Here is a 72,089-nt window from a genome sequence, read left to right as displayed (position 1 = left end):
AGCTCTGTGACTTTGACCCTCTCTGTACCTTCTCTTCTCTTTGGTGAAGTTTATTATTTGTAAAAACAGGCCTTTCCTCATTGTGATTTCAGATGCATCCAGCAGTAAGCAGCTACTTGCAACAAGCAGTGGCTGGAAGCAAGATCTTACTTTTCTGGACTGGGAGTCCTAACCACTGGGCTACAGCAGTTAGAGCCAGAGTCCCTAGTCCTTGCCTGACTAGTCAAGAATGAATTCAGGCAAGAAGGCAGAACTTAAATCACAAAGTAGAAAGTTTACTAAAAGAAAAATACATGTGGAAAGGTACACGGGTGAGCTCAGAGAGAGAATCTTGAATTTGGGAAGTTTAAATCCCTCATAAGGGGGCACTTTTCCCGGTTTTTGTCTTCCTTCAGGCCAGTCATCTTGCTTTGTCCCCCCCTCGCTCCAGTTAATTTGTCTCAGGACCCTCCCCTCAGGTGCACACACACCTGTCAGCCAAGATGGATCTCGAAGTGAAATTTTCTGGGAGGAGCAAGACTCATTATGGCCTGGAATTGGATCCCCTGACTTTTGACTCCAAGGAGCTTTTCTGCCTCTGTGTAGTGTCTCCATTGTCCAAAAAAAGAGTTGGGCAGGGGGGGAGGCGGGGGGCAGTGCAGAGTCCTTAATCCTTTACTCAAAACAGGGTTTTGCACCTCTTTGTCCTTGCCGTGGTTATTACCTTGACTGTTGCCATGACTATTACCTTAAGGTGTTTACAAGAGACAAAGACTGGCTATTTACCCTGTTTCTCTTGTTACTTCCATTTTGGAGGGCAAGCAGGAGGCTGATTGTAAATTCAACTGGAGCCCACCCATCTCTTGTCTCAGAAAATGCTAACAGTTATAAGTATCCAACCCGAAGCCCACTTCTTCCTGCCCCATGACAGGCAAACAGGAGGCCAGTTGTAAATGTCTAACCTGGAGCCCATCTATCTCCTACCTCAACTGGACTGAGATCATTAAATGAATCAATAACTCTTCATGTGCTATCTTCTTTTTCATCATTTTGTTTCTTACCTACATTCTTCATTTTTAACACATTCAAAATTTGGTACGGTAACTTCTCCTTTATGACTTCTGTACAGAAATTTTCTGGCCATTAATGTACTTTCCCCCATAATGATTACCTGAACACATTTAAAAAAATCCGTGATCCACAAAAGACCTTAAGCTCATCTGGATAGGGCCTCTTAAGCACCCCCTTTTCACCCTAAACCCCTCTCTTCCATCCAGGGAATTACCTTCATCCCCAGGGTCTCCCTGAGGGAGTTCCTGCCCCACCCTCACTGCCCCAGGATGCCTTCTTGAAGACCCCAGGGTAAGTACCTCTGGGGGGTGGGGTGGAGGTATCAGATTTGTTGAATGTCTGTCTGCATATTGGGTGCTTGTAGCTGTTGGAGACCAGTTCTTTGGCCCTTCCTTGGGTTCACAGAATTCCAGGGAGCAGGCCGTCTGGGGAACACCTTGGGAAAGCAATGCTGGACAGAAAAAGAGGGGATACTTTACATCCCGGGTAGAATGCTGTGAAGGACAGAGGAAGTGTAAGCAAGAGCTTCAAAGAGTGACTCAGCTGCCCTTCCTTTCTTGGAAGAAGGCAGGTGGTAGATGGGGGCAGGGAACAGAAGACCCTCCCCACACACTGACCCAGAGGCAGTTGAGGCTGCCAGACCTGCTAGAGGATTAGACCCTGTTCTCCTTCAAGCTCAGATGAGTTGCATTCCAGTTACAGGTCTTTCAAGGGAACAAAGCTGTGCAGCTCCCTCCTCTGGGTCCTGTGCAGGTCCTCTGTAGCACATCTCCTTCATCACTCTGGGTGCCAGCATCACCACTCAGGGCCATGACCAGCATGTGGGTGCCTGACACTCCCTGGAGTCTGGATCAGTAAGGCCCAGGCTGGAGAACTTTACTGTTAAAATAAGGCCTGCACCAGGGGGAGGCGAGTGAGGAACCAAACAACTCAGTCATCAAGATAAATAGTATTTTAACACAGTATTTTTATTTTTAAAAAATATAAATTTATTTATTTTAATTAGAGGCTAATTACTTTACAATATTGTATTGGTTTTGCCATACATCAACATGAATCCACCATGGGTGTACACGTGTTTCCCATTCTGAACCTCCCTCCCACCTCCCTCCCCATACCATCCCTTTGGGTCATCCTAGTGCACCAGCCCTGAGCATCCTGTATCCTGCATTGAACCTGGTCTGGTGATTCATTTCACATATGATATTATACATGTTTCAATGCCATTCTCCCAAATCATCCCACCCTCGCCCTCTCCCACAGAGTCCAAAAGTCTGTTCTATACAACTGTGTCTCTTTTGCTGTCTTGCATACAAGATTATCATTACCAGCTTTCTAAATTCCATATATATGCGTTAGTATACTGTATTGGTGTTTTTCTTTCTGGCTTACTTCACTCTGTATAATAGGCTCCAGTTTCATCCACCTCATTAGAAGTGATTCAAATGTATTCTTTTTAATAGCTGAGTAATACTCCATTGTGTATATGTACCACAGCTTTCTTATCCATTCGTCTGCTGATGGACATCTAGGTTGCTTCCATGTCCTGGCTATTATAAACAGTGCTGCGATGAACATTGGGGTACACGTGTTTCTTTCTATTCTAGTTTCCTCGGTGTGTATGCCCAGCAGTGGGATTGCTGGGTCATATGGCAGTTCTATTTCCATTTTTTTAAGGAATCTCCACACTGTTCTCCATAGTGGCTATACTAGTTTGCATTCCCACCAACTTTTCTCCACACCCTCTCCAGCGTTTATTGCTTGTAGACTTTTGGATAGCAGCCATTCTGACTGGTGTGAAATGGTACCTCACTGTGGTTTTGATTTGCATTTAAAAAACACTTTTTTTTTTTTTTGGCCAGAGAATTCACAATAAAAACACAAAAAATTTAAAGATGAGATGAGTACTATTGATTTTTGCTTTTGATTCATGCTCAGAGGTGGCTGGGCAGTGGTGCTGTGCCCAAATAAGACCCACTTCACCTACTGCAACCCTTCTCTCCTGCTGGTGTTCGGTCAGGGATGAGGTGGGGACAGGGTCTTGGAGCCCAGGGACTGTTTACTGAGCATATGTGACTCTGTGAGGTGGGTATTTTGCCATCATTTCCAAATGACAAGATACCCATCAGAAGGTTGTCACTGGTCTACAGTCACAGAACTGGCAGAGGGTGGGTTTGAGGTGTGTGGATGTCCTGTCACCTGGAAGCACCCTGAACTGGAGGGTGGGAGAGGAGGGGAGTCCTGGTGTAACCTGCATCCTCATCACTCAGCCCACTTTCCTGATGCTGGTCATGCTCCAGGTCTACTCTGGACACTGACATCACAGATGAATGAGTGTCCCTGCATTTGAGGAACCCATCTTCTCAGGAGTTGCTGATTCCCTACTCTGTGCAGAGCACAAAAAAATCTGTTTATCTGTTTTTGTTGTTTAAAAAAAGCCTAGATATTTAACCAAAAGCATTTTAGATTAGCATAATATTACATGCAAAAAGTTGAACAGACATACAAGTCCAAGAAAATGAAAGCACATTGTGAATGTTCTTGATGTTTTGATTCTCTATCTTTACAATTTATATAAAGTGCACGAATCTTTAGGGCTTACCTCTGATTTCTTCATGTGCAGGTACTGTGTCCTCAACACTTACAGCATGCTTGAAGGCTCTCTCATGCCCATGTCCAGTCACTATCCCTCCACCCTTAAGTCACCAAACATTAGCTTTTCCTGTTTTTGCACTTGACCTGCCTTTTCAAAAGCTACAAGTTTTCCCTGCCGTAAGCTTCTAGAAGGTCTAAATTTCCCCTTCACATTTAGGTGTACAATTCACCTAGAAATAATTTTAACTTATGGTGTGAGGTATGGGGGGGTGGGCGGTGTCAGTTCCCTCCAGAGGATATCCAATTGGCCTACATGATTTATTGCATGGTGTTTCCACCACTACACTGCAGTGTCACTTTTTGTTTGAAATCAGATGATGGCACATGTAGGGGTCTGCTAATGGGTTCTCTGGTCTGTTGTTCAATTGCTCTGTTTGTCTAGCTTTACACAAAACTATACTATTATAATAATCACTAAGTCAATGTTCAGTGTGTATCCTTCAATTTTCCTCCTCTTTGTCTTTGCTATGCTTCACCCTTTGCATTTTCGCATGGATTTCAGAATCAGCTTGTTAATTGTGACAAAAATGCATCTACTAGGACTGTGAGATAGCACTGAATTTATAAATTTGGGCAATGCTTGAAAGCAACTTGAGTCTTCCAATCCACAAATACAAAATAGATCTTACTTGTTTAATTTCAAACCTTTCTTTAGATTCATTTCTAATCATTTAATATTTTTGATGCTGTTGTCCATTATACTTTTAGTCCCATTATCTACTTGTTTTGTAATATATAGAAATACAGTTGACTTTTGTGTATTGACATTCTACCTAGCAACTCTGCTAAATTCACTTAAATCTGTAAGTTTTATTTGCAGACATTTTTGGATTTTCTAAGTACATAAACATATTGTGTAGGAATGACTTATTTTTCTTTCTTTCCAACCTTCTTTTTAAAAAACTTATTGTATGGGTTAGGACAAAAATATTCACAATGTTAAAGAGGTAATAATGTATGCAGGGAGAGAGCATTAAATATTTCACTTGAAATCATGATGTGTGTGCAACATGATGTGTCTATGATAGATTTCTTTTGTAGATATATATGCTTTGTCAGATTAAGGAAGTACCTCTGTATTACTAGTTTTAAGAGCTTTTTCTCTAAATGCCTGTTTAATATTGGCAGCTGTCTTCTGCACCTCTTGAGTTGTTTTTTCTCTTATTCTGTAACTGTTGGATCACAGTGGGTTTTGTTTTTTAACCATACTTGATCATGATGTAGGTTTTACATATCATTAGATTCCATCTAATTCACTTTTTAGGATTTTTGCATCTCTGTTCATGAGAAATAAATGTGTACATTTTCATTTTTTTCCTAATGTGTCTGTTGGATTTTGGCACCAAAGTTATGCAGGTCCTGTAAAAAGTATCAGGAAGCATTCTCTCACTTTCTCTATTATCTGGAAATTTTTATATAACTGGAATTATTTCTTCTTTAAATCAGAAGAATTCACTAGTGAAGTCAGCTAGGCTTCAATCTCTTTGTGGAAAGGTTTTAGATTTTGGATTCAATTTCTTCAATAGATTTAGTACTAATTTTTTATTTTTTTTGCTCATTTTATTAATAAGTTGGGATTTCTAAGGAATTTGTCCTTATCATCTAAACTGTCAAATATGTTTGCCTATCACATAACCTTCTTATACATTTATTTTATTTCATGTAAAATCTTGTTGTGATATCCCTTTTCATACTGGTTACTGGCAAGGTATTTCTTTTCCTTTTTCTTGGTCAGAAGTGAATTAATCAAAGAATCAACTTTCTGTAGTACTTTCTCTCTTGTACGTATGGTTCCTGTTTAATCAATTTCTGATCTTCCTTATTGCCTTCCTGCTACGTTCTCTGAGTTTGCTTTTCTTTTGTGGCTTCCTAAAATAGAAGGCTAGATAATTAGTTTTCAACCTTTTTCTTAATAAAGTTATGCATTTTCCTTCAAACACATTTTAGCATTGTATTTAACCATCATCTACCTAAAAATATTTCCTAATTTCTGAAATTTCTCAATCTAAAAATACTACTTTTGTAATTAAGAAATACCTGAGAGGAAAATACTTTGAGACAAGTATTTGTTCCTCGTAACATTTTTGTTTACAAGTTTTAGCATTCATTAATTTCTGCCTGAAACAATCCTTACTATAGTTGCTGCCTAAAGACAATCTTCCAACTTCATCATTTCTTCATGGGAATTCTACCATCATAAATGGTTTCTCTCCTGCTCTTCCCTGTTATTTCAGTGCAACCTATTTATCTTTACTATTTTTTTTCCTGTGTTGCATTATTTTCTTTCAAGTAATTTCTTTTGTAATTTAGGCTTCATATTTTTGTTCCAGTTGTTACTTTTATATCATCTTCTAGTGCTCTGAATCTCATGTTTCTCCACCTTTTATTATCAGCAGCCTAAGAATTAAAGTGGTATCCTTTGATTTCCTATTAATGGAAGTATCTTATTTTCCCCAACCCTCTCTTTCCTCTTTCTATGCTTACTCATGTTCTTACTTTACCAGAAAATATTTCTGTATAGTATTCTTCCATCTGCTCAACCCTCATTTTAGTCTTAGATGTGAAATTAAATATATTAAATGCTCACTATCAATCCTTTAGCTGGATGAAGCTCAACCTCTAGTATACTCCTCAGAAAATTGGTTTTTGTATATGGTATAAGTATAGACCAAGATACATATACATTTTTCTCAAATAGATGTGCAAGTGATTCAGCACCATTTTTTTTTTTTTTAAGACTATCCTTTTTCCAATGAATTGTTTTTGTAATTTTGACAAAAATCAGTTCACTATGTAGTGGGTAGTTTTATTCAGGACTCTCTTGTTTTACTAATCGATATGTCTGTCCTTTCAGAAGTCCATACTGTTATAGCTACTGTAACTTTATGATAGGCCTGGAAATAAAATAGTGTATGTTTTGAACTGTTTTTCCTGTTCAAAACTGTGAGTATGCTAGTTCCTTTGCTATTTCATATATGTTTCAGGATGTTTGTCAGTTTTCACAGATCTTTCTGGGAATTTGATAGGAAAGGGATTGAAACTAAAAATCTGTGTGGAGAACACTGACACTTTAACAACATTGAATCTTCCAATCCATTAACAGGGAACATCCTTTCAGTATCTAGGTCATTGTTACTCCCCTCTTCATTGCTGTTCTCAGCATTTCACTTGACTTACATTTAATTATTCCATGTTTTCTGGTCCTGTCATAAATAGTGGTGCATTTAACTCAAACTTCCCATTGTATATTCCAAGTATGTAAAAACAGAACTGAGTTTTGAATGTTGATTTTATTATTTTAATTTCTATTTTTAATATAATTTATTTATTTTAATCAGGGGCTAATTACTTTACAATATTGTATTGGTTTTGCCATACATCAACTGAACGTTGATTTTATATTTTGCTATCTTGCTAAATTGACTTGTTATGGTGGATTTTTTTTTTGGGGGGTAAAGTTTTAGAAGGAGTTTCAGTGATGACAGTCATGCTGTCTTTCAGTATGGTTGTTGTTCTTTCTTTCTAATCTCTATCCTTTTCTGTTTCTTGCCTAATGCAGTCAGCTAAGTCTTCTAGTACAGTGTTGAAACAGAGTTGTGAGAGAGGATACAGTTGACTTGCTCTCAATTTTAGGGGAAGCTATTAATTTTCACCCTTACATTAACTATACACATTTTCCAGATGTGCTTCATTAGTTTGAGGAAGTGACTTTTTATTCCTGATTTGCTGTTTTTTGTTTTGTTTTTTAACACTACACATGAGGTTTCTGTTTTGGGTGCATTGAGTCTTTGTTGCTTTGTGCAGCCTCTCTAGTTGCAGTGAGTGAGGGTACTCTTCATTGTGGTGTGAGGGCTTCTCATTGCAGTGATTTCTCTTGTTGTGGAGTACAAGCTCTAGGCACATGGGCTTCAGTAGTTGCAGCATGGGGGCTCAGTAGTTGCAGCTCACAGGCTCTAGAGCACAGGCTCATTTGCTCTGCAGCATGTGGAACCTTCCTGGATCAAGGATCAAACCCGTGTCTCCTGCACTAACAGGCAGATTCTCATCCATTGCACCACCAGGGAAGTCCTGCTGAGGTGTTTTTTTTGTTTTTCTAATGGGTGCTGTGGAACTTGAACAGATGCTTTTACTACACCTATTGATGTGATCATGTGATTTTTTAAAAATTATTCAAGTATGAATTAGTGATTGAATTCTGAAATTGAATCAGTTTCCTATTCCCAAGATAAGCTCTCGTTTATCTTCTTGTATTACTTATTTCAGGAGTAAATTAACTAATATTGAAGATTTTATATCTGTGTTCATAAAGAACATTTGTAGTATCTTTTATTAAAAAATCAGAGTAATACTAACTTCATAAAATGAGTTAAGATTTGTCATCTATTTTCTGAAAGAGTTTGTATAGAATTGGTATTACTTCTATCAAATGTTTGATAGCAATGACCAGTGAAATGATCTGAGCTTGGATTTTTCTTTGTTCAGTTCAGTTCAGTCGCTCAGTTGTGTCCAACTCTTTGTGACCCCATGAAGCACGCCAGACCTCCCTGTCCATCACCAACTCCTGGAGTCTACTCAAACTCATGTCCATCCAGTTGGTGATGCCATCCATCCATCTCATCTTCTGTCGTCCCCTTTTCCTCCTGCCCCTAATCCCTCCCATCATCAGGGTCTTTTCCAATGAGTCAACTTTTCGCATGAGGTGGCCAAAGTACTGGAGTTTCACCTTTAGCATCAGTCCTTCCAAAGAAATCCCAGGGTTGATCTCCTTCAGAATGTACTGGGTGGATCTCCTTGCAGTCCAAGGGACTCTCAAGAGTCTTCTCCAATACCACAGTTCAAAAGCTTAAATTCTTTGGCGCTCAGCCTTCTTCACAGTCCAACTCTCACATCCATACATGACCACTGGAAAAACCATAGCCTTGCCTGGATGGACCTTTGTTGGCACAGTAATGTCTCTGCTTTTGAATATGCTATCTAGGTTGGTCATAACGTTCCTTCCAAGGAGTGTCTTTTAATTTCATGGCTGCAGTCACCATCTGCAGTGGTTTTGGAGCCCCCCAAAATAAAGTCTGATGCTGTTTCCACTGTTTCCCCATCTATTTCCCATGAAGTGATGGGACCGGATGCCATGATCTTCGTTTTCTGAATGTTGAGCTTTAAGCCAACTTTTTCACTCTCTTCTTTCACTTTCATCAAGAGGCTTTTTAGTTCCTCTTCACTTTCTGCCATAAGGGTGGTGTCATTTGCATATCTGAAGTTATTGATATTTCTTCCAGCAATCTTGATTCCAGCTTGTGCTCCTTCCAGCCCAGCGTTTCTCATGATGTACTCTACATGTAAGTTAAATAAGCAGGGTGAGAATATACTCCTTTTCCTATTTGGAACCAGTCTGTTGTTGCCTGTCCAGTTTGAACTGTTGCTTCCTGACTGCATATAAGTTTCTCAAGAGGCAGGTCAGGTGGTCTGGTATTCCCATCTCTTTCAGAATTTTCCACAGTTTATTGTGATCCACACAGTCAAAGGCTTTGGCCTAGTCCATAAAGCAGAAATAGATGTTTTTCTGGAAATCTTTTGCTTTTTCGATGATCCAGCGGATGTTGGAAATTTGATCTCTGGTTCCTCTGCCTTTTCTAAAACCAGCTTGAACATCTGGAAGTTCATGGTTCACATACTGCCGAAGCCTGGCGTGGAGAATTTGAGCATTACTTTACTAGCATGTGAGATGAGTGCAGTTGTGCAGTCATGTGAGCATTCCTGATGAAAGTGAAAGTGGAGAGTGAAAAAGTTGGCTTAAAGCTCAACATTCAGAAAACGAAGATCATGGCATCCGGTCCCATCACTTCATCGGAAATAGATGGGGAAACAGTGGAAACAGTGTCAGACTTTATTTTGGGGGGGGGGCTCCAAAATCACTGCAGATGGTGACTGCAGCCATGAAATTAAAAGACGCTTACTCCTTGGAAGAAAAGTTATGACCAACCTAGAAAGCAAATTCACAAGCAGAGACATTACTTTGCCGACTAAGGTCCATCTAGTCAAGGGTATGGTTTTTCCTGTGGTCATGTATGGATGTGAGAGTTGGACTGTGAAGAAGGCTGAGTGCCGAAGAATTGATGCTTTTGAACTGTGGTGTTGGAGAAGACTCCTGAGAGTCCCTTGGACTGCAAGGAGATCCACCCAGTACATTCTGAAGGAGATCAACCCTGGGATTTCTTTGGAAGGAATGATGCTAAAGCTGAAGCTCCAGTACTTTGGCCACCTCATGCGAAGAGTTGACTCATTGGAAAAGACTCTGATGCTGGGAGGGATTGTGGGCAGGAGGAGAAGGGGACTAAAGAGGATGAGATGGCTGGATGGCATCACTGACTGGAGGGACGTGAGTCTCAGTGAACTCCAGGAGTTGTTGATGGACAGGGAGGCCTGGCATGCTGCGATTCATGGGGTCGCAGAGTCCGACACGACTGAGTGACTGAACTGAAATGAACTGAACTGAACTTGAGCATTCTTTGGCATTGCCTTTGTTTGAGATTGGACTGAAAACTGACCTTTTCCAGTCCTGTGGCCACTGCTGAGTTTTCCAAATTTGCTGGCATATTGAGTGCAACATGTTCACAGCATCATCTTTCAAGATTTGAAATAGTTCAACTGGAATTCCATCACCTCCACTAGCTTTGTTTCTAGTGATGCTTTCTAAGGCCCACTTGACTTCACATTCCAGGATGTCTGGCTCTAGATTAGTGATCACATCATGATTATCTGGGTCGTGAAGATCTTTTTTGTACAGTTCTTCCGTGTTCTTGCCACCTCTTCTTAATATCTTCTGCTTCTGTTAGGTCTAGACCATTTCTGTCCTTTATGAAGCCCATCTTTGCATGAAATGTTAGGTCTATGCCTTACCAGTAATGCTGAAGAAGCTGAAGTTGAACGGTTCCATGAAGACCTACAGAACCTTTTAGAACTAACACTCCCAAAAGATGTCCTTTTCATTATAGGGGACTGAAATGCAAAAGCAAGAAGTCAAGAAACACCTGGAGTAACAGGCAAATTTGGCCTTGGAATACGGAATGAAGCAGGGCAAAGACTAATAGTTTTGCCAAGAAAATGCACTGGTCATAGCAAACACCCTCTTCCAACAACACATGGACATCATCAGATGGTCAACACTGAAATCAGACTGATTATATACTTTGCAGCCAAATATGCAGAAGCTCTATAACAAAAACAAGACCAGGAGCTGACTGTGGCTCATATCATGAACTCCTTATTGCAAAATTCAGACTTAAATAGAAGAAAGTAGGGAAAACCAGTAGACCATTCAGGTATGACCTAAATCAAATCCCTTATGATTATACACTGCAAGTGAGAAATAGATTAAAGGGACTAAATCTGAGAGATAGAGTGCCTGATGAAGTATGGACTGAGGTTCATGACACTGTACAGGAGACAAGGATCAAGACCATCCCCATGGAAAAGAAATTCAGAAAAGCAAAACAGCTTTCTGGGGAGGCCTTACAAATAGCTGTGAAAAGAAGAGAGGTGAAAAGCAAAGGAGAAAAGGAAATATATAAGCACCTGAATGCAGAGTTCCAAAGAATAGCAAGAAGAGATAAAAAAGCCTTCCTCAGTGATCAATGGAAAGAAAGAGAGGAAAACAGCAGAATGTGAATATATATTTACTCTGCTCTGAATATGTATTTACTTCCAGAAAAGGATGTCCACTTTTAGACTGGGAAATAGGGTAAGGATGACTAAATCTGATCTGTATTTCAACTAAGGTTTGTTGAAGCTTTTGGTTGGTTTGCAAACCGCCTTCAGATATTTTAAGGGCAGATTAATCTCAGCACAGAGATGCAGAGGTCTGCTTGTGCTCACATCAAGCTGCCAGCTTTCAGAGCTGTACAAAACATTTTGCCTTAAAGTCTGTAGTATTTACCCATAGTTCATTTTGGTTTTTCTAAATAGACAATGACAACTCCACACAATTGGATTTTTGTTTCTACCCGAAACCCCAATTCCTTACAACTTTTTGTTCTCACATATTGACTAGAACTGCCAGTAGACTGATCAATAAAATTGATAAGCATGCTTTAAATGTTCTTAATTTAAAGGTATACTGTTCAAATTACTGTTTTATCATAAAGTATGACATTTCTGTTTTTGGAACATACTACTACTTACAAAGGATTTAACTTCTATCTCTAATTTAATAGTAATTTAAAATCATCTATGGGAATTATAGCCCATCAACTGATTTATCTATGCACACTGAGATAATACTCATGGCTCCCCCTCTCCCCCCACAGTAGTGATTAATTTTACAAAAACATTTTTTAATATTAAATCTTCCAAGCATCCTAATATGTTTTAATTAGGATCAGATTCAGGTGCATATATTCAGGTGCAGAACAAAGGCTCCTCCCAACAACAAAAAAGACTTGGACAAGAGAGTTCACCTCTCTTTGGTGTAAAAAGATGCCCAGACTTGGTAGTCTAGGGTTGGTATAGCAGCTCCATCATTACCAGAGAGCCACATCACTGTTCTCTCTCTACTACACTCAAGCAGATGGCTTCCATCCTCAAGAGGAATTCAGTTTCTAGGATGGCTGCTGAGTCTCCCAACATCTGGCATACTGCATATTAAAAAGAAAAGATTAAAGGACACTAGGGGGCTTCCCTCACATGTTTTTCTTCAGAAAAACCTTCACATTATTCCTCAGTAACTCCTATTTCCATTTCATTATAAAGCATTAGCAGCACGATTGTACTTAACTACAAAGAGGATGTAAAAATGTAGCTGGGCACATTAACATTATGAAAAATACAGTGATCCTGTTGGTAATAAAATATTGGGTTCACTACTAACATTCTGCTACAAATGTCATGACTTAATGAAATAAAAACTATCCATTATTGGATCCATTTTTTGCTATAATTCCATTTACGATTTTAAAATCTGTTACATGTTCACAAATGACTCTGTCGTTTTCCCCTCAAGTGTCTAATTCCCGTGAAACACTGTAAAACATCAGAATTATCGTTTCCTTAATGTTCTTGAAAAATATTAACTATTACTGAAAGTCTCAGGAACATGTTTCTTTTCTGGGGCTAAGGCAGAGTTAGAGGAACTAGGTAGATTTTCAAGCCAGAGATTCAATTTTTAACTCTTTTTTTGCTCACAAAAATCTATTCATTTTTGCTCAGTTTCATTCACCTGGAAAACTTTCCATTTAAGATCAAACCCAATCCAGCAATATCCTTTCACACAGTACTTGATTTACAGCTCCAACATTACACTGACATCTCTGGCTTCTACTGGAGGAGGTTGCATGTGAATGTGCATCACACAACACAGCACCTTTAAAATCTAATAAACCTTGGAGAGTGGGACACAGAGTATGTTTATTTTTTATTATGTGTATGTATCTTCCTTGGAACATCAATGACAAAATACATATTCATGACATTTTCCAAGTTTAGGGGGTAGACTATAGCAAATATCTGAAATTCTTTCCTTATGCAAGCTTTCTCTGCCCTTCTGCAAGTCATCATTCTTCACTCCAAGTTTCTTGACTTTGGACCCTGCATAAGGATTAGGGATTCAGAAATCAGTAACTATATCCTTCATGGAAGAAACAGTTTCTTTGGGTAAGCAATGGGATTCCCCACTGAAGGGCACAAAGTAGCGGATGCTTCAGAAGTATCTGCAGTTTTAAATCCTCATATTCCTCTAAGATAGCCCTAAACTTATTTTCAGGATTCTAGCTCTTTCCAGATTAATGCTAATACATAAAACGTAATTGGTGAGGTTATGAAAAAAACTGATTTTGTAAGTAAGCCACTGGTAGAATGACTTTTCACTGCCCTGAATCTACAGCTATACTTGCAGGCTCCAGCAGCATCACTTAAAGGTATCATTTAAATGTACTGAGAGGATACCAGATAGCTCAAATTAAGAGAGAAGTGAACTAGAATTAAGAAGTGACAACTAAAGCTATTCTGGGTAAGCTATATAGGAGGAACTAATTAATATTTGCAGCAAGATGTTACCTGAGAACAAAAGCTAAGTTTGATTTTCTGTACTAAGGAGTCCATTAAAAATTTAAATTTTGGACTATCTCAGCCAACTCCTGGCAGGGTACCCTGAATGATGATGTGATCATGCATGCATTGCATACACTGTCAATTCTCTTAAAGAAAATCAAGTATTCTAATCAAAGAGGGAAGGACAGATTCCAGATATGCAAACACATGAAACGTGGGCTATACTGATTATATAACTAAAGAGAGAGCTTTCAGGTCCATTTACAGAGGGTACAAAACAATAGTAAAGGTTTTAAGGTACTGAAATGCATTTATATGCCATATTATTCTAGTAACAAGTTGTATTTTAAAGATGTTGCCATGCAGAGTATAAATCCCTGGGAAACAGTATTGTTATCTAGTTAATTTATCAAATGTGGCATCCATAAGAATATGCCAAAGTCCATAAAACATATTTTATAGTACAGAAAAGAAGAAAACACCTAAACATTGCTGCAGGGCTTCTGATGTGATCCTTGTTATTATCATGATTATTACATTTACTCAGGTAAGAAAATCTTTATATTCTATAAAATGTTTATCATTGATAGATGGATAGTTTTTTACAAGCTTTTGTAAGAGTTTAGAAGCATAATTTCCCCTAAATTTATAAAGGAAAAATTTTTTCCAGATGAATCAAAATAGTAAATCTTCCTTTAGAGGGCTTAAAAAATATTCATAGATCTTCACTCATTCAAATTTTTTACTTATTAGAAGCCTGTCATTTCTAGATGAAGAATTTTCCTAACTTTATACCATGGTTTCTCCAACATATTAGCTTCTGATGCCTGCAATACATTCAATTAACATTTTTTCTCATTAAAATCCTAATTCCAATAAATTATGAATTTCAAAGGACTGTATTCTATATTTATTTGCATTATGGAATTGACTCTTTGCAGATGTTAGCATGTTAAGAAATGAGTTTCTGATATTCACTTCATTCATATTGTTCCTCAACTGCACAAACTTAAAGACATGGTGCGACTTCCTGCTAAGAACTTTCAGAGGGTTCACTGAATTCATACAGTTCTTGTGTACATTTACTGATTTGTGTGTGTGTGTATAAAAAACAGCTTTCTGTGGATTCCTTTCCACATGCCATACATACATGGTGTACAATGAGATGATTCCGTTTATAAAGTTTCTTTCCTGTATTAATTTTCTAGGAATTCCTGTGAATTCACTTTTGAGAGAAAGTTTCTTATATTTAACTCACCAATATGTTTCTCATCTGCATGAGTTCTCTGATGCATAATGAGTTGTGACTTCCAACAAAAAGCTTTCCCACATTCAGTGCATTTACAGGGTTTCTCTCCAGTATGAGTCCTCTGATGTGCACTGAGAATTGATTTCTGAGAGAAAGCTTTTCCGCACTCACTGCATTCATAGGGTTTCTCCCCTGAATGAGTCCTCTGATGTACAATGAGCTGAGACTTCCTAATGAAGGCTTTTTCACACTCATTGCATTCATAGGGCTTCTCTCTCGTGTGCATTCTCTGATGTACAAGGAGCCGTAATTTCCCACTGAAGGATTTCTCACACTGACTGCATTTATAAGGGCTTTCCCCTGCATGAGTTCGCTCATGTACAATGAGTAGCGACTTCCAAATGAAGGCTTTCCTGCATTTGTGACATTCATATGGTTTCTCTCCTGAATGAGTTCTCATATGTATAATGAGATATGACTTGCTACTAAAGGCTTTCCCACACTCACTACACCCATAAGGTTTTTCCCCTGCATGAGTTCGCTGATGTGAGATGAGCTGGTCTTTCCTATTAAAGGCTTTCCCACAATCACTGCATTCATAGGGACTCTCTCCTGTATGAATTCTCTGATGTACAATAAGTTGTGAGTTAAAACTGAAGGATTTCCCGCATTCACTGCATTCATGTGGTTTCTCCCCTGTGTGAGTCCTTGTATGTATGATGAGGTAGGACTTACTCCTAAAAGCTTTCCCACATTCAATGCACCCATAAGGTTTCAATCCTGTGTGACTTCTCTGATGTACAATGAGCTGTGACTTCAAACTGAAGGCTTTCCCACACTGATTACAACCATAGGGTTTTACCCCAGTGTGTGCTCCCTGATGTACAATGAGCTGTGATTTAAAAGTAAAGGATTTCCCACATTCACTACAACCATATGGTTTTTCTCCTGTGTGGGTTCTCTGATGTACAATAAGGTTTGACTTTGTATTAAAGGCTTTCTGACATTCACTGCATTCATAGGGCTTCTCTCCTGTATGAGTTCGCTGATGTATCATGAGCTGTGATTTCAAACCAAAAGTTTTCCCACAATCACTGCATTCATAGGGCTTCTCCCCTGCATGAGTTCTCTGGTGTGAAATGAGCTGGTATTTCCGACTGAAGGCTTTCCCACACTCACTGCATTCATAGGGATTCTCCCCTGTGTGAATTCTCTGATGTATAACAAGTTGTGAATTAAAACTGAAGGCTCTCCCACATTCACAGCATTCATGGAGTTTCTCTCCTGTGTGAGTTCTCTGATGTATAATGAGGTACGACTTGCTCCTAAAAGCTTTCCCACATTGATTGCATCCATAGGGTTTCACTCCTGTGTGACTTCTCTGATGTACAATGAGTTGTGACTTCAAACTGAAAGCTTTTCCACACTGATTACATCCATAGGGTTTGATACCACTGTGTGCTCCCTGATGTACAATGAGCTGTGACTTGAAAGTAAAAGCTTTCCCACATTCACTGCAACTATAAGGTTTCTCTCCTGTGTGAGTTCTCTGATGTACCATGAGGTTAGACTTTGTATTAAAGGCTTTCTGACAATCACTGCATTCATAGGGTTTCTCTCCAGTATGAATTCTTTGATGTATAATGAATTGTGATTTCAAACCAAAAGCTTTCCCACATTCATGACATCCATAGGGTTTCAGTCCTGAATGAGTTCTCTGGTGGGAAACAAGCTGGTCTCTCCTAGTGAAGACTTTCGCGCATTCACAGCATTCATAGGGATTCTCCTGTGTGTGAATGCTCTGATGTATAACAAGTTGTGAATTGAAACTAAAAGTTTTCTGACAATCACTACATTCATGTAGTTTCTCTCCTGTGTGAGTTCTCTGATGTGCAACAAGGTAGGACTTGTTGCTGAAGTCTTTCCCACATCCATCATACTTGTAGGGTTTTGCTTCTTCATGAGTTTCCTGATGCACAAGAAGGTTCGACTTGCTGCTGAAGGCCTTCCCACAGGAATTGCATTCAAACAATTTCCCTCCCATATGCATTTGTTGGCAAATAAGCAGTGGCTTTCTGTTGGCAGTTTTTCCAGATTCACCATTTTCACAGTATTTTATGCCAATAACAGCTTGTTTATGTTTAGAAAGGAAGGATGATTCCCTCAATGCATGAAAGTCATTAAGATTCTTTCCAGCATAATTATTACTGAAACCTATATTACATTTCAAACTCTTCCCATTTGTGACACATTCATGAAGTCTCTGTCTTGAAGAAGCATTATTTGCAGTAATAAGACACAGTTTTCCAAATGCAGTACAGGGACAGCCTTCTGCCATACTTCCCAGGTTGCCTTGATTTTCCTGATGCCACTCCACACAACCATCAATTTCCCAGACTTCGTCTAGAAATGAAAATACTCATATGTTATAAATAGTGACATGATCATAGTATAGCATAAAATTGCCTTAAAACTTCCATGTCATGAGGTTTTTCTTAATTTCCGATATCAGTTCTGAATATAAATAAAATCTCAAATGTAAATGTACACAAACTCCTGGGCACCTGCAGAAACAAAACAAATCAAAACATGAAAACAGGCATAGAGATCTGATAATAAATATAGCTTTGAATTTCAAAATTTTGTATAATAGCTTCTTTGGAAAGCACATGGAAGGACTTCCCTGGTGGCCCAGTGGTTAAGAATCAATCTTCCAATGCAGGGGATGCTGATTTGATTCCTGGTTGTGAAACTAAGATCCCACATACTGCAGGGCATCTAAGACTATGTGATCCAACTGAATGCCCCAATGAAGATTCAGTGCAGCCAAAATTAAAAAAAAAAAAAAAAAAGAACAAGGGAAAAAATGAGCAAAATTAAAATTTTCATTTCTCAGAGCATGGGGGTAGATACTGCCCTAAGTGGGAACTGATGTTTGGGAACATTTATAATTTGGAGGTTTCTGTACAAATAAATAAGGGTTCAGATTTAGGATGTAGAGAAATCTGGTATGAGGATTAAGACTCTGTGATGTTGCTTCTTCACAGCTGACCTTCTGTTGTGTCCTCTCAATGCCATGTTCTGTCCTTCACCTTGGTCAGCATTTTACTCTGGTATATCTATTAATATGTCAACTTTACTCATTCTCACTTCTATTCAACCTCAAAATAAGAACTCAGACCTGTCTTGATCTTTATCTATTTCGTTTTTTTTAATTTGGTGGGGGGAGGGGGTAGTTAATGTTTAAACAGCATCTGTTCACCTTGCCTCTCTTTTTTCCATTCTCCTCAGAGGAAAAAAGTTTTGTCTCTTAGCTCACTCTTATGGTATTTTCCTCCATGTTTTCTAAATAACAGCCTATTCTGTTGTACTCGATTTTCTCCTAATTACTCAGTGTGTAGGGTAGAGATTTAATTCCTTTCATCCTCGTCCCTGAATATTCCCCATGATATACACACTTTCTTCCCATACCTGCACCATCCTAATCAAGCTATTTCATATTTTTGCTTAAATCAGTCTTCAGGTTTTACATCTTCACAACCATGTAATTTCTATTCACAGGCAAATCATGCAAGTGTACCATGGTTAGTTTTCATCCATAAATCATTTTTTCTCTTGAGTTGTTTTACTTAGCTGCCAAGTTTTCTCTGTCATCTTTCACAAATTTAGAATTTACCCACTGCAGACTCTTCTTCACGTGCCTAAATATTCTTTTGGTGCAGATCAGTTCAGACATGTTCGACTCTTTGCGACCCCATGAACTGCAGCACTGCAGGCTTCCCTGTCCATCACCAACTCCCAGAGCTTGTTCAAACTCATGTCTATCAAGTCGGTGATGCCATCCAACCATCTCATCCTGTCATCCCCTTCTCATCCTGCCTTCAGTCTTACCCAGCATCAGAGTCTTTTCCAATGAGTCAGTTCTTCGCATTAGGTGGCCAAAATATTGGGAGTTTCAGCTTCAGCATCAGTCCTTCCAATGAATATTCAGGACTGATTTCCTTTAGGATTGACTAGTTTGATCTCCTTGTAGTCCAAGGGACTCTCAAGAGTCTTCTCCAATAACATGGTTCAAAAGCATCAATTCTTCTGCACTCAGCTTTCTTTATAGTCCAACTCTCACATCCATACATCACTACTGGAAAAACCAGTAGTTTGGACTACTTTGACTAAATGGACCTTTGTTGGCAAAGTAAGTATCTCTGCTTTTTAATATGCTATCTAAGTTTGTCACAGCTTTTCTCCAAATGAGCAAGTGTCTTTTCATTTTATGGCTTCACTCACCATCTGCAGTGATTTTTAAGCCCCCCAGAATAAAGTCTGTCACTGTTTCCCCACCTATTTGCCATGAAGTGATGAGACTGGACTCCATTATCTTAGTTTTTTGAATGTTGAGTTTTAAGCCAACTTTTTCACTCTCCTCTTTCACTTTCATCAAGAGGCTCTTTAGTTCTTCACTTTCTGCCATAAAGGTGGTGTCATCTGCAAATCTGAGGTTATTGATATTTCTCCCAGAAATCTTGATTCCAGCTTGTGCTTCATCCAGCCTGGCATTTTGCATGATGTACTCTGTATATAAGTTAAATAAGCAGCATGAAAATATACAGCCTTGATGTACTCCTTTCCCAATTTGGAACCAGTCCATTGTTCCATGTTCAGTTCTGTTGCTTCTTGACTTGCATGCCGATTTCTCAGGAGGCAGGTCAGGTGGTCTGGTATTCCCATCTCTTTAAGAGTTTTCCATAGTTTGTTGTGATCCACACAGTCAAAGGCTTTGGCATAGTCAATAAAGCAGAAGTAGATGTTTTTCTGGAATTCTCTTGCTTTTTCAATGATCCAATGGATGTTGGCAATTTGATTTCTGGTTCCTCTGCCTTTTCTAAATCCAACTTGAACATCTGGAAGTTTATGGTTCATGTACTGTTGAAGCTTAGCTTGGAGAATTTGGAGCATTACTTTATTAGCATTTGAGATGAGTGTGGATAATTTTAGAGATCACCAGACCATGAAGAACCACTACCAGCTCTGATTAGAAACAAGGATCTAGACTTGCACTGAAATAGTTTAAGAATGAAAAGAGGGGTGAATAGAGTATTTTTGAAGATGGATAGGTGGAAAGAAGGGTGTGACTGAATGCTTCCTCACCAAAAAGGAAGATGTAGGTGGACACTGTTGCCTAGCTGACAGTCCTGCTGCCCTTCTCCTGGCTGGCAGAAATCCGATTTTATGTTCTACATCCATCCATAAGGACATGTGCTTCAGGTAGGAAACTGGAGACCCATCTCCATACCCCCTGCCAAATGGGAAGCATGATTTATCTGAGCCAACAGTGAAGGCTTGCCATTTCCCTTGCCAGTCTGTTTTACACAGGGTATGTGATAAAAATCTAGCCTACTAAACATGGTTAAGTCTGCTGGGGCTTCCTGAAATAGATTTGAATATCTGATAAAAAGAGCCACGTGGGAAGGAACAGTCTTTATTCCACTGGTCACTGGTACATTTGCAGGTATTGGCTGGAACTGTCATAGCCATCTGATGACTATGAGGGAGGAAATCTGAGGAAAATACATAGAATGGCAAGGAAGGGGTAGACCTGTGGCAGTTTAATGAGTCAATCACTTAGTCATCCTTAGAGCTGACCCACTTTAGGACAATTTGTAATGTGTGATAATGAATCACTTCATCTTATAGGTTGGTTTAAGGTTAATTAAAAATTGCAGCTGAAACAATTCTAATATTAGGAAGATTAACTTTATTTAGAAAGGGTGTGAAAGTCACATGAGGTGAGATAAAGAGATAAAGCTGCTTAAATGCATAATGAAATGAGTCTACTACCTCAGAAAAGAAAGAAGGAAGCTGAGAATACCAGAGAAGAAATAATGAGCAAAAGATGGTTACAAATAACATAAAAGTACAAACACAAAGAGAACAAAATGTCAGACCTCACACTGATTCTGAGTAAGGAGGAAAATATCTAACTGTTCTGGTTACTCACCTGAATGGCCCTGACTAGGGCTGTGCATCATCCACAGCTCTTCTTGTTCCAACTGGAAAATGATACTGGGTTTGGTGTATTGATATCCTATGAATGGAAAATTATAGACAATCTGGATCAAGAATGCCTAGGACCCAGGGATTCAGAAAAACTGGGAAAATTTAGTTTAGAGGTGACATGATGAAGCTGCCCTTTTGCACTCTAACAAAGTAAACACCATTCAACCAGCATATTCTGACGCCAAAGGAAGAATAAGAAAACCTGGCCTCTAAGTATAAGCCCCAAATCACCCAGTATTTTACAAAAGTGCCCTAGTTTTCAGCCACCAAGAAGAGGAAGCCTGGAGATTACACACACTCCTTTCAAGGGGGCAGTACGTACCCAGGGACACCAGGTTTCTATAGTTCTCCAACATCACACTCCTGTAAAGGTGCTTCTGAGCTGAGTCCAGCAGCTGCCACTCTTCCCAGGTAAAGTCCACAAACACATCCGTGAATGACAATGGTCCCTGAAATAGCAGATCCCTATTCAATCTCAAATCATTTTACTGAGCTTGTCATAAAAGCCAGCCAAGGCTGTCCATTATTTATATTCTTTACTATTTTGGGAGAAAAGAAAAATTTATTGAAAATATCCCATCAGTACGCATTAAATCAGTTAACCTTTCATTCAACACACAAGAACACCATGTGTCAGGTATTCAACCTAGTGCAGGTAATATAAAATGGAGGAAAGGCAGTCCTGCCTGCAAGAAGTGTTTAGCACTGTAGAGAGAAACAAAGGTTAAATATGTAAAAATGTAATAGGGAGTCAAAGATGCTAAGACAAAAGAACATGTGGAGAACATAGGCATAAGGGAGGAATACATTAGGCTGAGTCCATGAAAGGGGACTAAAGGAGCCACCACTGAAGAAAGATATGTCAAAATTTGGTGGAATAAAGGCAACAGCTGTAAGTAGCAGCAACTTTGTGGGGCAACAGATCTGAGCATGATGATACACAGATGGCAAAGCAGCACATGAAAAGGAGCTCAACATTATATATCATTAGGGAACTACAAACTTAAAAAGTGAGACACCATTACATATCTAGAATGGCTAAAATTTTCAAAAATGGGCAACAATGAATTTGAAAATGAAATTTTAAATTTGATGAAAGACATGGATATAAACATCCAAGAAGTTCAACAAACTCCAAAAATGATAAAAACTTAAAGAAACATATACACTCAAATTTTCAATAGACAAACACAAAAAGAGAAAGAACCTTGAAAATATCAAGAAAGAAATGATTTGTTTCATACAAGAGCTCATCAGTAACATTATAAGCAGATTTCTCATCAGAACCTTTGGAGACCAAAAGACTTGAAACCCATATATTCAAAGAGCTAAAAGAAAAAAAAAAAAAACAAAAAACTATCAGTCAAGAATTCTGTATGTGACAAAATTGTGCTTCACAGTGAGACAGAAATGAATACATCACCAGAAAAACAAAAGGTAGTTTGCTACCACTAGACCTGTTTGGAAAGAAATATTCAAAAGAGTCCTGCAGGTGAAATGAAACCACACTACACAATAACTTGAAGCTGTTTTGAAGAAATAAAGATCTGAACAAAGGTAAATACCTGTGTAATCATTATTGGTAGTATTATTTTAACTTTGATTTGTAACTCTACATTTCATCCTATATATACTTATAAGAGACTAATGCATTTGAAATAATTGTTAGTTTATGGTTTGGGGCACACAATGTATAAACATGTGACATCAACAACCAAAAGGAGTTGGGACAGATCGGTAAAGGAGCAGTGTTTGTATGTCACTGAAGTTAAGCTGGCATAAATTCAAATCAGAACGCTATAACTTTAGGAAGCTTATTAAAAAGATTATACAGCATGACAGATGGGATTTATTCTTGGAATGCAAGAATGGTTCAACACTGGAAAACTGCTCAGTGTAATACATCACATTAATAGAATGAAATTGAAAAAATGATTATCTCAAAGAAGATTATCTCAACTGGAGCACTGACAAAATTCCACACTCTTTCATGATAAAAACACTCAGTGAAGTAGGAACAGAAGGAAAGTATTTCAACATAATAAAAGTCATATCTTAAAATTCTACAGTGAACATCATACTCAATGGTGAAAGACGAAGCTTTTTCTCTAAGGTCAGGAATGAGGAACCAATGCCTGCTTTCGCCACTTCTATTCAACACAGCACTGGAAGTTCTAGTCAGAGCCACTGGGCAAGAAAAAGAAATAACAGGGATCCAAATTAGAAATGGAGTAATATTATTTCTCTGTTCATGGACAATATCATCCTATATGTAGAAAATCTTAAAGATTCCACACACATACATACACACAGAAAACCTAGTTAGAATAAATGAATTCAGCAAATAACAGGACACAAAGTCACCCACCAAAATGAGCTGCGTTTCTATGCACTAACAATGATCAATCAGAAAAGCAAATTATAAAAATGATTCTATTTATAACAGCATTATAAAGAACTAATAATTTGGACTTCCCTGAAGGTGGATAGGAATCTGCCTTTCAATGTAGGGGGATACTGATTCAATTTCTGGTCTGAAAAGATTCCACATACTATGGGCAACTAAAGCCTATGTGCTACAACTAATGAGTCTGTGCTCTTGGGCCTGAGACACAACTAATGAGCTCCTGTGCCACAACTACTGAAGCCACGCACCTAGAGCCTGTGCTTTGTAACAAGAGAAGCCACAGCAATGGGAAGCCTGTGCACTGCAACGAAGTGTGGCCTGTTCACTCTCCGCAACTAGAGAAAGCCCATGTGCAGCAACAAAGACCCAGTGCAACCAAAAATAAATAAATAAAATTTTAAAAAGTAATAACCTAGGAAATAAATGACTTGTTAAATTAAAACTAAAAACCTTGTTAAAAGAAATGAGACATAAATAAAGACAAACATACTTTATGTTCCTTAATAATATGTTGTAGTATCCAAAGTGATCTACATATTCAATGCAATCCCTAATAAAATTTCAATGATATTTTTTCCAGAAATAGAAAAAGCCATCCTAAAATGTATAAAAAAGCTCAAAGGACCTTGAATAGCCAAAACAATCTTGAAAAAGAACAAAGTTGGAGGACTCATACTTCCTAATTTTAAAACTTAGTAGAAAACTAGTAACCAAAATCACGTGATACTGGCATAAAGACAGAAAGACTGACATACAACATGGTATTTGCCTAGAGGTAACAACGGAATAGAAGAGAGACCAGAAACAAACCCTTGCATATATGGTTAAATGATTGTTGACAATGGTTCCAAGACCATTTATGGGGAAAGAAAAGTCTTTCCACTAAATGATGCTAGGAAAGCTGGATATCCACATGAAAAAAATAAAGTTGGACCCTTATCTAATACCATATATAAAAACAAACTCAAAATAGATCAAAGACCTAAATGTAAAACCTAAAACTATGAAAAACTCTTCAGAGGAAAACATAGCAACCAAAGCTTCCCGATGTTAGATTTGACAGTGCTTTCTTGAATATGACAAAAGGCACAAGCAACAAAAGAAAACACCAATCAATTGGACTTCATGAAAATTTAAAAATTTTTTGCATCAAAACACAACATCAACATTGTAAAAAGGCAATTCCCGAATGGGAGAAAGTATCTGTAAGTCATGTATTTTATAAGGGGTTAATATCCAGAATACATACAGAACTAAAACTCAATGAAAGAAAATTCTTCAAAAGTGATCAAAGGATGTAAATAGACATTTTCCCAAGGAAGACACAAATGGCCAATAAACACATGAAGATGGTGAACATCATTAATCATTAAGGAAAATGCAAATCAAAACTATAATGAGATTCGTCTTACACCCATTAGGATGGCTCTCAAATACCATGAAAATAACAAGGGCTGGCAAGGATACGGATTAACTGGAACACTTGTACATGGCTGGTGGGGATATAACGTGGTGTAATTGCTGTGGAAAACAGCTTGATGGTGCCTCAAAAATTAAACATTAGATTTACTATATGGTCCAGGAACTCCAATTCTGGGTATATCTCCAAGGGAAGTGGAAGCAGAGTCTTAAGGAGATATTTGTACATCCATGCTTGTACCAGCATTTTCATTCAGAGGCTCAAACGTGAAAGTAATTCAAGTGTCCACTGATGGATGAATGGATAAACAAAATGTGATATATACACAGCAAATCATTATTCTATCTTAAAAAAGAAGAAAGTTCTGCAATAAAACCAGGAAGAACCTTGAGAACATATGTCAAGTGAGATAAGTCAGTCACAAAAAGACAATTACTGTATGTCTGTATACATACAAGTACTGTATGTACTACTGCTGCTGCTGCTGCTGAGTCGCTTCAGTCGTGTCCAACTCTGTGTGACCCCATAGATGGCAGCCCACTAGGCTCCCCCGTCCCTGGGATTCTCCAGGCAAGAACACTGGAGTGGGTTGCCATTTCCTTCTCCAATGCATGAAAGTGAAAAGTGAAAGTGAAGCCCCTCAGCCGTGTCTGAATCGCAAAGACCCCAGGGACTGCAACCTACGAGGCTCCTCTGTCCATAGGATTTTCCAGGCAAGAGTACTGTAATGGGTTGCCACTGCCTTCTCCAGTATGTACTACTAGAGTAGTTAAAATCATAGAAACAGAAAGTAGAATGGTGCTTTCCAGGTGAGAGAGTCATTTCCTAGGCAGGTTGATAAGAAGTCTAGGGGTCCCCAAGGAGAGAGGGGTCTGGAATTCTTAAGGAGGAAGAAAGGACAAACTTTTTTTTCCTTCTCTACATTCCTTAGGATTATATAACAATAATGTATCCTGCCTGAGGACAGTCTCTGGATTAAACCTTCTGGCTAATTCTGTAAATTATGGGAGTAGACCTGCTCTTTACCAGGATTATATAACAATAATGTATTCTGCCTGAGGACAGTCTCTGGATTAAACCTTCTGGCTAATTCTGTTATCTTAAAATGTAAATTATGGGAGTAGGTCTGGTGAGGTCTTTACAACCTCCAGACATTCTTTGCATTGATTGGAGAGTATATAACTTCATTGCTAACACTAACAAGGGGGTACTCTTTCTGCACCCTTCTGATGCCTATGTCAGAAGCTTTCTCTATCTCCTTTATACTTTAATAAAACTTTATTACACAAAAGCTCTGAGCGATCAAGCCTTGTCTCTGGCCCCGGATTGAATTCTTCTCCTCCAGGGGCCAAGAATCCCGGCGTCGTGATTCAACAACTTTTCATAGGGCTTATGGAGAGGGGGGAGTTCAGAGTTATGGTTTTGATGATATAGACTTGCAGTTTTTCAAGAGGAAGAGTTGTGGAGACAGATGATAGTTATGATTGCCAATTTTATGAATGTATTGAAGGACTTCCCTAGTAGGGCAGTGGACAGGAGCATGCCTGCCATTGTAGAAGACATGGGTTTGATCCCTGGTCCAGGAAGATTCCCTATGCTGCAGGGCAACTAAGCCTGTGCACCACAACTACTGAGCCCACCACACTCTAGAGTCTGAGAGCTGTAACTATCGAGCTAGTGTGCTGCAACTACTGAAGCCCATGCCTAGAGCACCAGCTCTAGGAGCACAACAGAGGAGGCCACCATATTGAGAGGCCCCCACTCACCACAACTAGAGAAAGCCCTTGCAAAAGCAATGACGACCAAGTGCAGCCAAAAATAAATAAATAAAAAGAATAAATTTAATACCACTGAAGTGCCATTTAAAATGGTTAAGATGATAAAATATGTATGTAGAAATATGTATGCTCTAAAATACAGTGTTTTAAAAAATCAAAGATCTAAAAAAATGGAAAAGATGCAGGGTGTTCACAGGTTGGAAAACTCAGTATTGTTAAGATGTGAATTCTCCCTAATTTGATTCACAGATTTACTAACAAGTTTTTTTGTAGCTATCCACAATCTCTTCCATAATTAATACGAAAAGACAAAAAACTAGAACAGCCAGACGATTCTGAGGGAACAAAGGTTAAGCATTTGCCACTAGCCCAATTTGACGGCACCCCACTCCAGTACTCTTGCCTGGAAAATCCCATGGATGGAGGAGCCTGGTGGTCTGCAGTCCATGGGGTCGTGAAGAGTCGGACACAACTGAGTGACTTCACTTTCACTTTTCACTTTCATGCATTGGAGAAGGAAATGGCAACCCACTCCAGTGTTCTTGCCTAGAGAATCCCAGGGACGGGGGAGCCTGGTGGGTTGCCATCTATGGGGTCGCACAGAGTCGGACACGACTGAAGTGACTTAGCAGCAGCATAAAATCTAGAGAGCATGACACTAGTGAAAAATTAGACACAAAAATCAATGAACAGAAATGAGAGCCTAGAAATAGACCCACATAAATACTGTCTCTTGAAGATTTTGTTGTTGTTGTTTTTTAACATGACACAAAAGCATTTCAACAGAGAAAGGATCATCTTTACAACAATGGTGCTTTACAATGGTGCTGGACCATTGTACATCCACAGACATAAGAAATGAAACTCAAAACATACCCCATGTGAAAATTAACTAATGCATCATAGACTTAATGTGAAAACTAAAACTATACAAATTTCAGAGAAAAAAATTCTTTATGCACTTTTGTTTAGGCAATGAAATTTTAGATATGATACCAAAAGCAAAACCCATCTTAAAAAATTAAAATTTAGAAAACAGACTTTACCAAAATTAAAATATTTTGCTGTGAAAGTTGTTGTCATGGAAATGAAAAGACAAACCAGAGACAGGGAGAAAATATTTGGAAATCACTTATGAAGGATTTAAATCTAGAATAAAAAAGAACTCTTAAAAATCAATGACAAGAGAGCCAAAAAGCACATGAAAAGATGCTCAACATCACTAATTGTTACAGAAATGCGAATCAATACTACAATGAGGTATCATCTCACACCAGTCAGAGTGGCCAACATAAAAAAAATCCACAAACACTAGATGCTGGAGAGGGTGTGGGAAAAGGGAACTCTGTGTTGTTGATGGGAATGTAAACTGGTACAGCCACTATGGAGAACAGTATGGAGGTTCCTTAAAAAACTAAAAAGAGAATTATCATATGACACAAATATCCAACTTTTAGGCATATATCTGGAGAAAACTCTAAGTTGAAAAGATACATGTAGCCCAATATTCACTGCAGCATTATCTACAGTAGCCAGGACATGGAAGCAATCTAGATGTCCATCTACGGGGGAATGGATAAGAATGTGGTATGTACATGTTTAGAGAGGGTCTAAATATGCAGCAGCCATGAAAAACTGCAGCCATGAAATTACAGGACACTTGCTCCTTGGAAGAAAAGCTATGACAAACTTAGACAGTGTATTAAAAAGCAGAGATATCACTTTGCTGACAAAGGTCCATATAGTCAAAGCTATGGTTTTTCCAGGAGTCATATACATATGTGAGAGTTGTACCATAAAGAAGGCAGAGAGCCAAAGAATGAATGCTTTCAAACTGTGGTGCTGGAGAAGAATCTTGAGAGTTCCTTGGGGAAGGACTGATGCTAAAGCTGAAGCTCCAATACTTTGGCTACCTGATGTGAACAGCTGACTCACTGGAAAAGATCCTGATGTTGAGAAAGACTGAGTGCAGAAGAGGATGACAGAGTATGAGATGGTTAGATGGCATCATGGACTCAATGCACATGAGTTTGAGGAAACTCCAGGAGATAGTGAAGGACAGGGAAGCCTGTTGTGCTGCAGTCCATGGGGTAGCAAGGAGTCAGACACAACTGAGTGACTGAACACACACACACAATGGAATATTACTCAGCCATAAAAAAGAACAAAATAATGCTATTTACAGCAACAGGGATGGACCTAGAGATTGCCATGCTAAGTAAAGTAAGTCAGAGGAGAGATATATATATCAATTATATGTGGAATCTTAAAAAAGGGTACAAATGAGCTTATTTACAAAACAGAAATATTGTAAATCAACTATACCTCAGTAAAAAAAAAAAGAATTAAAAAAACCAATGACAAGAAAACAACCCAATCCATTTTTATTAAAATGAGGGAAAGCTCTAACAGATATTTCACCAAAGATATAAAAAGAATAAAACACATATAAAAGATACTCAATAATACTAGTTAGCCATTAGGAAAATGCAACTTAAAACCACAATGAAATACCACCTTACTTCTATTAGAATGGCGAAATGTTTAACAACTTGACAATACCAAGTACTGGTCAGTACGAGGAACAAGGACTCTCATTCACTGCAGGTGGGAATGCAAAACTGCAAGCCACTCTGAAGACAGTCTCTTACAAAGCTAAGCAGAATTGCCATACAATCCAGCAATCAAGCACCTAGATATTTACCCAACTGAACTGAAAACTCATATTCACACAAAAACCCACACATGAATGTTGACAGCATTCATAACCAAAACCAGAAGCATCTGGATAGCAAGACATTATAAATATAGTGTGAAACTGGCTTAAGGATAGAAAAGTAGACCAATGGAACAGAATGAGTTGTGAAACCAAACCATTTTTATGGACTCCTGATATACAACAAGGTGGCACTGCAGAGACATAGGGAGAGGTCAATCACTTCAGTGAGACTGGGGCAATTAGACAATATGATGAAAAAAAACACATCTTGACTCCTACTCACATGAAACATAAATAATTCTACATGTGTTATGAGTCTACCTGTGAAAAGATAAATCTGAACAAAGAATGATGTCTTCATGAACTCTGGATAAGAAAAAAGTTTTTAGGTTGGACACAAAAAGCACTAGTAATAAAAATATATATATAAACTAAATTAAGTTAAAATTAGAAACAGCTGTTCATCAAAAGACAGCATTAACAGAATAAAAAGGCAAAACAAACAAACAAAAACCCAGCTTGTAAACAAATACTGAACAACAGTTAATGCTATGCAAACTGAAGAGGGAGGCATGCTGATGCCTGAAATATATTAAGAAATACACCAAAAATAAGCTGGGATAAGAGATGCAGAGGGATGGAAAGATGGACAATGTGATAAAACAAATACAATAAAAATGTTAAAGGTAAATTTAAGGTGATGAGTATACAAATGTTCACTGTAAAATGCTTTCAGTTTTGCCCTGTGTTTGAAAACTGTCAAAACAAAATACTGGAGGTGAAAGAAGCACTGCAGTTAAAACATGAATATGGATTTGGTATCAAGTTTGCTTTAAACGTCAATGTGCACGAATCACTGAATCTTGTTAAAACAAAAGTGTGATATAACAGGACTGAGGTGGGGCCTGAAACTCAGCATTTCTAAGAAGCTTCCGAATATAAAGAATGGCTTTTAGTGGATAAGAAAAGGCATAAAACATCCACGTAAGGTAACAAAATATCCAAAAAACATGCCAGCAGGAAATGCAAAGCAAACCCATACAGAGATACCACCATACCAGAATGGCTCAAATTAAAAAGAATAACAGCATTTAAAAGTTGACAGAGAATGTGAGGCAAAGGAAGACCCAGACACTGCTGATGGTCATCTAACAGGATGGTGCTTAATGAAAAATATAAGCAATAGAGCAGGAGATACACATGTACATGCCATGAAGATATATGAAAAATGGATTCACATCAATAATGATACACACGTTGTAAACACATAAAAAGAACAATGTGCATTATAAAAAATTATGGGGTGGAGGAGCTGAAAATTGAGTCTGCGGAAACCAGGAAACAGGGACTTCAGGGACCTTCCACGACCTAAGGAGAAAGTTACTTTAACCTTCCCACCTAAGGACCTCCATCCCCCTCCCTACCAAAAAATTTAAAAAGGAATAAAGAAAAGAAGTGGAAATAAACAAACAAGGACTCACCCAGGATTTCTTGGCTTCCGGCTGCTCCTGGGAAATAAGCAACCACTCCAGGACCTGTGCTGTCCCAGGTCTCCTGGGCCTCTGCTGGGGTCCTCCAGGGAGAGGCTTCTGGCCAGGGGTCCCTTGACCCAGGATGGATTTCTCACTTTGGAGCTTTCTGCTCACATTGCATGAACTGTCTTGCTCCTGGAGAGGTGGCACCTGTAGACCCAAGAGCAAGCACACATTTGAGAGCACATTTCTAACCTTGGTCTCTTTTGCTAGTGAATGCACTCACCCCGGCTGCGTCGGGGGTTCTGCAGACTGTGGCCAGTGCTGCTGAGGGGACAGAAGTGAGAGGAAATGGAAATAGGGAACCCAGCACACTGACTATAGCCTCCCACCCAGACTCTGCACAGACCCCCAGGAACCCCAAAAGGGCAGCAACCACCCTGAGATTTAAACAACTTCCGGCAGACACTTAAAAAGAACATGATGCCAGGTGCTAAGGAGTAAATGACCCTGCCTTCTGTGCTTCCCTCATAGCTCAGCTGGTAATGAAACCACCTGCAATGCAGGAGATCCCAGTTCGATCCCTGGGTTGGGAAGATGCCCTGGAGAAGGGGAAAGGCTACCCATTCCAGTATTCTGGCCTGGAGAATTCCATGGATAGTATGTATAGTCCATGGAGTCGCAAAGAGTTGGACATGACTGAGTGACTTTCACTTTCACTTACTTTAGGTGGGTGGACACTGGAAATAGATCTTGGATGAAACAGTCTGTTTCAGTAGAGTTTCTTCTCAATAATCTGGATATCCATGAACAACTCAATTAATCTCTCTCTCTGAGTCTTACTTTTTGTTATGAAACATTAAGAATAGAGTGAGATCAGGGTGGCAGTGTAGTCTTTTAATCTCCCAGCAGAAACAAGAGGCCTATCAGCATAGTACAAGAAGCCAGAGACGTCCACAGACAAATGGACCCAGGTAACAGGGCTCCTCACAAACCTCAGAATCTAGCAGATGCAACCTAATTGCATTGCTGGGGGGAACAGGGGCCGCAGGCGCCGATCTCCAAACTCACCAGTAAATGAGCACCCCCAAAGAGAGAGCACCTCCCAAATGGAATCTGAACCCCTGAGGCACAGGGCTGCAGGTAACTAAAAAAGATGTTCCCAAAGTTATTAAGTGATCAAACAGTGTTGGGGTCGCTGAGAAATGATGGGCAAACAGTCCCTCTTAGGAGGCTGGGTCTTCACTGCAAAATGGAGACCAAATTAATCAGCAGAAGTAAGAAAAAAACATTCAGGCAAAGAGAGGGATGAAGAGAAAAGAGATTCAGAAGATGAGAGGGAAAGGGGAGAAAAGGGAGGGCAGAAAGGCATTAAGCAGTCAGAAGGAAAGGCCCAGAGGACGCTCATTCCAGAAGCTGTTTTAACAACAAAATACAAGGTGTAAAAATGGGTGAAACACGTTAGAATACAGGGCATATTGAACTCTAGGGAACCCAGGGCAAGAGGCAGGAAAAAAGCCTTCCTGACAAGGTTAAGTGTTGAGTCAGGTCAGGTATGTATGTATTTACTTCCAAAAGAATCACTAAGATGAACTAGAAACTTGGATTACCTCTAGGGGAGGGAAGAGATAGAGTAGGAAAGATGGAAGCTTGTCTGGATGCAGGCATGCTTCCATCTTTTACTTTATACATTAAAAAAAAAAAATTGGAGGACAACTGCTTTATAATTTTGTGTTGACCTTGCCATACATCAACATGAATCAGCCACAGGTATACATATGTCCCCTTCCTCCTGAATCCCTTTCCCATCTCACACCCCATCCCACCCCTCTAGGTTGTCACAGAGCACTGAATTGAGCTCTCTGTGTCTACAAAGTAAATTTCCACTTTCTTTCTATATTACATATGGCAATGTATGTTTCCATGCTATTCTCTCAATTCGTCCTACCCTCTCCTTTCCCCACTGTGTCCACAAGTCTGTTCTCTATGTCTGCATCTCCACTGCTGCCCTACAAATAACAGGTTCATCAGTACTATCTTTCTAGATTCCATACACATACATTAATATACAGTATCTCTTTCTCTTTCTTACTTCACTCTGTAAACAGGCTCTAAGTTTGTCTACCTCATTAGGACTGACTCAAGTGCATTCTTTTTATAACTGAGTAATATTCCATTGTATATATGTATAGTAATTTCTGTATCCATCCACCTGTAAATGGACATCTAGGTTGCTTCCATATCCTAGCTATTGTAAAAAGTGCTGCAATTAACACCAGGGTACATGTGTCTCTTGGTTTCCTTAGGGTATATGCCCAGTAGTGGGACTGCTGGGTCATATGGTAGTTCTATTCCTAGTTTATCAACGAATCTCCATAGTGTATCAATTTACATTCCACCAACAGTGAAAGAGGAGAGCGAAAAAGTTGGCTTAAAGCTCAATATTCAGAAAACGAATATCATGGCATCCGGTCCGATTACTTCACGGGAAATAGATGGGGAAACAGTGGAAACAATGTCAGACTTTATTTTTGGGGGCTCCAAAATCACTGCAGATGGTGACTGCAGCCATGAAATTAAAAGACACTTACTCCTTGGAAGAAAAGTTATGACCAACCTAGATAGCATATTCAAAAGCAGAGACATTACTTTGCCGACTAAGGTCCATCTAGTCAAGGCTATGGTTTTTCCTGTGGTCATGTATGGATGTGAGAGTTGGACTGTGAAGAAGGCTGAGCGCCAAAGAATTGATGCTTTTGAACCGTGGTGTTGGAGAAGACTCTTGAGAGTCCCTTGGACTGCAAGGAGATCCAACCAGTCCATTCTGAAGGAGATCGGCCCTGGGATTTCTTTGGAAGGAATGATGCTAAAGCTGAAACTCCAGTCCTTTGGCCACCTCATGCAAAGAGTTGACTCATTGGAAAAGACTCTGATGCTGGGAGGGATTGTGGGCAGGAGAAGGGGACAACAGAGGATGAGATGGCTAGATGGCATCACTGACTCGATGGACGTGAGTCTGAGTGAACTCCAGGTGTTGGTGATGGACAGGGAGGCCTGGCGTGCTGCGATTCATGGGGTCGCAAACAGTCAGACACGACTGAGTGACTGAACTGAACTGAACTGAACTGAACTGAACAGTGCAAGAGGGTTCCCTTTTCTCTACATCCTCTCCAGGCCATTCTGACCAGTGTGAGGTGATACTTAATTGTAGTTTTGATTTGCATCTCTCATTAGAGTGATGTGAGCATCTTTCCATGCGTTTGTTGGCCATCTGTATGTTTTCTTTGGAGGAATGTTTGTTTACACCTTTCGTCCATTTTTTTGATTGGGTTGTTTTCCTGGTATTGAGCTGCATAGGCTGCTTGTTTATTTTGGAAATCAATCCTTTGTCAGTTGTTTCATTTGCAATTATTTTCTCTCATTCTGACGTTTGTCTTTTAATCTGTTTATTGTTTCCTTTGCTGTGCAAAAGCTTTTAAGTTTAATTAAGTCCCATTTGTTTACCTTTGTTTTTATTTCCATTACTAGTTTTGAATAATGTAAATATTTTACATGATCAAAAGGAGGAGAGAAGGCAATCACTGAAGTGGAAAATAAATGTCAACAAATATATCTGTTTATACAACTGGAAACAAAACTATGAGACAATCATATTTCTTCCTGACCTTAACATATGGTATTTAACTATGTATTCCTCGGATAAAATGAGGTATAAAGACTTACTAAACTTCATTTAGTACCCCTGTCAGTAGTAACAAATTGTCATTATTTTAAAACCATCTTATGTTCGCTATAGGACATGACAGTTATATCACTGTTATTATGACCCAAGATATCTAGCACATGACAAAAAGATACAAGAGTAAAGTTTTTAACCTTCCTGAACAGCTGGTGGGGATGTAAAATGGAGCAACCACTTTGGACCCAGCTTGGAAGCTTCTCAAGGTGTTAAACCCAGGATCACTGTATTACCTGGAAATCCCACTCCAAAGTATCCACTCAAGAGAATTAAAAGCCTATGTCCACAGAAAGGCTTGCACACAAATGTTTTTAATGGCATGACTCTAACAGTCAAATACCTATCAGTGGATGAATGGATAAACCAAATGTGATCTACACATTATTTAGCCATAAAAAGTACTGCAGCACTGAAGAATACTACTATACTGTACAGGTATCTGTACTACACTGTCTAGGTACCTGACAGTTAGCTTTTTTTGACTATAATGCAAATGCCTGATTGTACCAAAAGCTTCTGATTTCTGAGGTACCACTTCAGAGACATCAATCTTGGGTAAGTTCATTTCCAGCCACACAGCTAGATAAAGAGCCAGGCTGCCTGCCTTGACAGTCCCCTTGTAGAAAGCCCTGGGTGAGCTGGATGACTGCTCATTGAGTGATCCTGCTCTTCCCTTCCTGTGCCTTTAATTCTTAATTATATTTTAAATTCACCAAAAAATAATGAACAAGCAAGCCCCAGTGACCCAAATATAGGCAGAACTCCAAGTCCACGTTCTCGCTCTTTCTCTGCTGTGTGGCCCTGGTGTGCCACCTACTCCCAGGGTGCTCAGTAATAAACTTTATGTTTTTAAAGATCCCTGATGGTTGTCGCTGAGATGCATCTTGTAATCACAATAAGAAGCACAAGGGCAGGTCCAACCACAGCACTGGCTCATCAGGGAAATGTCTGTGGGGGCTGTGACTAGTGGGGCCCAGGTGAGCGCCTGCCCCAGGCATTCCTAGTCACAGCATCACTATTGACAGGCTGAGACCAACACAAAGCCACCTTGAAAACACAGTGTTAAATGAAAGAAGCCAGATACACAAGGCCACACATGTGATATGATTCTATTTATACCAATGTCTAGAAAAGAGAAATTCATGAAAACACAAAGTAGGCTAAATGGCTGACAAGGGGACGGGGAAGGAGGGGATAGACAGTGGGTTTTGAATGGGGACAGGGTTTCTTTTGGAAGTAATGATAGTGTTCTGGAATTGGACATGGTAATATTTAGACAACTGTGAAAACTAAAAATGAATGTACACTTTAAAGCGGTGAGTTTTCAGCCATAAAAATGAAGGCATTTGAGTTAGTTCTAATAGGGTGGATGAACCTGTAACCTATCATACAGAGTGAAATGAGTCAGAAAGAGAAAGATAAATACCATATTCTAACACGTATATACGGAATCTAGAAAAATGGTACTGAAGAATTTATTTACAGGGCAACAATGGAGAAACAGACATAGAGAACAGACTTATGGACATAGAGAGAGGGGAAGGGAGGGTGAGATGTATGGAAAGAGTAATATGGAAACTTTCATTACCATATGTAAAATAGCCAACAGGAATTTGCTCTATGGCTCAGGAAACTGAAACAGGGGCTCTGTATCAACCTAGAGGGGTGGGATGGGGAGGGAGATGGGAGAGAGGTTCAAAAGAGAGGGGATATATGTATACCTGTGGCTGATTCATGTTGAGGTTTGACAGAAAACAGCAAAAATCTGTAAAGCAATTATCCTCTAATAAAAATGAATTAATTTAAAAAAAGGTGAGTTTTATGGTATATAAATCATACCTCAATAAAGCTTCTATAAATGAGTAGATTTTTAATTCAATTATTTTTAATAAATGGAAGTTTTAATCCAGGTTTGTAGCATTCCTACTGTCTCAAAGATTCCTCTGAAACCAAGGTCATTCTCACCTCTGATCCCCAGGCAACCACTGCCTTGCTTCTGTCTGCAAATCTGCATTATCTGGACATTTCATATGACAGGGACCATACTAGATGCTGTGCCTGGCTTCTTTCACTCAGCACAATGCTCTGGAGGTTTATTCATGTTACAGACACACCAGTGGTTTGCTCCTTTATTGCTGAATAGTGTTCCATTCTGTCTGTACATTCACGACTTAATCCACATTTATAGTTCTAAGTTATTATACATATCTTTGTGTGAACATGTTTTCCTTTACCGTGGGTAAATTCCAAGAAGTAAAATTGCTGCATTGTATAGTAAGTTTATATTTAACTTTACATTTAACCTTTACAAAGTGACTGCACAATTTTATATTCCCACCAGCAATCTATAGTGGTTCCAATTTCTCTGCATCATTGTCAACACTTCTGTCTTTTTGGTTACAGCCATTCTAGAGGGTATAAAGTGGAGCTTCATTATGATAATAATTTGTATTTCCCTTATGACTCATGATGTTAAACATCTTTCCAGGTGGTTCCCATCTATTTATCTTCTCTGGTGATGTGTCTGTTTCAAATCCTTTGCCCATTTTTTAAACTAGGTTGTCTGTCTTATTGAACTGTAAGTGTTCTTCATAAACTCCAGATATATCTGTTATTAGGAACATGATTTGCAAATATAATACTATCTCCCAGTCTGTGACTTATCTTTTCATTTTCTAAATAGTGACTTAAAGTTCAAAAGTTTTTATCCTGGTGTTGTCCATTTGTAATTCCAAAAGCACAGTCTACAAAAGAGCTTTCTAAGAACTTCAGCCTCAGAGAAGGGTGTGAATATTTTCCCCTGTGATTTCTTCTAGAAGTGTTATAGCTTTTGCTCTTACATTTAAGTCTATGTTCTATTTTGAGTAAATTTTTTTGGTATTGGGTGAGGTAAGAGTCACAGCTCATCTTGTGATAACATAAAATACATAACATAAAACTTATGATCTTAAAGTGAACAATTAAGTGCAATGAAGTACACTCATGGTGCTGTGTAACCATTACCAGCATTCACATTCATCTTCAGAACTCTTCACCCTGCAAAACTACATCCTTTGAACAATAACTTCCCATTCTCCTCCTACCATGGCTCCCTGACAACCATCATGGATCATACGTTCTATGATTCTGACTCCTCTAGGAACTGAAACCATGCCCCATAGGATTAACAGAAAGGATTAAATGACCAACAGAAATTCTTGAGTTTGTCTTACAGAACAGTAGCTAGGGGAACAACTTGTTAAAAACCCCTCTACTTATAAGCCACCCTCACTGACCAAGTTTGCCTTAATTATCTTTTGATTTCCTAACCACCCCCTAGGTAACACCTCTGATGTATGGGTCATAGTAATGAGCTCTTAAGATGTTTTTCAGAAACCTGGAGTCAGCACTCGTCCAGTTCAGGCAGCCAAAACTGGCTAGGACCACTGACTCTAAAAACTGGTCCTGCACACATGTCCAATGAATGACCTTCTGATGTCAGAGGGCCAAAAATTCCACCTCAGATCATGCTAAGTGCTTCTACTTTTGAACATGTATTCCATAAAGAAGCATGTAACTGAGATAGGCCTGCCTATCTTTTCCCTACCTCCAATATCACCTTTCCATATACCTTCAAGATGATCCCTTTAAGAAGGAAATGGCAACCCACTCCAGTATTTTTGCCTGGAAAATCCCATGAACAGAGAAGCCTGGCAGGCTACAGTCCATGGGGTTGCAGAGTTGGACACAACTTAGCAACTAAACCACCACCACCACCAGTTCTTTATCTCATAAATATCTCAAGTCCCTCACCTTCAAGGAGAGAGATCTGAGATCTGTTCTCCCATCTCCTCACTTGGCTGGCTCATGAATAAACTCTCTCTGCTACAAACTTTAGCAACCCAGCATTTGGCTCACTGCATGTTAGGAGAACAAACCTGGTTTAGTAACAGAACCTCACGTAAGTAGAATCTTGCAGTATCTGTCCTTTTGTGACTGATTTATTTCACTGAAAATAATGTCTTCAATGTTCATCCATATTGTAGCACGTGTCAGAATTCATTTCTTTTTAAGGTTGAATATACACATACACACTCCATTGTTTATCCATTCATCTCACAGTGAACAACTGGGTTACTTCCACCCCAAAGAGAGTAATTAAAAAAAACAAAACAAAACTGAAAACTCTATAATTTGAATTGGAAACATCAATATGAACTGTAATTTTTTTGCTTTCCAAAGATCCCTAGGTCTCCTTACTGAAACAGCCTAGAGGTAATGACGTTCCAGTATCAATTGAGGTCCCCAAGCACATTTCCTCCTAAAAGGTATAGATTACTGGAGAAAAGCTTGATTCCACATCTGGGACAGGAAATAGTCAAAGGAGCCCTGAGCATCTTCTTGGGCCCAAAATCAAGGAAGTCAGAAAGCCAGCTAAGACAAACAGTCTTCCAAAAAAGGCTCAGAGTCAAGCTCAAAAGGTTCCCTTTGGCTAAGGCTGGGACAACGTAACCCACTAAAAGAATACTGACTGCAACTGATTGAAACTAAACGAATGTATTAAAATGTATGAGTTTCTTAATCATATTCAAATTAAAAAAATCAGTGGGCTTCCCAGGTGGTCCAGTGGTTAAGAATCTTCCTGTCAATGCAGAGGGCAGAGGTTCCATCCTTAGTTCAGGACGATCCCACATGCCGTGGGGCAGCTAAGCTCGTGCACCACAACTGAGCCCATGCTCCACAATGAGAAGCCCAAGCATCACAACTGGAGTAGCCCACATTTGCTGCAACTAGAGAAAGCCCACGTGCAGCAACAAAGACCCAGTGCAGCCAAAAATAAGCAAATAAATAAACAAAAAACAACTCACTGTTGTCACCAATGGAGGTAACTGGGGCACCAACCCCTTAGTGAAAATTGGCAATTAAAGGAAAAAAAATTAAGCATGTTATCTGCCAAGCCTATCCAAACTGTGTCTCTAGATTAATGAACAGTTCTATTAATGAAGGAATGTTCTTTTTTAGAGAAGGGTTGTAAATTCAGGAAACTGCTACTAATATGGAAAGAATGATAGAGTTAGCAAGTCACTACTTTGTAAATACTGTGAAACAACCGGCTGAACGGAAGGTCATTAAAGGAGGAAAACTATGAGAAAAGGTTGATGGGACACTTTCCAACACCACCACCACACCATCACCCCCTGACCCCACCAATCAATCTTTGCATTGTCAAGAGAAAGTCAACCAGACAACGTGCTTCCTGAGGTGAAAAAACAAGGCGTCAACAAGAATCCTTGCCCCAAAACATTAATAAATGAATCTAAAAGTCTTTAAAGCTAAATTTCAGTTTACCAGAAATGTTGGTGACAGAAAATATGTTAAAGTGACCAGAAGAAAACAGAGATAAACCTAAAATGAAGGGTATTCTATGGGACAAGTGGCTCAGCATCTTTAAAACGACAATGGGGGGATAAAAGAATGAATGATGGGTTACTCTCGATTAAAAGAGACTTGAAGTGGGTAATAGTAAGAAGTGTGTATATTGTTGGGATTTTGATTTGAAAAACTGCCAACATTAAAAGGGGAAACAGGAATCTGAACAAAAAGCAGGTATTACATGACACCAAGGAATTATTTTGTTAGGCGAAATAGTATTATAATTACTTAAGAAAACGTAGGTCTTTTAATGTCTGGTGAAGTACATACAGATGAAATGACTGATTCTGCTTCAAAATATTTCAAAGTATTTTGGACTAAGGTACCCTCATCCCACATTTAAATTTTTTCCTTAGAGATATTTTTAAGAACAAATGACCAGCCCACAAGAAAAGCTTTCAGAAAACAATGACATGAACAAGAACCAAAAAACAACAGAAAATCTCGAGGCCAACAGACAGTGCAACTGATGAATGCTGGTTATAAATCAAATATTAGATTTGAAGACATAAAGGCAAGCTTCACCACTTGGCAAGGGTTTGGACAAATGACTTAGCAAGCACATTTGAAAAAGAACTTAAAAGAACTTACAGAAATGAAAAAAATACATTAACCAAAATCTGTTTAATAGCAAGTTAGGATAAACTGGGCTTCCCAGAGGCTCAGCCGGTAAAGATTCTGCCTGCAATGCAAGAGACCTGGATTCAATCCCTGGGTTGGGAAGATCCCCTAGAGAAGGGAATGGCTATGCATTATGGAGAATTCCAAGGACAGAGGAGCCTGGAGTGCTATAGTTCAGTGGGGTCACAAAGAGTCGGACACGACTAAGCAGCCAACACTAGGATGAATTAGTAAATGAAAAGACAAACCGGAAGAAATTCTCTACAAGTAGCATGGAAAGACAGGTGGGCAAGTGAGAAGTAGGTGACACATAGACCAAGAAAGTCTATCATAAGCTGCACTAGAGTCTAAAAGCAAACAGCAGAGCAGATTAAAAAATGAGGGGAAGGGAAGGCACAGCTTTCCAACAGTAGGTAGGTATCTAATGAGTGTAAAAGATAATAAAATTAAATTCATTTGTCAACTAGTACAAAAAAACTCACAAAAGAGATGGGCTGCTGCTGGGGCTTTCTGGGCACTCTGGGGCTGCTGGGCTTAGGCCAAGGTGGGACACAGCCCTCAGAGACAGCAGCACAGAGGTGCTTCTGCCAGGATCTTAGTTCCCCAACAGGGATGGGAATTGCGCCCTCCGAAGTGGAAGCGTCAAGTCTCTAAGAGCTTATCTTAATTCAGATATCATGTTCTGGATGCTGGAAGTCCAAGTTCAAGGTGACAGATTTGGTTTCTTCTGAGGCCCCTCTCCTTGGCTTGTTAAAGTCATTATCTCCTCATCATGTCCTCCTGTGGCCTTCTCTCTATATATGCACACCACTGATTGCCTTTTCATTTTTGATGGTTTCCTGTGCTGCGAAGAAGCTTTTTAGCTTGATGTATTAACTGTGGTGTTGGAGAAGACTTTTGAGAGTCCCTCGGACTGCAAGGAGACCAAACCAGTTCATCCTAGAGATCAGTCCTGAGTGTTCATTGGAAGGACTGATGTTGAAGCTGAAACTCCAATACTTTGGCCACCTGATGCAAAGACCTGACTCATTGGAAAAGACACTGATGCTGGGAAAGATTGAAGGCAGGAAGAGAAGGGGACGACAGAGGATGAGATGGTTGGATGGCATCACTGACTCAATGGACATGAGTTTGGGTAAACTCCAGGAGTTGGTGATGGACGGGGAGGCCTGGTGTGCTACAGTTCACGGGGTAGCGAAGAGTCGGACACAACTTAGCAACTGAACTGATTCACACTTACTTAAGTTTGCTTTTGTTGACTTTGCTTTTGGTTTCAAATCCAAAATACCGTCAAGACCAATGTCAAGGTGCTTATCCCTATTTTTCTTCTAGTTTTACCATTTCAGATCTTATATTGAAGACTTCAATGTATTTTGAGTTGATTATTGTCTGTCGTATAAAATAGGAGTCCAGTTTCACTGTTTATGTTATGTGGCTGTCCAGTTTTTCCAACCCCATTTATTAAAGAATCTATTTTCTCATTATATATTCTTGGCTCCACTGTAGGAAACTGACCATATATGCATGGATTTATTTCTGGACTATCTATTCTATTAAAGAAGGAAATGGCAACCCACTCGTGTTCTTGGGATAATCCCACAGACAAAAGGAGCCTGGCAAGCTACAGTCCACAGGGTTGCAAAGAGTCAGACATGACTGAGCAACTGCGCAAACATACACACATTTTTCTACTGATCCCTGTGTCTGTTTTTATGCCAATACTATAGTGTTTTGATTACTACAGCACTGTAATATAGTTTAAAATCAGGAAGTATGATACTTCCAGCTTTGTTATTCTATCTCAAGATTGGTTATTTGTAGTCTTTTGTGGTTCCAAACAGATTTTAGGAATTTTTTTTCTATCACTGTGAAAATGTCATTAGAATTTTGATAAGGATTGCATTGAATCTGTAGGTTGTTTGGGGAGTATGGACATTTTAATAGCATTAATTCTTCCAATTTATGAGCATGGAATATGTAGTTGACCCTTGACTAACATGGGGGTTAGAGGCATCAACTCCTGTGCAGTTGAAAATTCACACATATAACATTACAGTTGGCCCAGAGTATCTGCAGTTCTACATCCACAAATTCAACCAACTGAAGATTGGGTAGTACTGGCATATGTATTTATTGAAAAAGTATCCACATATAAGTGGTTCCCTGCAATTCAGACTCATGTTGTTCAAAGGTAAATTTATTTCCATTGTTTGTGCCTTCTTTTTTTTAAATTAATGCCTTAGAATTTTCAGTGTATAGGTCTCTCAATTCCTGGTTAAATTTATTCCTACTTTATTCTTTTTGATGAAATAAATTTCTTTTTCTGATATTTTATTGTCAGTGCATAAACTTTCAACTGATTTTTGTATACTAATTTTGTATCCTGCGAATTTAGATGCTTATATCTTTCCTTTTCTCCTTTGCTTTTTGCCTCTCTCCTTTTCACAGCTATTTGTAAGGCCTCTCCAGACAGCCATTTTGCTTTTTTGCATTTCTTTTCCATGGGGATGGTCTTGATCCCTGTCTCCTGTACAATGTCACGAACCTCAGTCCATAGTTCATCAGGCACTCTATCTATCAGATCTAGGCCCTTAAATCTATTTCTCACTTCCACTGTAGAACCATAAGGGATTTGATTTAGGTCATACCTGAATGGTCTAGCGGTTTTCCCTACTTTCTTCAATTTGAGTCTGAATTTAGTAATAAGGAGTTCATGATCTGAGCCACAGTCACCTCCTGGTCTTGTTTTTGTTGACTGTATACAGCTTCCCCATCTTTGGCTGCAAAGAATATAATCAATCTGATTTCGGTGTTGACCATCTGGTGATGTCCATGTGTAGAGTCTTCTCTTGTGTTGTTGGAAGAGGGTGTTTGCTATGACCAGTGCATTTTCTTGGCAAAACTCTATTAGTCTTTGCCCTGCTTCATTCCACATTCCAAGGCCAAATTTGCCTGTTACCCCAGGTGTTTCTTGACTTCCTACTTTTGCATTCCAGTCCCCTATAATGAAAAGGACATCTTTTTTGGGTGTTAGTTCTAAAAGGTCTTGTAGGTCTTCATAACACCATTCAACTTCAGCTTCTTCAGCATTACTGGTTGGGGCATAGACTTGGATTACTGTGATATTGAATGGTTTGCCTTGGAGACGAACAGAGACGAATCGTTTTTAGATTGCATCCAAGTACTGCATTTTGGACTCTTTTGTTGACCATGATGGCTACTCCATTTCTTCTGAGGGATTCCTGCCCGCAGTAGAGAGGCAAAAAGCAAAGGAGAAAAGGAAAGATATAAGCATCTGAATGCAGAGTTCCAAAGAATAGCAAGAAGAGATAAGAAAGCCTTCTTCAGCGATCAATGCAAAGAAATCGAGGAAAACAACAGAATGGGACAGACTAGAGATCTCTTCAAGAAAACTAGAGATACCAAGGGAACATTTCATGCAAAGATGGGCTCGATAAAGGACAGAAATGGTATGGACCTAACAGAAGCAGAAGATATTAAGAAGAGGTGGCAAGAATACACGGAAGAACTGTACAAAAAAGATCTTCACAAGCCAGATAATCATGATGATGTGATCACTAATCTAGAGCCAGACATCTTGGAATGTGAAGTCAAGTGGGCCTTAGAAAGCATTACTACGAACAAAGCTAGCGGAGGTGATGAAATTCCAGTTGAACTGTTTCAAGTCCTGAAAGATGATGCTGTGAAAGTGCTGCACTCAATATGCCAGAAAATTTGGAAAAGTCAGCAGTGGCCACAGCACTGGAAAAGGTCAATTTTCATTCCAATCCCAAACAAAGGCAATGCCAAAGAATGCTCAAACTACCGCACAATTGCACTCATCTCACATGCTAGTAAAGTAATGCTCAAAATTCTCCAAGCCAGGCTTCAGCAATACGTGAACCGTGAACTCCCTGTTGTTCAAGCTGGTTTTAGAAAAGGCAGAGAAACCAGAGATCAAATTGCCAACATCCGCTGGATCATGGAAAAATCAAGTTCCAGAAAAACATCTATTTCTGCTTTATGGACTAGGCCAAAGCCTTTGACTGTGTGGACCACAATAAACTGTGGAAAATTCTGAAGGAGATGGGAATACCAGACCACCTAACCTGCCTCTTGAGAAATCGGTATGCAGGTCAGGTCAGGAAGCAACAGTTAGAACTGGACATGAACAACAGACTGGTTCCAAATAGGAGAAGGAGTACATCAAGGCTGTATATTGTCACCCTGCTTATTTAACTTCTATGCAGAGTACATCATGAGAAACGCTGGACTGGAAGAAACACAAGCTGGAATCAGAACTGGCGGCAGAAATATCAATAACCTCAGATATGCAGATGACACCACCCTTATGGCAGAAAGTGAAGAGGAGCTTTTTAAAAAGCCTCTTGATGAAAGTGAAAGAGGAGAGCGAAAAATTAGGCTTAAAGCTCAACATTCAGAAAACGAAGATCATGGCATCCGGTCCCATCACTTCATGGGAAATAGATGGGGAAACAGTGGAAACAGCATCAGACTTTATTTTTTGGGCTCCAAAATCACTGCAGATGGTGATTGCAGCCATGAAATTAAAAGACGCTTACTCCTTGGAAGAAAAGTTATGACCAATCTAGACAGCACATTCAAAAGCAGAGACATTACTTTGCCAACTAAAATCCGTCTAGTCAAGGCTATGGTTTTTCCTGTGGTCATGTACGGATGTGAGAGTTGGACTGTGAAGAAGGCTGAGCGCTGAAGAATTGATGCTTTTGAACTGTGGTGTTGGAGAAGACGCTTGAGAGTCCCTTAGACTGCAAGGAGATCCAACCAGTCCATTCTGAAGGAGATCGGCCCTGGGATTTCTTTGGAAGGAATGATGCTAAAGCTGAAACTCCAGTACTTTGGCCACCTCATGAGAAGAGTTGACTCATTGGAAAAGACTCTGATGCTGGGAGGGATTGGGGGCAGGAGGAGAAAGGGATGACTGAGGATGAGATGGCTGGATGGCATCATGGACTCGATGGACATGAGTCTGAGTGAACTCCGGGAGATGGTGATGAACAGGGAGGCCTGGCTTGCTGCGATTCATGGGCTCGCAAAGAGTCGGACACACTGAGTGACTGAACTGAACTGAACTGATCCTGCGAATTTACTAAATTTGTTTATTAGCTCTAGCACTCTTTTGGTGGAGTCTTTAGTATTTTCTATATATAATAACAAACTATCAGCAAAAAAAGACAGTTTTTTCTTCTTAAAAAAAGAAAAACAAAAACAAAACTTCATACAAGAATCATGCATGGGGCCTAAATGTGTGGGTAAAAGCTTGAGGAGTAAGAAGATATTTATTTAGTCTCATTAGTATCTTCCAGGGCTTCCCTGGTGGCTCAGTGGGTAAAGCGTCTGCCTCCAATGCAGGAGACCGGGGTTTGATCCCTGGGTCGGGAAGATCCCCTGGAGAAGGAAATGGCAACCTACTCTAGTACTCTTGCCTGGAAAATCCCATGGACTGAGAAGCCTGGTAGGCTACAGTCTGTGGGGTTGCAAAATGTCAGACACAATTGAGCATCTTCACTTCACTTCACTTCACTTCAGTATCTCCCAACTGATACTTAATTACAAATGGAAGAGAGAGGAACTTCACAGGGGAGAATGCAGACACCACCTTCACCAAGTGAGTCAAGTTCACACCGGCAGTCACCAGTGCCCCGATGCGGCACAGAGTAGAATACGTCATTTCAGAAATGAATCAGAAGCAGCAGCAGACAACCCCAAACTGAGGGATATTCCACAAAATGCCCTGGACTCCATAACCATCATGTCTTGAGAAGAAAGACTGAGAAACTTTCTGAGAGAGTTAATTCTTAGGTAGGTTGATAAGAAGTCTCGGGTCCTTTGGGAAGAGAAAGAGGTCTGGGGCTCTCAAGGGGAAAAGGACAAACATTTTTTTCTACATTCCTTCATTTTAGTCACATAAAATGTTCAGTAACTGTATGTTGTGGGAGTGGGTCTGATAAGATTTTTCTATTGTTAGTTCTAATCCCATTATCTTAAAATGTAAATTGTGGGAGTGGGTCTGGTAAGACCTTTACAAACTTGAGACATTCTTTTGATTTATTGTAATAACCAATTGAAAAAGTATATAACTCCCTTGCTAAGATTAGTGAGGGGGCACTCTCCATCCCCCTTCTGATGTCTACGTCAGAAGTTTTCTCTGTTCCTTTCACTGTAATAAAACTTCTGCCACACAAAAGCTCTGAGTAATCAAGCCTGGTCCCTGATCCCAAAGCTAAATCTTCTTCAGAGATCATGAATCCAATACCATTCACTGAAAGGTATCATTTCCAGGTTAGATGAAAGATCCAGGACAACCCACTGCAATGCACACTTCAAGTTATTCTTTACCTATCAAGGACAGTATTCTCAAAATTTCTATAAAGAACATTTGGCAAAATTGAAATAAGACCTGTAAATGAAATAACAACATTGTATTAATGTTAATATCCTGAATCAGTGGTTATGTAAAATATTCTCATTGGTAAGAAGAACTAAAGTATTTAGAGATAAAGGAAAATCATGCCCACAAATAACTTTCAGTTAAAAAACAAAACAAAACAAAACAACTGTATGTACATGGAGAGAAAAAGAGGAGAGGAGCCAGGAATGAAGTGAGAGAAAATAAAGCAGGTCCAGTAAAATTTTAGTATTGAGGAATCTGAATGAAGGGTATAAAACAACTTTTGTATTATTCTTGCAACATTTCTAAGATCTAAAACTAAGTCAAAATAAAAACTTAAATTAAAAAAAAACCTTTTAAGTAAGAAATAACGTGCTTAACCTACTATAGCACAGGGAACTCTGTTCAATGTTACATGGCAGTCTGGATGGGATGGGGAGTTTAGGGGAGAATGGATACATGTGTATGTATGGCTGAGAACCTTTGCTGTCCACCAGAGTCCCTTGGACTGCAAGGAGATCCAACCAGTCCATTCTGAAGGAGATCAGCCCTGGGATTTCTTTGGAAGGAACGATGCTAAAGCTGAAACTCCAGTCCTTTGGCCACCTCATGTGAAGAGTTGACTCACTGGAAAAGACTGATGCTGGGAGGGATTGGGGGCAGGAGGAGAAGGGGACGACAGAGGATGAGATCGCTGGATGGCATCACTGACTTGATGGACATGAGTCTGAGTGAACTCCGGGAGTTGGTGATGGACAGGGAGGCCTGGCGTGCTGCAATTCATGGGGTCACAAAGAGTCGGACACGACTGAGCGACTGAACTGAACTGAACTGAAAACTAATCACAACATTGTTATCAGCTATACTTTAATACAAAGTAATACATTCAAATTTTTTTTAAAAGAAATATTGTGTTTGATTTCCAAACTGCTTAGAGAGAGAAAAAGAATAAATTATCAGTATAAAAAAGGCAAGAGAGAAGAAACAAAAAAACAGATCAGGTATAGCATATAGAAAAAATACAGTAAGACGGTAATTTAAACTCAAACATATCAGTAATTACATTAATGATCAAGATCAAGATGTGTTCCAGTTAAGTACAAGGACTGACAGACTGATTTATTTAAAAAAAAAAAAAAAAAAGATGCTATTTAAGAAACACATCTAGGACTTCCCTGGTAGTCCAGTGGTTAAGAATCTGCCTGCCAGTACACGGACACTGTTTGATCAGGGCTCTGGGAAGATTCTGCATGCTACAGGGCAACTAAGCCTGTGTGCCACATGCCCTAGAGCCCATGTTCCACAACAGGAGAAGCTGCTACAATGAGAAGCCCAAACACTTACAACCAGAGAGTAGCCCCTGCTCACCAAGACTCAAGAAAGCCCATGTGCAGCAACAAAGACAACGCAGTTAAAAGAAAAGAAAAAAAGGGGGATGATGGACTAGTTGACAAGCATAAGCTGATTCTCAGAAAAGAGGATTCAACTTTGAAACACACCTCAATTTTGTCTAGGTTCTCCATTTCTACTGTCCTAGACAGCACACTCGCCACCTCTCATTTGGACCCCTGCGGTCACCTCTGCCCTACTTCACCTACACTTTACTTAGCAGCCAGAAGGGCTTTGAAAAACCAAGTTAGGTCATGTTGTGCTTTTTTTCTAAACACATCAGCTTCCCAGCCTGATTGGGCCTCTGACATCCTTTTGTCTGTCTCCTCCTCTCCCCTCCCCCACAACCATAGCCACAGGGGACTTTCTTTCCTGTTTACAAAGGCACCAAACCTCCCCCACCTTGAGGCCTTGGCAATGGCTTTTCCTACCCTGCATGTTCATTCACCTGCTTCTCCCAAGGCTGGCCTGCTCTGGTACCTCAGACCTGGCAAACGTCACCTCCTCCATGAAGCCTTCCCCAAGCACCCAATCTCACATCAATCAATTTTAACTCCATGTGTAACATGACATTTCCTGTTAAGCAGTTTCTGCATCATTTGTGTCTTCCTCATGAGGTTGCTGTGAGGATTAGTTTGTATCTGTAAAGTGCTGAGATCCATGGCTGGGAAGTGCAGACACTGTATTACTGAAGTTGTGAAGTTTTCTTTGTGTAAGTACTCTGCAGTGCTTAGGTTCATAGTAATTCAACTGTTTTATTGCCACTGTAAATAAGCTAACTATAAACAGGAAGCCGACTGATTTTGTACCATGGTACCTCACTGGATTCTCCTCAAGCTACCACTCTCTTCCCACTAAACAGGCAACCAACATGTTCCCTCCATCCTACTCCTTCCGCTTCTGCCCAACACACATCTACATTCACATTCTGCTCTGGAAATATTACCAGCAAAACCCACCACTACCATCACCACCATATCCAACCTGAACTTCTCTGATGTAACATTACTTAACCTCTCTGAGTCATCTCATAGGTAACCATTTTTGAGGTTTCTTTTTCTGACTCTGAAACACAAATCTCTCCATTTCTCTAATTTCTGATGGGCTCCTCAACCTTCAGCCCCTCCTCCACTACCTTCACTTGTTCATCACGTGCACACTGCCCTTGGTCCTCTTCCCAGGGCACAATTGCTCTTTGAGCTCACCTAGCTGGATCTATTCATTGTAACCTGTCCAGACCTCTGAACTGAGACACATGCCTACCCATCTGCCCACCAGCATCTGCAGGGTACCACCATATCCAACAGAAAAGTCCACCTAGCCCTCCTGAACAACTCTGATAGTCTTTGCGGACTCAGGAAATGGTACCTCCCAACCCAGACCCACAAAGTAGACCTCCAGCAGTTATGCCTGGCTCTTCTTGCTCCCTCACCAACACCCAACTAGTTACCAAGTGCCGGGGGCCAGCGTGAGGAACTCCACCCATGGCAAAGGTCATGAGGAAGGAGGCTTGGCATACGCAAAGGCGTGATCAAGCCTCAGGAAACCCCGTTCCCGAGCATCTACCCCAAAACCAGAGTCTGTTTTATGCTCTCCCCCATAACCGTTTCCCTCGGAGAAGGAGTTAACGTGCAGCTCCAAGGCAATAAAAATTCCTGGACAAGAGTGTTTCAGCTTACGGACTCCTCTGAAGGTTATCTAGCCCGTCTGTATAGGTTCGTCCGGCCACATGTGATTGTTTACAGCCTCCCAATCTGAGAGGCATGAGATGTTTCAGACTTACTAAAGGCAAATTCTTCTGGGGAGTTGGGAATTATTAGTATAGTGGGTTGGTTAGGAATTATATTGGTGAAGGGTTTTTCCTTTGTTGTGCCAATAATTGCTGCTAATTCCCTACCCTGGGTGTGTCAAGGGTGTTTCAGGTCAAACCTCTGCTGACAGACTAGCTTGTGTGACAGGATTACCCATACTCCTGCCACTAGCACATGATTGTTTACTACCTCTCAACCATAAACAGCACAGAGAGTTTTGGAGTATTTTGAAAGTCTTAATTAGCATAGGGCTTTTCTCATTGTTGAGTCAATGATTGCCGCCAGGCCTCCATATCCTTAGGCACCTGGGAATATATTAATCAATGTATTTGGAATACAGAAAAGGAAATATAGGAGTTTTAAAGGTTAGCAATACTAGACTTTTTGAGTTAATGAATTTTCTCTTTTGTAATAGATCACTGTACTTTGTTATAAATCACTGTGTCCTTGCTATGTAAAAATGTAAATTTATCAATATCTTAAGACTAGATAGATCTTAAGGGGAGCATTGGTGAAAGGATTTTCATTTGTTGGGCTGATGTTTGCTGCTAAATCTCCATATTCCCTGCCCTTATAATGAATATAACTAGCATATAGGAGAAATAAGCATTAACCTTTAAGCATATAGGAGAAATAAGTATTAACCTTTAAGATTAATCATGTTAACCTTGGGTTAAATAAATTCCTTTCTTGATTGTAACTCACTACACCCTCACCCTATAGAAATGTAACTTTATTTGGAGGGTGGTGCCTGGTTTAAGAAAAAACACCCTTGGAAAAAATAAGTTTTTTGGTTATCAGAAAGAAAGGATCATAAAATGTCAGCAGATCTCATGGCCAGAAGATGATGTAATATCCCTAAGACCTTTTTTTTTATACATTTATGTGAAGCACCTGATTTTGATAAAGGTCAGGACTGCTGACCCCCATGTGACTCCGTATTCATCCCTATATGTAACAAAAGGTATATAAGCAAACCCAAAAATAAATAAATCGGATCAGTTTCTGGAAAGACTGATACCCCCATGTCGCTTCTTTCTTGCTCCCCGTTTCTCTGGCTGAATTCCAAGTTATTCAGCCTCTTTTTCTCCACTAATTTTCCTACTACACTATCTGTTTCTAATCTCTCTATATCTCTGTAATTAAATATGTATTTTTCCAAGGACGCCAACGCCATCCCCACCTTCGAATCACCCTGGATCCACCAGGGCTGGACCCCGACAACCAAGTCCACTTGCTTCTGACTCTGTGTCTCTTTTCTCAAAACCACTAGTGTACATAAGCCTTATCATCACTTGCCTGATGTTGACTGTTCCATCCAAAATTCCTTTGGAAAACACTTCAATGAATCTTTCTCCATTAGAGGATAAAATCCAAGGTTGTTTTTTTTTTTTTTTGGCAGCACCATGTGGCTTGCAGGATTTCAGTTCCTCAACCAGGGATTGAACCTGGGGTCACAATGATGAAAGTTCTGAGCCTTAACCACTGAACTGCCAAGAAGTCCCCAAAATTCAAGTTTTTAATGTGACCCTCAAAGCCCTCTATGATCCAATCTCTACCTATGGCTCTGGGCTCATTTCTCACACTCCATCACCACCATCCCCTGCAAAATCCTTAACTCTACATTTCAGCAACTGTAGTGTTCAAAGTTCACCAACATATTAGATCACTTGAAGCCTCTAAAATTTGCACACTCCTTCCTTTTCCTAGGCTGTCCCTTGTTCACCTCACTTACCTTTCAAATCAGTTTAAGACTCCCTTATTAATCCCTGAGGCACTTCTTGGAGTGTCCTTATTTCCAAATCTGACCCTGTGCTGTAGGTCCCCACACATTTTCACAGCTTGCTTTCAGAGGACCCCTAAGGTGTCACTGTCCTTGTACATTTTCTTGCCCACCATCCCTACCAGATCACGACTCTTCCAAGGCAAGAATGACTTATCTTTGCACCCTTAGCACCTGCCCTAGGATCCAGCAAACAAAAGACAATAAAACTGTTGAATAACTAAAGAGACAAATGCGTAATTTCCCAAATGAGGTCCCAAAATCTTAGACACAGAAGGGAAAAACTAAGAAAATGTGTCGAAGAAACTGGAAGATGGATGATTACGTCTTTTTAACTCAAGGTTCAAGGTACAGAATTGGCAGAAAAGAGACTGAAGTGAGTAAATTAAGAGTCTGATGACAAGAAGCGCTTCTGGACGGTCTAACGTTACCTAAAGGAGGCCCAGTGGTTTGGCAGCGGGATGGGGAGAGGGAACTCCATGCAAACGCCAACCCTGGAAGAGACGGATGAGCACACGTTGGTCTTTAGGGAGTTTTTCAGAAACTAAAGAAAATCCCTACTCACCCAGATGGCAGCTGTCCGGACCCTGGTGGCCATCCCCACAGCCAGTTTTGAGTTCCCTGCAAGAGAGTGGCAGGACCCGATGGCTGCGGGAGGAGAGAATCGTGACGGAACAGATCTCTCCGCCAAGCCCGCGCCCACGCGGGACCCTCTTGATCCCAGAGGACGCGCACCTCCCTCCTCTCACGCTGCCGCGGCGTCTCTTCGTTCCCACCTACACACGCGACTGGGCCAGGGCAGGCGTAAGGGAGGCCAGACCGTCTGCACGGTCCCGCCCCCTTGATTTTGGAGGGAATTGGCGCGCACTGCTCCCCCGAACCCTGAACTGGTAGCGCGGGAATGCGGGGGAGATGCGCTCCCAGCAGACCTCCTGGATCTCGCAACCAGATCTGCTCGTTCTCCCTCTCGACTTTGAGTCACCCGCTCTGGGCGCTTCGGCGACGGCCCTCGGGCAGCCGAGGTCGGCCGGCACCAGCTCAGGTCACCGCGACCGGCATGGGACTCGGCCCACCGAACAGGGCTCTCCCGGGCCGGTGCCGAGTGGATGGCGGCTGTTAGGGAAGCACAGGAATTGCGTCATGAGACCCACGAGCAGGACAAACTACAACTTCCAGAAGCCTCCGCGGTCATCCCCCCTCCGGGGGTGGCTCCGGCCAAGGGCCGCCAGGAGAGGGCGCTGCAGCCGCGAATCGCAGGGTTCCCGGTCCCATCCTTGGGCGGGCGTTTGGGGGCTTTCAGTAATACAGAGGATTAAAAGAATTGATAGCAATAGCGCAAAGTAGGGAGGGGTGTGCGTTGACTTTAAAATATTTTGATTCCTGCTTTCCGATGGCAGAAGTATTAATTTAAAGTTTAATAACAAAAAGATATATTCCGTTGTATAAGGGACATTTTCATGTAAATTAAATTTATTTTCCAGAAAAATTCGGAATGGCATTGTCTTCCTTTGGGGGTGGGGATGGGAGAATCTTTTAACTGTCCGGGTTAATGTAAAACGGCTGGATTCTCATATGTGCTTCTGCATTCACTCTGGTTGTGTATGTTGCTTCTGTGGAAGTATATTAAAACATCTGGCCACACATAGGTATGTCGTTGGAAAAGGACAGTATTTTAATATACTTAGATAATTTTACTTCTTAGTAAAAGCTGAACAGGCATAGGTCAGTTGCAGCATACCATCTAAAACCATATAGGTAAACTTTTTCACTCTATTAAAACTCATTGGTTTGTCTTGCACTTTGAATGGCTAGTTTTATCAGGCATGATTTCATAACATCATACATTGGTCATTTGGAAAATATGGGTTCATTGACTAATGCATATCTTCCAGATGTTGACACCTTTCATAGCACAATATGAAAGTTGCTATTTATCAATATCACCCCTTACCTTAAAGTATTGAGAATCTGTGAAGTTCACAGTGGCAGATACAAGATTTCCAAAATTCCATTTTCACTTGAAAACTCTAGTTTTATGTTGGCAAAAAATGCTGTCTTTGTTTCCCTTTAAGTGACAGCTTACTTGGTTGACTGTTGAGATGTCTGCCACATTCCCATGTCTGCCTCATCTTTCAGTTTTTCTTTCACTCAAAGTTCAGCTCCCAACTCATATAATCACACTGGTGATTTTCCTGGAGACTACTATGGAATTTCAGGATACAGCACAGAATACTTGTTGCAAAGATACTAAAAAGATGTGGGCTCAAGAGTTGATATTTAATAAAAATATTTTTTACTGCTCCATCAAGAAGCGAATTGGTCTTTTTGAACAATGAGATAGTTATAAAAGAATAGAAAAAAGACTGCTGTCTCACAATACATTTAAATTAAATTTTAAATATTAAACGTGGAAAGGAAGGACATGAGTTTGAGCAAACTAAGGGAGATAGTGAAGGACAGGGAAGCCTGGCATGCTGCAGTTCACAGGGTCACAAATTCTAAGACATGGCTTAGTGACTGAACAACAAGTTCTATGCCGAAATGTGGAGTTAGCATCCTTTGCCCACTTGTTTGTTAACCAGTCTCTGTAATTTACTAAGTTCTCATGTTGTGTTGGTTTTCAGTGGGTGCTATAACAAATCACCGCAAACTTGGTGCCTTAAAACTACACACATTTATTATCTGACACTTCTGAATGTCAAAGTTCCAACAGAGATCTTTTGGATTAAATCAAAGTGTTAACAGTGAGACAGGCTGGGACCTGGGACCCTTTACTGCAATGCTTGCACTTGGACACACCTCTCCTCAAGCAACAAGGTACAAAGAAACTCTATGGGACTAAAAACAACTGCACATGTGGGAAGTTGGGGCAAATTCTGGACAAATGATACAAGGAGACCAAAAAACCCAAATGCCACTTTTGAAGAGCTGGGAGCAAAAGCAGGGCACTGCTCGGACCCCTTGTTCACAACACCACATAAGGGGTGGGCAAAACACCTAAGCCAGCCCTCCAGCCCAACCCCTGGTCACACTCCTACTCTCACCCCCATAAGGAACCAGCTCATGCCCACCTTAGCTAGTGAACAAGGGAACCTATTACCTGTTCTCACTCCTCCCTGCTGCAGTAGAAGTCCTGAATTTCTTATCTGGCCTCTGATCAATTTCTATTGACTACGGAGGCCAAAAACCCTGGTTGATAATGTCAGGTCTGTTTATTTCTCTCCCTTGGTTCTTGCCTTGTCATAACAAAGATTTGGAACAACAGACTACTTACAGCTCAGGCAGGATTTCTTGACCCCTGTCTCATTGTAGCAAGGATTCAAAGCAACAGACTGATTACAGTTCAGTTACAGGCTCTTCCCTGGTGGCTCAGATGGTAAAGCATCTGCCTACAATGTGGGAGACCTGGGTTCGATCCCTGGGTTGGGAGGATCTCCTGGAGAAGGAAATGGCAACCCACTCCAGTACTCTTGCCTGGAAAATCCTATGGACAGAGGAGCCTGGTAGGCTACCGTCCATGGGGTCGCAAAGAGTTGGACATGACTGAGTGACTTCACTTTCACTTTACAGTTCAAGCAGATAGATCTTTTATTAAACAGCGGACAGAACAAAAGAGTGGCCACGGTCCCCCTTGGCTTCCCTTTTTATACTCCCTGTCTCCTCCTCTCCTCCTCTTGGTTCTGCCCTATGCAAAATACAAATGGGTGTATGCTCAGTCAGGTAAGGGGACATGTCTGGGCATACGTGAAATAGAGTTTTTACATATTCATCTAGCTGGGGATGGAATGAAAGTTTTGATAGTTGCAAGTTACATAACAACAGACTCTATAGTGCTTGTCTTTCCCATAATTCAATCTGTTAATAATCAGGTGTATATATGTATAAAATATTTATGAACACTTAGGGCTCCTAGCTGCATAAGGTTACTTGAGGACACAGTTGTGCATCAAGGGTGCATGTGCCGGAGTTGGAGAAGCCCCTATGGTCAGTTTGTATCCACTGTGTGCCTAGGGCACATGTGCAGGAGTTGGAAAAGTCGCTGTGGTTATTTTGGCAGTGTATCTGTGAGCTCTCCCAGGTGTGCCTGGGGTGGGGTTTAGAGATCAGCTTGCATCCTTTCCAGCTAGCCACCTCTAGTTGCTCATGCCTAACTTCCTACCTAACAGTAACAGCAGGGCTGCGTTCCTTTCTGGAGGCTCTTGGGGAAAATCCTTTCCTTACCTTTTCCAGGTTCTAAAGGCCATGAGTATCTCTTGCCTCAGGGCCCCTGTCTGCCATCTTCAGAACCAGCAATAGAGTCCTCCTCACACTGCATCACTCTGGCTCGTTTTCTGCCTCTTCCACTTTAAGGACTCATGTGATCACATGAGGCACACACAACAATCCAGGATAATATATTTTAAGGTGGGCTGAGAGCAAATGTAGTTCCCCTTTGCTGTGCAAGATAATATATTCATAGGTTCCAGGATCGGGATGTGGACGTCTTCCAGGGGCCACTACTCTGCTGTTCTGTTTCTTAGTCTCTTTATTTTGTTCGATTGATATTTTTGCCTCTAATGGGGGTCTGCAAACTTTCTCTGTAAAAGGCCACTGTGTTAGTTTTCTAGAGCTTCCATAATAAAATACCAGGTGGCTTAAACAACAGAAATTAATTTTCTCACAGTTCTGGAGCTGAACGTCTGCGATACAGGCATTAACAGAGTTGATTTTTGCTGAGGTCTCTCTCCTTGGCTTGTAGCTGCCAGCTTCTCCCCATGTCCTCACAGGCCATCCCTCATGCAGCTCTGGGTCCTAATCTCCTCTTCTTGTAAGGACACCAGTCATATTGGATTAGGGCCCAACCTAATATCCACATTTTGACTTAAGAAGTTTAAGCTTGAAAGATCCTAAGCAGGGACATTCTGAATTATGGGGAATCAGGACTTCAACACAAGAATTTGGGGGGAACACAATTCAGCCAGTAACAGTTAGGGGACTTCCCTGGTGGCATAGCAGATAAGCGTCCATCTGTCAATGCAGGGGGTAGGAGTCCATTCCTTGGGCAGGAAGATGCCACATGACGTGGAGCAGCTAAGCTCAAGCACCACCGTTACTGAACCTGCTCTCATTAAGACCTTGAGCCACAACTACGGAGCCCACGTGCTGCAACTACTGAAGCCTTTGAGCCTAGAGCCCATGTTCCCCCACAAGAGAAGCCAGTGTACCTCAATGAAGAGTAGTCCCCACTCATCACAACTAGAGAAAGCCCACAAGCAGCAGTAAAGACCCAGTGCAGTGAAAATAAATAAATAGTTTAAAAAATCAGTTAGTAAATGTCACGCGAGTGTATGTTCCTCGGTTCTTTGTCTTGTCATAACAAAGATTTGGAGCGATGGACATTAAAGCCCTTGGTGTGTCACAGCTCTCGGGTCTTGGACAAACCATGTTATAGCTCTTAGGCAAATCAGTGTTACAGCTCTATTTTATTTAGAAGATAGCAGGAGAATCCATCCTCGAAGCGTGAGGGCATGCCAACCCAAAGACTCGAAGAGAAGAGAGTGGAGGAGCGTGCGGGGGAGGGAGAGAGAGAGTGAGAGAGGGAGAGAAAGAGAAAGAGTGCACGCACGAGGGAGAGAAAGAGAGAGAGAGAAAGCGCTTTGGCTCCTCCTTTTATATGTTTTTTCCTCCACCTGGGCCTGCCCTATGCAAATTGGGCTTAGCCAGGAGTGCTGTTTGTTCTACCTGAAGTCTTCACTCTGGTCCTCAGACCTTCCTTTGACCTTCCTTGTCTTTTAGCCACCGCCATTTTGGGCGCCTTTTCCCTATTCTACCTACCTAACAGTAAATATTTTAGGCTTTGTGGGCCATCGTCTATCGTAACTACTGAATTCTGCCACTGAGGCACAAAGGCTGCTACAGCTACTACATAAAAAGAATATGGCTGTGTGCCAGAAAAACTGTGACAGCAGCCAGATTTGACCTATGGTTCGCTATTTGCCAACTTTTGGTCCACACTATGCTTTATCATTGTCTTGTTATTATGTCATTACAGCAAGCCATAACAAGCAGTAGGTCAAAGCCCTTTCTTATTGTTGTTCTTTAACAGGGCCTCAGTTCTTCTTCCTCCTTTGGTCTTGCATGTACATTTTAGGCTTTGCTTGCCAAGTTCCATGTAAAGCCTCCATAATAAATAGTGACAGCTGTTAGCTTGTACCTCCATGGGGCAGGCACGGCCATGTCACTATCCAACAACTCTCCTCCTGCCTTCTCGGCTGAAAGAACACTGTGTATGCTCAGGTACAGGTTGGCTGTACATTTGTGGCAGCCCCCTTTCCAGGTTCAGTGGATGGATGTTGGCTTCTTCATCAATTCATTGAAGTAATTGAATGAATATTTGCTGAACACCCACTCTGAGCTGTACGTCAGTAATTCAAGTGAAGAATTCATGCTGGCAGGGAAGACAGATAATAGATAGGTAGATAGAATGATAGATTAAAAGGTAGTAAGCACTGTGGAAAAATGAAAAAGAATCAGGTAAAGGGGATTAGCAGTGCCTGTGGGGTGGTACTTTCAAATAAAGCAGCATCTTAGTTTCTTAGGCCTGCTGTAACAAAGCACCATGGAGTGTGAGCTTAAGCAACAGAAACTTATCGTCTCCCAGTTCTGGATGGTGGAAGTCCAAAACCAAGGTGTGGCTGGGAGGGGTTCCTTCTGAGGGCTATGAGGGAAGGGCCTGTCTTAGCCTTCCTCCTGGACTTGTGGACCCTCTGTCACCTGTGTCTCTTATCATCTTACTTTTGTCTGTATATTTGTGCCCCAATCCCACCCCCTCCTTTTTTTTTTTTTACACTGAGGACACTAGTGATACTACTTCAGGGGTCACCCTAAGGACCTCACTTTAACTTGATTACCTCTATAAATACCCTTCTTTCAAGTAAGATCACATTCTGATACTGGAGGTTATGATTTTAACACATGAATTTGGGGAGGACGCAATTTAATCCAATCTCCTTCCACAGGGCTGTGTGACAAGGGAGCTTTGTCACTAAAAATATCTAAAAAACTTAATTCCTAATATATGGAGCCAAAAGCAGCTAGCTTTTCCAGCCTCCCGAGGCCCCAGATCTGTGGAATCCCTATTCCCTTCTAGCACCTGAATTTATCTCATTATTAGAACATCCTGCCGATCTAAACTACTAGCTGTTTATATACACCATTGCTTTCTTTTCAACCAGGGCCAGTACAGCTGCTGAGACACTAGACACATAGCCAGCTTGCAACTTGTTTAAGGACAAAGTTAACTAAATCAATTTTTTCCACTTCTTGCCATGTAACAAGAAAACCATTCCACAGATGAAATCAATGTGTGCTTCAATAAGGGATGAGTATAAAGAAAGTATTTTCTGATTCCCCATGTGCCTACAGCATTGGAGGCTGAGATGCTGGGCCTTCCTTAGGATTACTCAGTGCTTTCCCATTACCCTGAGGAGCATGCCAGGATCCTCAGCCAGATGTGTAGGCAGTAAGGAGTGGCAGAAAACCTGCACATGTTGGAGCCCAAGTGATCTGGGTGCCTCCACTTCTTACTGGTCCCTGGGGACAAGCCACTCTGAACTCATGAGATAAAAAGGACACACAAACTGCTGTGAAGACAAAATGTGCTGTAACTCATGTGTTCCATGATACTTTAACATGATTAGTTCACTTTCATCCTGTTAGAAAGTAGCTGTGTCATTTTAAGATACCAAGAAATCAGGGCTTTCCTTGTGGTCCAGTGGTTATGAATCTGCCTGCTAATGCAAGGGATATGGGTTCAACCCCTGGTCGGGGAGTGTCCCACATATCACGGAACAGCTAAGTCCATGTGCCACAATTACTGAAGCTTGAGCATCTAGAGACCATACTCTGCGAGAAGAAGCCACCGCAATGAGAAGCCCACACACCCCAACTGGAAAGTAGCCTCTGCTACTACAACTAGAGAAAGCCTGTATGCAACAACAGAGACCCAACCCAGCCTATACAACAAACAAACAAATAAACAAACAAACGGTATCAAGTCACCAACACAATGATAATACGAAGATGGAGACGCCTAGAGGATGTTGTTGATGGAGGTCTAAGTGAGCTTGTCTCAAGAGGAAATAGCAACAGTAGAGCATATTTATTTTTTTATATTAGAATAGCAGATTTTATAAAAACGTCTCCCCTGTCAGTCTTTATCTTATCTGAGGCCTGCCATACTTGATAGCTGTTGTACAAAGCTCTGCCATTTACAAGCTATGTGATTTGCGGCAAATTCCTTAAAAATTCCAAACTCTAGTTCCCTTAACTGTAGGGTGAATGATATTAAGCTACGTATAGGGTTATGGATAGAGATATTCTAATGTGTTAAAGGGCTTCACAGACTGGCTATCTTGTATTAAGCTGTCTATAAATGAAGTAAAGTGAGTGAAGTGAAAGTTGCTCAGTCGTGTCCGACTCTTTGTGACCCCATGGACTAAACAGTCCATGGGATTCTCCAGGCCAGAATACCGGAGGGGGTAGCCTTTCTCTTCTCCAGGTGATCTCTCCAACTCAGGGATTGTACCCAGGTCTCCCGCATTGCAGGCTGATTCTTCACCAGCTGAGCCACAAGGGAAGCCCAAGAATACTGGAGTGGGTAGCCTATCCCTTCTCCAGCGGATCTTCCCTACCCAGGAATTGAACCAGGGTCTCTTGCATTGCAGGTGGATTCTTTACCAAGTGAGCTATGAGGGAAGCCCCTATAAATGAAGATGAGTTACAAAAAAATAAGAACCATTACACTATTGTTACTAGCATTTGTTTGGAGCTGCAGGTTTTCTAGTTTCCCAGAAATTCTTGGTTTTCTAATTCTTTAAAACACTTTTATTGAGGTAAAATTTACACACAACAAACTGGATCCAGCTAAAGAGTCCAGTTCAATGAGTTTAACAAATGAAGACAGTCAGGGAGCCCCAACCACAACCAAGACTCCCAGGGATTCCCTTGTGCTCCTGTCTGCAGCCTACTGCTCTCCCACCTGGGCCATAGGTGACCACCTAACTCTCTCCTTTACATGTTATGCTTTCTAGAATTTTATAGGTGGGAGTCTTATAATGTGGACTGTACTCTTTCGTGTTTGAATTCGTTTAACCATTTAGACTTATAGGGCTAGACTACAATGTGTTTATCTACCCATATGTTGTGAATTACTATACCTGTGTTTACTCTATCTTCATCCAGTTTTAGGCCATTATGATGCTGAGCATTTTGGTATACATTGTTGCATGGACAGGTTTTCAACTCTTGGTTATTTACCTAGGAATGGAAATGATGGGTCACATAGTAACTGTATGTTTAGCATTCTGAAGACATTCCAAACTGTTCTCCAAAGTGGCTGCTCAGTTCAATCAGTCACTCAGTCATGTCCGACTCTTTGTGACCCCATGGACTGCAGCATGCCAGGCTTCTCTGTCTATCACCAACTCCCGGAGCTTACCCAAACTCATGTCCATAGATTTGGTGATGCCATCCAACCATCTGTATAATCATAAGGGATTTGATTTAGATCATACCTGAATGGTCTAGTGGTTTCCCACCCTTTCTTCAATTTAAGTCTGAATTTGGGAATAAGGAGTTCATGATCTGAGCCACAGTCAGCTCACAGTCTTTTTTTTGCTAACTGTATAGAGCTTCTCCATCTTTGGCTGCAAAGGATATAGAATATAATCAATCTGCTTTTGGTATTGACCATCTGGTGATGTCCACATGTAGAGTCTTCTCTTGTGTTGTTGGAAGAAGGTGTTTGCTATGACCAGTGAGTTCTCTTGGTAAAACTCTATTAGCCTTTGACTTGCTTCGTTTTGTACTCCAAGGCCAAATTTACCTGTTAACTCCAGGTATCTTTTGAATTCCTATTTTTGCATTCCAGTCCCCTATGATGAAAAGGCCATCTTTTTTGGGGTGTTAGTTCTAAAAGGTCTTGTAGGTCTTCATAGAACCCTTGAACTTCAGCTTCTTCAGCACTACTGGTCAGGGCATAGACTTGAATTACTGTGATACTGAGTGGTTTGCCTTGGAAACAGAGATCATTCTGTCATTTTTTTGAGATTGCATCAAGTTCTGCATTCGAACTCTTTTGTTGACTATGATCACTACTCCCATTTCTTCTAAGGAATTCTTGCCCACAGTAGTTAGATATAATGGTCATCTGAGTTGAATTCACCCATTCCAGTCCATTTTAGTTCACTGATTCCTAAAATGTTGATGTTCACTATTGCCATCTCCTATTTGACCACTTCCAATTTGCTTTGATTCATGGATCTAACATTTCAGGTTCCTATGCAATATTGCTCTTTACAGCATCGGACTTTACTTCCATCACCAGTCACATCCACAACTGGGTGCTGTTTTTGCTTTAGCTCCGTCTCTTCATTCTTTCTTGAGTTATTTCTCCACTGATCTCCAGCAGCATATCGGGCACCTACGAACCTGGGAAGTGCATCCTTCAGTGTCTTATCTTTTTGCCTTTTCATACTGTTCATGGGGTTCTCAGGGCAAGAATACTGAAGTGGTTTGCCATTCCCTTCTCCAGTGGACCACGTTTTGTCAGAACTCTCCACCATGACCCATCCATCTTGGATGGCCCTACATGGCATGACTCATAGTTTCATTGAGTTAGACAAGGCTGTGGTCCAAGTAATCAGATTGGTTAGCTTTTTGTGAGTGTGGCTTTCATTCTGTCTGCCCTCTGATGGAGAAGGATAAGAGGCTTATGGAAGCTTCCTGATGGGAGAGACTGAGGGGGAAACTGGATCTTGTTTTGACGGGCAGGGCCATGCTCAGTAAATCTTTAATCTAATTTTCTCTTGATAGGTGGGGCTGTGTTCCCTCCTTGTTGTTTGACCTGAGGCCAAACTACCTGGAGGTAATGAAGATAATGCTGACCTCTTTCAAGGCAGCTGAAGAGTCAACAAGACTGAGCGGACAAAACGGAGCGACTGAACTGAACTGAACTGGAATTCCATCACTTCCACTAGCTTTGTTCGAAGTGATGCTTTTTAAGGCCCACTTGACTTCACATTCCAGGATGTCTGGCTCTAGGTGAGTAATCACACCATCGTGATTATCTGGTTGTGAAGATCTTTTCTGTACAGATCTTCTGTGTATACTTGCCACCTCTTCTTAATATCTTCTGCTTCTGTTAGGTCCATACCAGTTCTGTCCTTTATCGAGCCCATTTTTACATGAAATGTTCCCTTGGTATCTCTAATTTTCTTGAAGAGATCTCTAGTCTTTCCCATTCTGTTGTTTTCCTCTATTTCTTTGCATTGATTGCTGAGGAAGGCTTTCTTATCTCTCCTTGCTATTCTTTGGAACGCTGCATTCAAATGGGAATCTCTGTCCTTTTCTCCTTTGCTTTTTGCTTCTCTTCTTTTCACAGCTATTTGTAAGGCCTCCTCAGACAGCCATTTTGCTTTTTTGCATTTCTTTTCCATGGGGATGGTCTTGATCCCTGTCTCCAGTACAATGTCATGAACCTCCGTCCATAGTTCATCAGGCACTCTATCTATCAGATCTAGTCCCTTAAATCGATTTCTCACTTCCACTGTATAATCATAAGGTTGATTATATTAAATCATTGATTTAATCAATATTAAATTATTGATTTACATCATACCTGATTGGTCTAGTGGTTTTCCCTACTTTCTTCAATTTAAGTCTAAATTTGGCAATAAGGAGTTCATGATCCGAGCTACAGTCAGCTCCCAGTCTTGTCTTTGCTGACTGTATAGAGTTCCTCCATCTTTGACTGGAAGAAGCACAAGCTGGAATCAAGATTGCCGGGAGAAATATCAATAACCTCAGATATGCAAATGACACCACCCTTATGGCAGAAAGTGAACTAAAGTGCCTCTTGATGAAAGTGAAAGAGGAAAGTGAAAAAGTTGGCTTAAAGCTCAACATTCAGAAAACTAAGATCATGGCATCTGGTCCCATCACTTTATGGGAAATAGATGGGAAAACAGTGGAAACAGTGTCCGACTTTATTTTGGGGGCTCCAAAATCACTGCAGATGGTGATTGTAGCCATGAAATTAAAAGACGCTTACTCCTTGGAAGGAAAGTTATGACCAACCTAAATAGCATAGTGAAAGCAGAGATATTACTTTGCCAACAAAGGTCCGTCTAGTCAAGGCTATGGTTTTCCCAGTAGTCATGTATGGATGTGAGAGTTGGACTGTGAAGAAAGCTGAGCACTGAAGAATTGATGCTTTTGAACTGTGGTGTTGGAGAAGATTCTTGAGAGTCCCTTGGACTGCAAGGAGATCCAACCAGTCCATCCTAAAGGAGATCAGTCCTGGGTGTTCATTGGAAAGACTGATGCTGAGGCTGAAACTCCAATACTTGGCCATCTTTTGTGAAGAGTTGACTCATTGGAAAAGACCCTGATGCTGGGAGGGATTGGGGGCAGGAGGAGAAGGGGACGACAGAGGATGAGATGGCTGAATGGCATCACTGACTCGATGGACATGAGTTTGAGTGAACTCCGGGAGTTGGTGATGGACAGGGAGGCCTGGCGTGCTGCGATTCATGGGGTTGCAAAGAGTCAGACATGACGGAGCGACTGAACTGTACTATTCTATAATGCCCCCAGCGACCTATGAGCGTTCTAATCTCTCCAGTACTCAATAACTGGCATTATCTTTTCTATCTTAGTCATGTTACCAGCTGTGAAGTCTTATTTCCTGGTTTTGACTTGGATTTCCCTAATGACTGATGATATTGAGCATCTTTACATGTGTTTTGTTTAGTTGCCAAGTCATGTCCGACTCTTTGTGATCCCATGGACTGTAGCCTGCGAGGCTCCTCTGTTCAGGGTATTTCTCAGGCAAGAATACTGGTGTGGGTTGCCATTTCCTTCTCGAGGGGATCTTCCAACACCAGAGATCAAACACAGGTCTCTTGCACTGGGTCTTCCCTGGTGGCTCAGAAGGTAAAGGTTCTGCCTACAATGTGAGAGACTGGGGGTCAACCCCTGGGTGAGGAAGATCCCCTGAAGAAGGGAATAGCTACCCACTCCAGTATTGTTGCCTGGAGAAGACCGTGAACAGAGGAGACTGGCATAGCATTGCAAAGAGTCAGACACGAAAGAGTGACTAACACTTTTCACTTTCTTTCTTTACTGACTGACCCACCAGGGAAGCACTTGCATGGGTTTACTGCCTCAGTTCAGTTCAGTTGCTCAGTCGTATCTGACTCTTTGCAACCCCAAGAACCGCAGCACGCCAGGCCTCCCTGTCCATCAACAACTCCTGGAGTCCACCCAAACCATGTCCATTGAGTCGGTGATGCTATCCAGCCATCTCATCCTCTGTCGTCCCCTTCTCCTCCTGCCCTCAATCTTTCCCAGCATCAGGGTCTTTTCCAGTGAGTCAGCTCTTTGCATCAGGTGGCCAAAGTGTTGGAGTTTCAGCTTCAACATCAGTCCTTCCAATGAATACCCAGGACTGATCTCCTTTAGGATGGACTGGTTGGATCTCCTTGCAGTCCAAGGGACTCTCAAGAATCTTCTCCAACACCATAGTTTAAAAGCATCAATTCTTCAGCACTCAGCTTTCTTCACAGTCAAACTCTCACATCCATACATGACCACAGGAAAAACCATAGCCTTGACTAGATGGACCTTTGTTGCAAAGTAATGTCCCTGCTTTATAATATACTGTCTACTTAGTAATAACTTTCCTTCCAAGGAGTAAGCATCCTTTAATTTCATGGCTGCAATCAGCATCTGCAGTGATTTTGGAGCCCAGAGAATAGTCAGCCACTGTTTCCACTGTTTCCCCATCTATTTACCATGAAGCAATGGGACTGGATGCCATGATCTTAGTTTTCTGAATGTTGAGCTTTAAGCCAATTTTTTCACTCTCCACTTTCACTTTCATCAAGAGGTTTTTTAGTTCCTCTTCACTTTCTGCCATAAAGGTGGTGTCATCTGCATATCTGAGGTTATTGATATTTCTCCCAGCAATCTTGATTCCAGCTTGCGCTTCTTCCAGCCCAGAGTTTCTCATGATGTACTCTGCATATAAGTTAAATAAGCAGGGTGACAATATACAGCCTTGACGTACTCCTTTTCCTATTTGCAACCAGTCTGTTGTTCCATGTCCTTTTCTAACTGTTGCTTCCTGACCTGCATATAGGTTTCTCAAGAGGCAGGTCAGGTGGTCTGGTATTCCCATCTCTTTCAGAATTGTCCACAGTTTATTGTGATCCACACAGTCAAAGGCTTTGGCATAGTCAATAAAGCAGACATAGATGTTTTTCTGGAACTCTCTTGCTTTTTCCATGATCCAGTGGATGTTGGCAATTTGATCCCTGGTTCCTCTGCCTTTTCTAAATCCAAATTGAACATCTGGAAGTTCACGGTTCACGTATTGCTGAAGCTTTGCTTGGAGAATTTTGAGCATTATTTTTACTAGCTTGTGAGATGAGTGCACCTGTGCAGTTGTTTGAGCATTCTTTGGCATTGCCTTTGTTTGGGATTGGAATGAAAACTGACCTTTTCCAGTCCTGTGGCCACTGCTGAGTTTTCCAAATTTGCTGGCATATTGAGTGCAGCACTTTCACAGCATCATCTTTCAGGATTTGACATAGCTCAACTGGAATTCCATCACCTCCACTAGCTGTGTTCATTGTGATGCTTCCTAAGGCCACTTGACTTCACATTCCAGGATGTCTGGCTCTAGGTGAGTGATCACACCATCGTGATTATCCCAGTGGTGAAGATCTTTTTTGTACAGTTCTTCTGTGTATTCTTGCCACCTCTTCTTAGTATCTTCTGCTTCTGTTAGGTCAATACCATTTCTGTCCTTTATTGAGCCCATCTTTGCATGAAATATTCCCTTGGTATCTCTGATTTTCTTGAAGAGATCTCTAGTTTTTCCCATTCTATTGTTTTCCGCTATTTCTTTGCATTGATTGCTGAGTAAGGCTTTCTTATCTCTTCTTGCTATTCTTTGGAACTCTGCATTCAGATGCTTATATCTTTCCTTTTCCTCTTTGCTTTTTTTTGCTTCCCTTCTTTTCACAGGTATTTGTAAGGCCTCCTCAGACAACCATTTTGCTTTTTTGCATTTCTTTTTCTTGGGGATGGTCTTGATTCCTGTCTCTTGTACAATGTCATGAACCTCCGTCCATAGTTCATCAGGCACTCTATCACATCTAGTCCCTTAAATCTATTTCTCACTTCCACTGTATAATCATAAGGGATTTGATTTAGGTCATACCTGAATGGTCTAGTGGTTTTCTCCACTTTCTTTAATTTCAGTCTGAATTTGGCAATAAGGAGTTCATGATCTGAGCCACAGTCAGCTCCCAGTCTTGTTTTTGCTGACTATGTAGAGCTTCTCCATCTTTGGCTGCAAATAATATAATCAATCTGATTTTGGTGTCAACCATCTGGTGATGTGCATGTGTAGAGTCTGGTCCATATGTAGAGTAGTTTACTGGCTACCTGTATGTATTCTTTTGTGAAGCATCTGGCAAATTATTTTGCACATTTTTTCTTCATACTATATAATTTATGAATTATATGGGTTCTTTGTATTTTGGACACAAGTTTTTGTCAGATACACATATTGTTATTTAACACTAGTCTATGGCTTCCTTTTTTATGTTCTTTCTTAATGGTGTTTCCAAGAGTGGAAGTTTTAAAGTTTTATTATGTCCAATTTAGTTTTTCTTTCATGATTCATGTATTTTGTTCTATTTTTGTTTAGCCAAGGGCCATAAACATTTTCTCTTGTTTTCTTTCAGATACTGAAAAGTTCTAGCTTTTGTATTTTACATTTGTGATACATTGTATTTCTCGATGTGATGTGAAGTAAGGGGAAGTTTTTTTCCATACAAACATCAAGTTGTTACACCACCCTTCATTTAAAAGAATGTCTTTTCCACATTTATTTTGGTTTTCATGTCAAAAATTAATTGACAATATTTTTGTAGGTCGATTTCTGAATTCTCTATCCTGTTTTATTGATTTATATTCACCCTCATGCCAAGATTTTATTAGTATTTTTCTATAGTACACTTTGAAATTAGGTAGTGTAGGCTGTTTAACCTTATTCTCTTTGAATAATTTCTTTGGTTATTCTAGGTCCTTTGTATTTCTGTACAAATTCTCGATTAACTTGTCAATTTCTGTTAGGACCAAACGGAAGCCAGGAAGCCAGGACAGACACTCGGGCAGGCTAGGCCCGAGAAAAGCTGAGGCTCTGGGAACTCCCGCAGGCAGTGTAGCTCGACCAATCAGAAAAATCCCCATAGCCCCCGCCTGCGCCAGACCCGAGCCAATCCAGATAGGGATGGCAAGGTTTAAAAGTCCCGTGCGCGTGTGCGCGCGTATGGTTTAACCAATCAGCTATGCTGTTACAGAAACAAAGAACTGTATAATAGTATATGTGATTCAGAGCTCAGGGCCTTTGTCGGATTCCACTGTGCTGGATGAAACCTGGGCCCTGGCTCGAGCTGGTAATAAACCCCTTTATGCTTTTGCATTGCTGTGGACGTCTTATTCTCTCAGTTTTGGGGACTTGGACTCTGGGCATAACATTTCTTTTTTGTTTTTATTTTGGTCAATGTTTTTATTACACAGCAGGTAAAATGAGAAAGCCAGAGATATATGTATCAATTCAATGTTTTTAAGATTAAATTTGTGTTTTCCATATTGCCGGGATCCAGCCCCGGTGGATCCAGGGAATTCGAAAGGTGGACGGAGTCGGAGAGGAAAGACTTATTTATTTATTAAGATTAGATTAGGAAGAAATAGTGTAGTAGGAAGATTAAGTGGAGGAAGAGGGCTGAATAGCTTGGATTACGTGGAAGACCAATAAAATTCCAGACAAGGAATTTGCACCATCTACGTTGGGCCACTGGTGCTTGCTTGAATATCTAAGGGTGCCTCGCCTTAGGCTCCCTTTCACGCGGGTCTTAACAGCCAGGGCATGTAAGTACACTTGGTGAGCCTCCGCGCCCCAGATGGAAATTCAGCCTGAAATTAAGGCAAAGAGGAGGGAAAAAGAGAGAGAGACACGGGGGAAACCAGTCCAGCGACTGGCTCCCGCTCCTTCTATTGTCCTTCAAGGCCTTTATACTTTTGATTATACATAGAGATCAATGAGTAATACAAAATTATGTAGTGTTAACAGCCCAGACTCTTTCTGTATATCTTTTTGTATACAAAAGGTCTCAGGTGATTTACGTTATCTTTTGGCCAAGAGGCTTGTTAACACTTTTTGGCTCTCTTTCTTAATGAATGTTAATTTCGTTTCCCCTAAGTGTTTTTCTTTAATCTGCATCTCCTTAAAGCGCTAAGGTTACATCTCTATAGAACAAAGGCACAGTGGGTTATAACAAAGAAGGTACTTAACTCAAAGATCTAATGTTGCTAATACCAGGTCTACTACTTATTTTTCTATATACCAACTATATCTAAAAATAACGGATATGAAAATTTCGCAGCAAGTATTGGCTCAACAAATGAAACTTTTAATCAGTCCTATTCTAATGACTTTGACTCCTCGGAAGCCCTTACATTCCTAGGATGTTTTAAGCTTCCTGTGCCTCCTGCGGTCAGGAGGCCTCAAACAATCACATGCGCAGTTGTACAAGTCCTGCAGGCAGGCTAGAAAGCCATCAGAGGGGTTTAACTGAAACATCCCTTTCAAATGCAGAAGACTAAAGCCCTAAGCAGGCAGATTCTTATTTTTTGGAGGGTGGATGCTCAGGAAATGCCAGGGGGAAAACCTGAGGTCTGATTAGCCTTGCCATCAGAGCTCTTGCCACATGACCTTGTCACGGGTGGGATTCCTCACGCTGGCTCCCGACACCATATAAACTAATGAGGTTTGTGTGTTGTGTGTTAGTCGCTCAGTCGTGCCCGACTCTTTGCGACCCCATGGAAAGCAATCCACCAGGTTCCTCTGTCCATGAGATTTTCCAGGCAAGGATACTGGAGTGGGTTGCCATTTCCTTCTCCAGGGGATCTTCCCAACCCAGGGATCGAACCCGGGTCTCCTGCACTGCAGGCAAATTCTTTACCGACTGAGCTACAAGGGAAGAAACTAATGAGGTTTAGCATTTCCATTTGAGTCAAATGTCCATTCTTTTTAGGTATCTGTGTCTTATCCATATACAGGCATTTATATATTTTTTGGATACTAATTCTTTATTGGTTATAATTTTCCCATATTTATTTTTTAGCAGATAACTCGACTTTCATTTTGTTTTGAAGTTTTTAAAGCACATAATTTCTAAATTTTAATATAATTAACTGTCAGTGTTTTATGATTTATGCTTTTTTGTTTTTTTTTTAAAATATAAATTTATTTATTTTAATTAGAGGCTAATTACTTTACAATATTGTATTGGTTTTGCCATACATTGACATGAATTCACCATGGGTGTACATGTGTTCCCCATCCTGAACCCCCTCCCACCTCTCTCCCCATCCCATCCCTCCAGGTCATCCTAGTGCACCAGCCCTGAGCACCCTGTATCATGCATCAAACCTGGACTGGCGATTCATTTCACATATTATACATGTTTCAATGCCATTCTCCCAAATCATCCCACCCTCGCCCTCTCCCACAGAGTCCAAAAGACTGTTCTATACATCTGTGTCTCTTTTGCCATCTCGCATACAGGGTTATGTTTACCATCTTTCTAAATTCCATATATATGTGTTAGTATACTGTATAGGTGTTTTTCTTTCTGGCTTACTTCACTCTGTATAATAGGCTCCAGTTTCATCCACTTCATTAGAAGTGATTCAAATGTATTCTTTTTAATGGCTGAGTAATACTCCATTGTGTATATGTTACCACAGCTTTCTTATCCATTCATCTGCTGATGGACATCTAGGTTGCTTCCACATCCTGGCTATTATAAACAGTGCTGCGATAAACATTGGAGTACACATGTCTCTTTCTATTCTGGTTTCCTCAGGGTGTATGCCCAGCAGTGGGATTGCTGGGTGATATGGCAGTTCTATTTCCAGTTTTTTAAGGAATCTCCACACTGTTCTCCATAGTGGCTGTACTAGTTTGCCTTCCCACCAACAGTGTAAGAGGGTTCCCTTTTCTCCACACCCTTTCCAGCATTTATTGCTTGTAGACTTTTGGATAGCAGCCATTTTGACTGGCGTGAAATGGTACCTCATTGTGGTTTTAATTTGCATTTTTCTGAGAATGAGTGATGTTGAGCATCTTTTCATGAGTTTGTTAGCCATCTGTATGTCTTCTTTGGAGAAATGTCTGTTTAGTTCTTTGGCCCATTTTTTGATTGGGTCGTGTATTTTTCTGGAATTGAGCTGCAGGGGTTGCTTGTATATTTTTGAGATTAATTCTTTGTCAGTTGCTTCATTTGCTATTATTTTCTCCCATTCTAAATGCTGTCTCTTCACCTTGTTTAGCATTTCCTTTGTTGTGCAGAAGCTTTTAATTTGAATTAGTCCCATTAGTTTATTTTTGCTTTTATTTCCAGTATTCTGGGAGGTGGGTCATAGAGGATCCTGCTGTGATTTATGTCGGAGAGTGTTTTGCCTATGTTCTCCTTTAGGAGTTTTATAGTTTCTGGTCTTACTTTTAGATCTTTAATCCATTTTGAGTTTATTTTTGTGTATGGTGTTAGAAAGTGTTCTAGTTTCATTCTTTTACAAGTGGTTGACCAGTTTTCACAGCACCACTTGTTAAAGAGATTATCTTTTCTCCATTTATATTCTTGTCTCCTTTGTCAAAGACAAGTGTCAATAGGTGCATGGATTTATCTCCAGACTTTCTATTTTGTTCCATTGATCTATATTTCTGTCTTTGTGCCAGTATCATACTGTCTTGATGACTGTGGCTTTGTAGTAGAGCCTGAAGTCAGCAGGTTGATTCCTCTAGTTCCATTCTTCTTTCTCACGATTGTTTTGGCTATTCGAGGTTTTTTGTATTTCCATACAAATTGTGAAATTATTTGTTCTAGCTCTTTGAAAAATACGATTGGTAGCTTGATACGGATTGCATTGAATCTAT

General features: G+C 40.5%; 1 protein-coding gene across 3 annotated transcripts; it reads right to left on the bottom strand.

The window, feature by feature from the left end:
- Positions 1–14,669: 14,669 nt before the first annotated feature.
- On the bottom strand, positions 14,670–53,156 carry ZNF268 (zinc finger protein 268). 3 transcript variants are annotated; one of them, XM_040251482.1, is made up of 6 exons: positions 52,963–53,109; positions 52,599–52,681; positions 30,855–31,055; positions 21,372–21,498; positions 20,991–21,077; positions 14,670–17,398 (listed from the first exon to the last, which is right to left on the bottom strand). In XM_040251482.1, the coding sequence occupies exons 2-6, from the start codon at positions 52,629–52,631 to the stop codon at positions 14,943–14,945; spliced, it is 2,904 nt and encodes a 967-aa protein (XP_040107416.1). In that variant the 5' UTR covers positions 52,632–52,681; positions 52,963–53,109; the 3' UTR covers positions 14,670–14,942. The 3 variants fall into 3 exon arrangements, with proteins under 3 accessions (XP_040107416.1, XP_040107417.1, XP_040107415.1); XM_040251483.1 differs by having other exon boundaries at positions 52,465–53,156; XM_040251481.1 differs by having other exon boundaries at positions 52,599–53,109.
- Between the last annotated feature and the right edge of the window lie 18,933 nt (positions 53,157–72,089).

Source organism: Oryx dammah, unplaced genomic scaffold (genome assembly GCF_014754425.2).
Source record: "Oryx dammah isolate SB20612 unplaced genomic scaffold, SCBI_Odam_1.1 HiC_scaffold_12, whole genome shotgun sequence".
Lineage (NCBI taxonomy): Eukaryota > Metazoa > Chordata > Mammalia > Artiodactyla > Bovidae > Oryx > Oryx dammah.
Note: the sequence above shows the minus strand (reverse complement) of the source record. Positions and strands in the feature narration are given on the sequence as shown.

Excerpts from the sequence above, each read along its gene's own strand:
- ZNF268 (XM_040251481.1), bottom strand. The coding sequence starts at position 52,631 with ATGGCCACCAGGGTCCGGACAGCTGCCATCTGG. Across the intron at positions 21,499-30,854 it reads CGGAAGCCAAGAAATCCTGG|GGACCATTGTCATTCACGGA; the intron begins GTGAGTCCTTGT and ends CTGCTATTTCAG. Across the intron at positions 17,399-20,990 it reads CCCTAGTCAGGGCCATTCAG|ACGAAGTCTGGGAAATTGAT; the intron begins GTGAGTAACCAG and ends TTTCATTTCTAG.